General features: G+C 39.5%; 5 protein-coding genes across 6 annotated transcripts; all 5 read left to right on the top strand.

Annotated features, from left to right (window-relative positions):
* The first annotated feature begins 8,043 nt into the window (after positions 1-8,043).
* Positions 8,044-9,931, top strand: zgc:195282 (uncharacterized protein LOC100192223 homolog). Its single transcript, XM_040004460.1, has 4 exons — positions 8,044-8,244; positions 9,114-9,208; positions 9,316-9,370; positions 9,469-9,931. The coding sequence occupies exons 1-4, from the start codon at positions 8,202-8,204 to the stop codon at positions 9,477-9,479; spliced, it is 204 nt and encodes a 67-aa protein (XP_039860394.1). The 5' UTR covers positions 8,044-8,201; the 3' UTR covers positions 9,480-9,931.
* A 1,676-nt stretch (positions 9,932-11,607) lies between these two features.
* Positions 11,608-23,772, top strand: pi4k2b (phosphatidylinositol 4-kinase type 2 beta). Its single transcript, XM_040004456.1, has 11 exons — positions 11,608-12,365; positions 16,457-16,608; positions 17,120-17,200; positions 17,387-17,506; positions 17,689-17,820; positions 18,702-18,855; positions 19,111-19,178; positions 19,557-19,659; positions 20,597-20,730; positions 20,831-20,890; positions 22,427-23,772. The coding sequence occupies exons 1-11, from the start codon at positions 12,011-12,013 to the stop codon at positions 22,598-22,600; spliced, it is 1,533 nt and encodes a 510-aa protein (XP_039860390.1). The 5' UTR covers positions 11,608-12,010; the 3' UTR covers positions 22,601-23,772.
* Positions 23,773-23,880: 108 nt separating this feature from the next.
* htra3a (HtrA serine peptidase 3a) lies at positions 23,881-33,502 on the top strand. 2 transcript variants are annotated; one of them, XM_040004458.1, is made up of 10 exons: positions 23,881-26,927; positions 28,579-28,684; positions 29,113-29,335; positions 29,740-29,934; positions 30,073-30,105; positions 31,723-31,840; positions 31,966-32,013; positions 32,287-32,344; positions 32,770-32,865; positions 33,096-33,502. In XM_040004458.1, exons 1-10 carry the CDS (start codon positions 26,501-26,503, stop codon positions 33,262-33,264), a joined length of 1,473 nt encoding a protein of 490 aa, XP_039860392.1. In that variant the 5' UTR covers positions 23,881-26,500; the 3' UTR covers positions 33,265-33,502. The 2 variants fall into 2 exon arrangements, with proteins under 2 accessions (XP_039860392.1, XP_039860391.1); XM_040004457.1 differs by having other exon boundaries at positions 29,737-29,934.
* Positions 33,503-46,419: 12,917 nt separating this feature from the next.
* gpr78a (G protein-coupled receptor 78a) lies at positions 46,420-49,320 on the top strand. The gene is made up of 3 exons (XM_040004459.1): positions 46,420-47,911; positions 48,099-48,212; positions 48,620-49,320. Exons 1-3 carry the CDS (start codon positions 47,238-47,240, stop codon positions 48,861-48,863), a joined length of 1,032 nt encoding a protein of 343 aa, XP_039860393.1. The 5' UTR covers positions 46,420-47,237; the 3' UTR covers positions 48,864-49,320.
* A 595-nt stretch (positions 49,321-49,915) lies between these two features.
* On the top strand, positions 49,916-57,273 carry cpz (carboxypeptidase Z). The gene is given in 14 exon segments (XM_040004455.1): positions 49,916-50,213; positions 50,679-50,711; positions 51,370-51,421; positions 51,580-51,902; positions 52,004-52,219; positions 52,768-52,817; positions 52,819-52,965; positions 54,427-54,588; positions 54,950-55,108; positions 55,190-55,325; positions 55,447-55,586; positions 55,938-56,037; positions 56,194-56,339; positions 56,443-57,273. Coding segments are annotated over 14 exon segments (1,962 nt in total). The 5' UTR covers positions 49,916-50,119; the 3' UTR covers positions 56,647-57,273.
* The last annotated feature ends 9,127 nt before the right edge of the window (positions 57,274-66,400 follow it).

The raw sequence follows: 66,400 nt of genomic DNA, 5'->3' as shown, positions 1-66,400 counted from the left end.
ATCTGAGTCTATCTTGCCTCCTATACCCTATTCCCTTGGTCTTGTTCTCTCATTTCACACATACTGAAGCCCAACCCATCAACAACAGGCCTAATACACACATACGCCCAACAGACACACACATATTCTCTCCTCATTACACTCCCTTTTCCTACTTTGATGATATGCAAATATCCCTCCTACCCTCCTTCCTCTCACTCCTCCCTTCCTCCCTCTGTGTCTCCCACAAGCAGCAAGCTTACACACACACACACATCACACGCAGGCTAATGCGCTGTGGCAGCGTCCACAGACAGGCGGGGAGGATCAATTTTTCACCCAGTGTGCTACCGATATTCATAAGATAAGGCCACAGTAGATAGAGAAGAGAAAGAGAGGGAGGGAGAAAGGTGGGGGAAAGAAGGAAAACAGAAGAGATGGGGATAACGAAAATGGCGAGTGGGTGTAATGACGGGGAGGGAGTATAGAAGAAAGGAAGGGTGTCCAGGAATAAGGGTGAGTGAGAAGAAAAGTGAAAGGAATGGAGAAGACGAGGACCATAGAGGTACTACGGAGGGTGAGAACGGGTGAGAAAGTGGAGAGGGTGGGGAAGTCTCATGGGTGTGTGGGAGGGTGGAGGCAGGATGAGTAAGTGGGTTAGGGGTGGTATGAAAGGGGGATGGGGTGTAGAGAGGGCTCTGGGGGATGGGATTGGAAATGGATAGGGTGGTAAGGGAAACCGAGGGATGGTGTGTGTGTCTGTGTGTGTGTGTGTGGGGGGGGTATTTTGCTGACGTGCTCTCTTATTGGCTTGTTCAAAACCTGGGGGAGGGGCAGCCACAAACCATACTCTCACCAGCTGTAGGGAAGAGCAGAGAAACAAAGAGAGAGAGCGAGAGAAGGATGGAGGGGGGCAGATAGGTTTTAATGTTGATATTCTGGTCTAATTAGATTCCTGTCTGAGTGGCGGAATGAATGGTGCTGATCATATAGGAACAGAGCAGAGCAGAAGAGGAAGCAGGCTTTGTTTGAGTTGGCGAATTCTGTTTTTTGTACACACAAGGGGCTCTTGATCTATAATTGAGACGCAGAGAGGAGCAAATTGTCTACACTGCCTCTTTTGGATACATCCAAACTCTCTTGTAGTCATGTTGAAAAAAGACCAAATGTCTTCTGTAGAGCAACTAAATTTTAGATGACGCGTCATTGCATTTATTATATCAGTGTTACCTAAGCATTATGCAATCAGCTTTTGAAGGTTAGACGTGACAACGACGATATTTAAAACGACCTGTGTATGAGAAACTCCCTAACCTTAAACATAAATTTCACTACAAAAGTACGCATTTGCCCGTCTACAGTGTAACATAAAGATACTTGACTGTTTTTAAACATGTCCATAACATTAAAAGAAGATTAAACAGAAAGCTTTAAACAGCACGGAGAAAGAAATACCATTCCAGCACACACAAGAAGGCAGATTGAGTGCCATGTGTTTGTGGAGCCCAGCTGAACCCCGCCTGCTAAACCAGTCCGCTGGCTGTGACAGACTGTCAGGCAGGGAGAGAGGGTGGTGTGTGTGTGCGTGCGTCTGTGTGTGTCTGTGTGCGTGTGTTTGAAGAGAACAAGACAAGAAAGAGGGGAGAAAATGAGACAAAAAGACAGACTGACCAGTATAGACAAACATGAAGGAAAGAGACGTAAGAGAGGAGGTATATTGACATACAAATAGAAAGAGAGAGGGGTACATATTGTAGTACATATGATGAGAATGGGAGACAGAGAGAGCAGAGTAGAGGAGGCCAGGCTTTCTGTGGCTTAGCCAGACTGGAGCGGTGGGACTTGGCTGGCTGTGGACCCTTGGCTTCAGTATTAAAGCAAGAGGGAAAAAAATCACAGTCAAAAAATGAAAAGGGCAACAAGCTATGCCAAGAATGCACAGGCAAGAAGCAACACATTAGGTTCTTTCCTTCTGCCTGCCTTACTGTTTCCTAAAGCAGATCTAAACAATAGGTGGGACCAGCCTTGAGAACCAAGCACTGTGCAGTCAGAACCCTACTTAGTGACTGAGAGCTCATGGCAGCTTTTCCCTTTGGGGTATATAGGTACTCTATTCTATCTATTTCTAACAGTTTTCCTCTTTTTTGTGCTAATAGGTAGCCAGTCATCTTAGGCCACCTGCTCTGACTGTATCCACAGTCTTTATTTGTCAGCCAGGTGATATTTTTATGTGAAATGTTTAGAGCAAAGACGAACATGTTTGTCATGGTTCCAACATTAAATAGAAAAGAAATATCTAAAATATCTTCTGCATCATTGTAGAGGACATTTTCCTAAATGAAATCTGGCCTATTTTGTAACTTTGAAAAGCATCCAGTTTCCACTATAATTTAAACTGAATTCTGTAATCGTGAACAAAGCTTGGTTTCACAGTGCTGGCTCAGAAGCTGGACACAGTGGGTTTTTTTGTTTTGTTTTTTTACTACGGCTACTACAAAAGTTTCAAATGCTGGATGATTCATCAAACTGTCATGTTGTTGTAACAATACAAGACTAGAAGTTTAGGCATGCTAAAAGTTCTGTTAACCTGACACTACCCAGCAAACATGCCCACTCCAGGCCTGTGTGGGCCCCTGAGGGCAGACCTAAATGGCCCACAGTGGGTGCCTGTATGTGCCTCATTGGCATGGAGGGGCCAGTGAGGAATTTTTGTGCAAGCCTACAATAGGTTACCCACAGAAAACCTTTATGGGGACCTAAAAGGTAAAAACTTCTGTGGCCCCACACTGGTCTTCATTGTGGAAGTCCACAGTAGGCTTGCCCATAACCAATACTGGTGTCCCAAAGGCAAAACTGCCATGGGCCCCATGTGGGCACACTCAGTTTGGGCCTGTGTGGGATAAGTGTGGGTTTGCCCTGTCCACAAAGCCCTACAGTTCACCCACAGCTACTCACTGTGGGCCAACATGGGTATGTTTGCTGGGTAAATGTAATGTTTTATGGTAGTGGAAAACATTCTAAACACAGAGTACAGCACAGTCTGCTGGGAATGGGGATGGGGGTGGGTGGGTGGGGGGGGGTGTCAGGTGTTTAGTTATGAACCAAATTTAGGTGCACATTAGAAAATTTTCTGAATTATTATTATTATTATTATGGGACCAGAGGAAAAATCTGACCATTCACCCTGAGATGGATATAAATATCTGCACCAAAATTTGTTTAAATCCATCGACCAGTTGTATCATTTTAGCTAGGCTATGATGGGACTAGAGAAAAAGTCAGCAAAGATATGTAAAGAAAAATAATAAAATAGAATAGAATAGCCCTTTATTGTCATTGTACGTGTACAACAAAATTGTAGTTGTACATGTAATCACAAACAAAATCATAAACCATTCAACATTTATTGGGATATCTTAGGTTTATTTAAACAAAACGAGGAGGATCAATCAACTGACGGACCAACTTGTCGCTTACAAAGAAGAACATCATAAAAATCTGTTCACTCTAGTTTGTTAAACAGCTCTTGAAGTTTGCTATCACAACAGTTTTTGCTGTCTTGTGCATCATGTTCAGTTTTTGGTGAGTGTGTGTGTGTTAGTACTCAGTCTGTTGCATGTGCGGGGATGGCATTTTGGAAGCAACATTAGACATTTGGGGGACTGGTATTGTTTATAAGCCCTATGGAGAATTGAAAGCCTAAGCAATACTGGCATCTGTTTAATTTACTGTTCACGCACACACACACACACACACACACACACACACACACACACACACACACACACACACACACACACACACACACACACACACACACACACACACGGTGTGTGTCACGAACCCATGAATTCAGAGGACATTATAATGACTTTCTTTAACCTTAACCACAACTACTACTTTCCTATCCTCAACTCACTTTATACTCACCTTAAAACTACATTATGGAGATTTCAAACATGCACACATTATGGTACCATAATATAAATCAGTCGCTGATGTACACACAACAAAGACTCATATACAAAAAAGAAAAACAACAGAATGAAAACTGACTGACCCAGCCACTCACATCTACTAATCATGTAGTAATAGTTGCCATTCCATAATCATATCACTGCATAGAGGCATGAAGGGACTTATGGGCTTTGCCAGATTATGAGTGAAAAACAAGGACTTATTTTTCGGACTTTTCCATCCACTGATACCCTTAGTAGAGGATTATAGCCTTTAGATTGTTTGACTCCATGAAGACTGTCACAGAGGGGGATATTTGTGAAAAACACACCCCAGGAATGGCTTACCACACCACAGTGCAAGCAACCAAAATATCCATCTGACTGTTCCAAATGCACACCAGAAAGGCTTGTAACAGCAAAGGGTGAGAGACTTAGTTTTGGCTTGGTTACAAAGGCGTGAGCTGTTTCCCTTTCTTTAACAATCTAGTGATTATCAAAGAGGCAAAGAAAATTCATCTTGAAAACTGATATTTATACATCAACAATGAAAAGAGGCAAGTTCAAAAACAAAAAGGCATTCTCTGCACCTCAAAGACTTACCACCAACTAAATCACCATGTGGTCCTTTAGTTATCTTCATTTGTCAAATGTTTGAAATGCTGCTTGATTTTCTTTGCCATATGTCTTGTACTGTGAGGCTGACTATGTGTATGCAGTTGAGATGCAACCCTAAAGCCATGTCATATTCTGGGCTTGGAGGAGAAAGGAGGATGCCAAGAGCTGAAACGTGATGACTAGTGGGTGTGTGAGAGTGAGTGGGGAAAAAGGAATCCTTCCAAAGGCTCTTTTTGGCTGTGTGTATGTGTGACTGTACGTTCATGTGTACGCACATGTGATCAAGAGTGCATTTATGTGTGGGAAGAAGGAATCCTTCCAGCCGTTTTCTTTCCTGAGCCTCTTCCTGTGTCCCCTCCACCCCTCTGCATACAATTCTCAAAGCTGGCGTCGGAGGGTTTGGCCTATACAAGATCCAACCCACCAGAGGACACAGAGGAGAGAAGCCAGTGTTTCTCTACCTCTCTCTCTGTGTCTTCCCAAGCTCTGTCTCGTTCCACCACTCACTGAATGTTACTGTAAATCCTTCACTTCATACACACCATATTCCCACATCTCTCCATCCAGTGTGTTGGTGTATCTCATATGACTTGGCAGAAGTGAACCATGCATATGTGCTTGCCAGTACGGGAATGTGTCTGTTAAGAGTTTTGGCAGTTTTCTCAGCATAGCCTCACCAAGAGATCCACTGGGAAATGTGGTTTTAACGCCTCCTCTCTTCTTTCCACTTCTTTCCTTTCTTTTCCTTAGTTCACAATTACATTACTTCTGTTTCTCCATGCTCCACTTCTGTTTTCTTCCTAATTCTATCTCCTTTCCTTCAGTATTCAATTTTTTGCAATTTCAACCTGTGGAAATCTTTTGCTTCTTCTTGCTTTAATGACAACGGTCTCTCTTTCTTTCTGCATATTCAAAATCTGCTCTCTATTAAAAGCACATCATCATTTGCATCAAAAAACACTGCATGCATACAGGCCTCTAATTCAGGATGTAGCTCTCCAAGCGCTGTCCACACACAATGAATGCTGATGGAGAGACATGATAGGTTATCCTGTAGGGAAAGCTGGTCAGATGAAATACCTACTTGGTATTCCATCCCTCTGCAAAGCATGACACACAGGAGAGGGATGCCGGTAAATATGCAAATGATGAAATACATATATTCCATGGTTTTCAGAAGTTCATCAGCTGCAGTAATGATTTGCAGATGTTTTCGGCACGTCTGAAGGCTGAAAAAGAAACACTTACTGTAAAACATTGACTATGTATTGAAAATACATGATGAATGCATGTGCCTATATACTATTTACTCTTGCATTATATTCCAAATATAGGACTTTTTTAATCCACAACATTTTTCTATCATCTAAATTGTGAATGTAGGGTAGAAAAGATGTGTTTTTGTCAAAATTATTGCAGAAGAACAACCGCAAGCATATCTTACAATGCAACTTAACAGTGAACAGTTGTTGACTGTTAAGTTGAATGTGATATTTGGCCCTTTTAGCAGCTGCACATGTATGTATTATTGAATGGGGAGTAGGAGTGCGCTGCACAAAACACCCTTTTTTCTGACTTTGCACCTGCACTTTTTAATTTTCAATTTAAAGATATCAGAGAATTTGTCACATTTCAGTTACTCACTGTAGAGCTACAAAAAGCATCACTAAACTTTTTCATATGTGCACCCCGTAAGACCTTAAATAGATTTTCATGTGTATGCTGGTGGAATTCCCCTTAAGGATTAGAAACAACTAGTCACTTTTATGGTATAATGCTCCCCGTGTCTGAAACATTTAGCTTTTAATTACTCCTAATTAACTTTTACTTAAGTAAAAAGTACATGCTGGAGTTATTTTGCTCTGAAGTAGTCTTAATTAACTAAACCATCTGAATAAGTCTTCCATCACCATAGTTTCCTGGATACTCCTTGATTCAGTTCAAAATTGAAGATTCAAGAGCTTTATTGTCAATACAACAGTATACACAGTATACACAGTATACACAGTATACAGCGTAGCGAAATGCTGTTTCACCCCAAGCCCCTCATGGTGCATTTATAAGTATATAAAAGATATATCTCCAAGAGATATAAAACTAAGAATTACAAATAAATAACATGCTAAATTTTGGTAAAATTAAGGGATAAAAAGGTACTAATTACTAACTATACAATACTATACAATACTATAGTAGTAACTATACAATACTATAATGATAACTATACAATAAACAAAGACAGGCCAGAGACAACACAAAGTGTATTGTGCAGTAGGTATTGAATACCAGGTTCAAGTTATTGTCATGATATTGTAGACGAGACAGGGCGAAGACATGTGCAAGATGGAAAATGTGCAAATATAATATAATTTAGATATGTGTTCAGCAACTATGAGACTGAGTGTGAAAATAAGCATATTGTTCCCAGGTCCAGTTTGTAGTGGATTAGCGGAAGTTTTTGTTGTTTTTGAGTCTTTTGGTGAGTATTGTAAGGTGTTTGTAGAGGTGTATGTGTATATCAGTCCTTTGGTGGTAGTGAGAGGACTGCTTGGGGGAAGAAGCTCTTGCAGAGTCTGGTCTTTGGTCCTTGATGCTGCTAAACATCTATTTCAGCCATGTATAAGCCCAGACAGTGATAGCAATCGAACCACACAGACATTTGCCTGTCTTCCACAGTGACTTCAGTGGCCTTGTTCTGCACTCAACAAAGTTCATCACAGTTCATCGTCTTTGTCCCCGCTGAGCTGTAGTTGGCTACTGTCTCCAACCTTGTCTCGCTCATCTCTCCTCACCCCTGTCCCTCCCGAGGTCTGCTTCCATCACCTATCCCTAGGGGATAACTGCCTCCGCTGCCCAGCCCCATCTGTCCCTCCACTAGGCCAGCCTCACCCTGACTCTCCCTCCGCACTTTGGCTGCAGCCTCTTTATGTGATGTCACTGAGCAGAAGGATGGCCTTTTTGGTGAGTGCATGTGTGTGTGTAAATGGGTGTATGGTGTCTGTGTGAGTCAGTGAGCGGGAGGTGTGTGTGAGTATTTGACACACACACAGAGGGAGAGAGAGAGAGAGAGAGAAAGAAGACAGACAGAAAGAAGAAAAGAAAGGCACAAGTGTCAAGTTTCCCTTTTCAGTTCAGGAGCTCAAATCCTTGTTTTTAATCTAGAAAAGAGGGTGAAAAGAGCACGAAAAGGGAGAAGGTAGCTGGGAATTTGAGCTGGTGACAGATGTTTTTTGTTCCTTCTTTCTTTCTCTCTTTACAGTGTTATAGATGAGTGCGCAAAACATTATATGAAGATATGAAAAGTTCACTGTAAAATAATGTGATTTAAAATATGTAAAATGATCAAATTATATACACACGCACACACACACACACACATATATGAAAGAGACAGAGAGAAACTACCTGTCTCTAGTTTTTCCACTGATGACACCATTTACTGCTCAAATCTCAAAGTTTACTCTCTTCCTGTGACGTCTCACCACATCCTGGTTTTGACTGCACAAGATGCTGAGATGTCTACGGTTTAACGGTTTTCCTGTCACTTTTCAGTTCACACCCGTATTCACGCGATTTCGCTCATAGGACACTGTGGACTAAAAAGGTGCACACATAAACGCATATACTGATAAATAATTAGATACTATCATGGTAGGCTACTGTCCAATTTGCGGGAAGCCTGTCTACTTTGGTAAGTCTGACCTGTTTAATTTTTAAACTCGATGCAATTGTCTTCCTCTTTCTGTCTGGCACTTGCTTTACACGCTCTTTACCTGTCTGTCTATCATCTCTGTGGCAGATCAGTTTGGCATTGTCATAAAACTTGAAATCTGAAATAAAGCACAAATAATGAACAGGTGAAACCAGGTGTAATAAAATTAATAAAGGGCATTTTTTGGAGTTAACATAAGATTGAGGTTCACCTTGTGTTTTGTTTTCTTTCTGCAAAGTCTTATTATCTACATTAGACAAAGTGCAATGATATCAATATGTTCCTTAAATGCAAAATTGTTATCTATTTTCTTTTTAGAGGACAAAAAAAGGCATTTCACTCTTTCTTTTTAAGGCTTTTGGCTTTATTTGAACCACGCATGCACACAAATGCACACACTCGTATCCATGATAACAACAGGATGTGGGTCTAGCCAAACGAGCATGCACTGCTCTTTGGGTTTCCTCCCTACCTCCTCTCTCTTTTAAACAAGTCCTTTTCCACATTCAGGCCTAGCCATTAGATCCACAAAATGACTCAAACCACCAGTTAGATTCCTGTTTGGTTGTTATTTTTGCTGTTAGTTTTTCTCGCCTGTTCATGCACCGGCTAAGTTCAAATTCTCTGATGTGACCTGCCCTACTTTTAGTTCAACATCACAGTCTCTGGCCTACTTGCACTGATGAGGCTAATAGTCTGTAACTTCTGAACCAGACACATGAAATCCAGACATTGTGTTATCAGAAATTGTATGAGATGCAAAATCCTTTTGACTTTTTAATTAAATATTAATAAAAATATCCGATCCTGCCTCTCATTAAGCTAGTCCATCTCTTCTTTTGGTGCAGGTGAGAAGAAGAGGTCCTTAGGGAGAGACTACCATCCTCTGTGTCTGAAGTGTCAGAAGTGTAACAGACAGCTCACCCCTGGACAACATGCTGAGGTATATAAGGACAACAATCAATTAAGTATTCAAGGAAAGTAATATGAATGCAGTTTACTGAATGAGTAGGATGATGCTATAAATATGTGTTACTCGTTGTGTTTCAGTATGATGAGAAGCCATACTGTACACACTGCTATCTGAAGATGTTTGGACCGAGAGGTATACTGCCATCTCAATATGAAAACACAAACACGCACAACTGGCCAACCACACGTTATTTCTGAATGCCTTTTCTCTGTGTAAATCTTTCTTAACAGGTAACAGGTAACTGACGTCGGTGTGGCACAGTATATCCCCTCAACAAAAGCCAGGATGAGGCAAAAATGAACAAATGCTGACATTTAAAAGATCCGGTTTATATAAGGCAAAAGATAAAGGAGTGAATAAATAATAATGAAGGACCGGAATATACTGTAAACCTTATAGGACAGAGTGAGCTCTCTTTGTTCCCTTTTGACGAATTAAAATATTTATAAATGTGGTAGAACTAGGCAATGCTATGTATATGTGACTGTTCACTTTTGTAATGTAAATTAATTTGGATGTCGAAAAGTGTGAGTCAGTGCAAATAAATACATTTTTTGAATGTTGCAGCATCAAATTCTGGTAGATGTCTAAGTTTTTAAGACTTTGCAATCAGGGGCTTACACTTTTAGATTTCTGGGCATGCGGCATGATTGTGTTCCCTCACAAACTAATAAAAACTCTAATCACCAACAATACAGATGCATGTAAAAAATTAGTTGGGCTAGAGGGTTCTCCCTCTCTCCCCCATCAAGCCGCCAGGGGAAAGGAGCAGGAATGGATAAGAGTGGTTGCTGTTGGCAGGGTAAACTAGATCTTCTGCCAGCAGAATCTACTGGAATGGGTGCTACAGTGAGGCAAACATGGGGCTCTCTCTGTCAAACACACACACACACACACACACACACACACACACACACGTGCACGTGCAAGCAGTGCGTCTGCAGTGTGCCTTCACTGCTGCAGGAGCTTGTCACCCAGTGGTGGGTGAAGTGCACAGTTTCGATGCACACGCTCTCGCTCTCTTTTTTTCAAACACACACTGGCACGCATATGAAAAAAAAAAAAAAAACAGAGATGTGGTTGATGCGTTTTCCTGTTGAGTGTCATGTGTCACTCCAGTGACATTTCAGGTGTTTGCTCTTGAAGGTGAGATGGATATTGAAATAAAGGGTGAAGAGGCTGAAAAAGAAATAGTATCGAGAGAGGAGATGGACAAAGGGAGAGAGGGTTTATTTTGACATCTAGCAAAGAGTAAGCAGAGATATACCTGTCTAGCCTTCAGTGTGCCTTTAAAACTGTCCATCTCCTTCTCCTTTTTCCAGATCCATATTCTATCCCAAGCACACCAAGCCTCTCTCACCTTCCATGTCTCCTTCACCCTCTAACCCCCTACCTTGATAGATCACATGACTGCTGTGTTACCAGCTGGCTGACTGTTCATTTGCAAGTGTTTCAGCTACACTCCCTTATTAGAGAGACGGGTGGTGGTGGAAGGGCAGAATTATAGGTGGAAGGGGGGCAGAGGGATGAGTGGGTGCTATGCAGACCACTGGGTGATTGAGGGGCACTGACAGAACTGAAAGAAAAGAGAGGGAGCTTGAATTTATAGGCGAGACAGGAAGAGAGAGGGGAAAGTAAAAGAGAGGGATGAAAAATTACCATATTAAGCCTTGCTAAGTTAATGCAGAGGTTATTCAATTTGCATTAATTCACCTTGGGTCGAAACTGGAAAATTGAGCTAAATAAAAAATGTCATTATCTTACCATGAGGTGGCAGCGGGAAAGGCCCATGTGTGGATCCAATATTAACTTCAGAGGCATTCTAAACCAGTAACTATGCTTGCCACACTTCAAACAATGACGCTTGATGACGACTTGAAAATAGTATTTAAGTATTTTACAGCAAATTTTAAAAAATGTATAAAGACTAGACAATTTTTGCTTGTGAGGCGATGCGTTGCAACCATTTTCATTTATGTAATATTGTTGACATCTAGTGGCCGTGAATAAAACTGCTGGACTGCGTCGAGTCAGTTGAAAAGCCTGTACAGTAACCACTACAGTAACCACCAGAGTATTTTTGTGTTAATAGCTTAGAAAATGCATTTTAATAAAACAAAAGAAATACTAACGTAGCCCTATCATGTGCCAATAATTCTAACTCAGTTCATGAATTTGAAATTCTTCAAGCACCGGAGAAGAAGACAGAAATGACAAAACTATGAATATATTTGTTTTGCAAATAAATAAATAAATAAATGCCAGGTCAGAAACGGATATCTTGATAGCAGGTCTACTTAACATAGCTAATCTCTAATAAATAGCGTAGGAAGGTACGTGTTTATAGACCGACATGTTCTACAGCCTAATTTGTATTTTTTTTGTTTCTGTTTCTGACTTTGCAAACTGACAACTACGTTAGTCACACGGTAATAACAGAAGTAATGATGTAAAGCTCTCGAGTGTACTTGTCAACCGGGAATTTGAAACACGGGGGCTCGCTCACGTCTTTGAATTTCTTCGGCTTTTCCAAGCTGTACTTGAAGGCAACTCATAGCCAGCAGCGTCGTTTTGTGTGGCGCATGCGCATCTAGCTAACTAGGAAGCAGAGGAGACGGTCTCCACGGATTATGTGGACATATCGTTGAGTGAAAGCAGTAGCTGTTTGATTTGGATACATGCCGTGTTCTTACAATGAAAAGCTGACAGCTCGAAACGAAGTTGAGTTAATACGATATATATTTAACTGTATGTATTAGGGCCTGAGTCAGAATGATGTCAGAATGCGACCTGACAGAGACAGAGACCGGCGAGCCAGTGCTGGACACGGGGGAAACAGCGGTGCCAGTGCTGGAGTCTAACTTTCACTCCATAGACCCTCCAAAGGTGTTATTTGACAGGAACCGGATAGGTCTGACAACTGGGGCGAACCCCGGTGGTGCCATACGTATTTCGGACTCTTGTGAAAGCGTGTTGACCGAACTAGAGACAGAGGGCTCCGGTGAAGAGGCGCTGCTGTTACCGTGCTTAGCAGGAAGCTCGTCGTCTCCGAGAGGTGTAAAAGAAAAGCGAAGCAGGCGGTACAGGCACAGCTCGTCTTCGGATAAAGATGCATTAGCCTCCCCGGGTAAGTGTTTCAAATCACGGCCTTTGAAATGGTTGTATATGAAACTAATAAATAGACAGCCACACTCAGACACTCATAGGGGTTATGTCTTTTCTGACATTTTGTTATTTGATGCATATGGCTCTGGGAAAATTCTGCCTACTCAGGCTGATTACGGTTGTGATAACAGGTAATGCAACGTGGTCAAATAGATATGTTATGTAAGCTCTCTGAAGTGAGCATTTCACGCGGCTTTTTAATGTTTGGGTCTCTCTTAAGGTCTGTCGAGGCTGTTGGAGAACCAACACTTTGGTTATTATTAGAATTTTAAAAAAGCACAAACTTGGTGTCACATTACATAAAAAAGTACCCGGTTTCTCCACAGCACTTGGTGAACTGAAGGCTTGGTGTGCAGTCTGTATCTTGTCTGTATTTTCTGCTCAATTTGTCATCACCCATATTTTAGTCTATCTGACAATCAAGACAGAATCAAGGCTACAAATATGATGACAAAAAAGTTTTTAAAACAACAACAACAAACAAACAGTTTATAATACTTCCAGGATAATAAATAAGTCTGCCTCATCCATTGAACTCTTGCCCACCTGGTTGACATCATTGCCTCCTTCATCCAAATTATCTTTGTTCCTCAAGCTAGGAGGTTTTTGAACATTCTGGTCTGTTGTAAGATGTTTGTTGTGATAAAATGATTTGAGGCTATGCTGTGAAAGCATAGCCTCATAGTCCAGCAGGAACAACTAAAGTTTCTGTCAGATTTGTTTTGGATGATGAGAAGGGGGGTGGGGGATGCAGGGAAAGACCAAGAAAAAGGTGACCTAGTCGCTATGGAAGCGGCATAATCTGACTTAAATGCTCACTGGATTTAACAACACTCCCCCTCATACCGCCCACCTTTTGTTTTTTTCCTTTTTTCCCTCTGCAAAACAAATTCTGAGCATTTGTATTCATTTCTGTTATTCAGCCTCTCCCAACAGAGATCTATTGTTCAGATCCATGTCCTATTATGGCCAGAAATCTAGGCCACAGGTAGAGAGTCTGAGCCTTAAATGGCAAGTGTTGGCATCCCATTACTTGTGGCCTTTGTAGAACAATAATCTTCTCCTCTAAAATTACAAAAGTGTTTTACAGATTATTGTTAGAACACTGACTAAGAGCCGTTTCTCTTGCACTTTGTGCCATTTAAAAATATCATGTAAATTAATTGTGAATTGTGGCTCTTAAATTCTGCTTTACGTGTCATGGGAAATATTAACCAAATAGCATCAAATAGCAATAGTGCTTTTTTTTTTTTTTAACAAAGTAATTGGTAAAAATTTGCATGCGTCCATAGATGCATTCTATTTTTCATCACGTATGCCATCTTTTGCTGCCTTCTTTGTCACCAGTCCAAAGAGCCTAGAAACAGCACGCAGGGTTTATTTATAGTTATAGTCTTTATGTAAAGTTCATTTTGATAAGCTTGAGTAAGTTGAAGCATTTTATCATGTAACTGTCAAAACTCGAGGGAAACAGTTTTAGCGTTTAAGACAAATTGTATCAATTTTATGCGCTTGCTGTAACTTAAATATATAGTTATAGAACACTTTTCACAGTCCAGTGTTGTGGCATGTCACACACTTTGTGCTCTGCAGGTCTATTGGAGGTCTCTGAAGTTATAAGTGAGGTACACTCCTGCTGTGTGTGCCCCATTAGCTGACCAGGACATCTGAGAGGCTGATATTAAATATGCATAATGCCCCTGTGCTAGCAGACACACTTTGTAGTCCAGTACAGTGTTTGAAGATGATGAAGAGGGAAATTGAGAGAAAGGAAGTACTATATGCGCATATACTATTACTTTGGCTTTCTACAGGTTGAAGCTAATGGGAAGTGGAAGACATACAAGGCCCATTACTGCCATCTGCAGCAATACACCACAGTGATCTTATCACAGACTATAAGCACCAGGGTTGCGCACAGGAAGCGTAGATCTGTCATCATACAAGATGATAGATTGAGCACACTTTGACCTGTTGTTGGGAATTAAATGAAGATAAAATATTGCATCACACAGAACTGGATTACGAACTCCTTACAGTAAATCAGAGATTTACTGTTTTAGAGCACAATCTAAAACTATGTTAAGATTTTCATACTAAAGTCAAAATGGAGCTATTTTTAAGTCATTACTTTTGGACAGCTTTTCCAGAGATCAGAGTTACCTTTATGGCCAGACATCTTGTCCGAGTGTGGTCCACATCCACAAAAACCACTCAGAGCTTAGCCTTCAGAGATTGTGCACGTACAGCATGATCAGAAATTTATGGGAGTATTTACCCAATAAAATTGCTTAATATTTGCAGCACAGTTTAAATTCTTTTTAAAGTAGGATGTTTGCTTTGCAGGTACCAAATGGAGCATGAAACACAGGTGCAGCCTAGCTTAAACCTCTGTTTCAAATAATTCAGTTTTAGTTATATAGCACCAAATCACAACAACAGTTGTCTCAAGTCGTTTTATTTTGCAAGGTAAAGACTACAGTAATGCGGAGAAAACCCCAAGAATCCGATGACCCGCAGAGTGGTATATAAACGCAGAGTGAAACTTTGCAGCATTTATTGAGAAGATACAAGGAAAAGATCAGTCTGTCTAAATTCTTCTTCTTATTGAGTTATCTTACAGCCACAACATAATAAACACCTACCTAATCAGAATCAGAATACTTTATTAGTAATGCTTTTTGGTAATCTCAGTCTCTCACTGAACGTGCTCCTGTGACTGACCAGCATGTCATGGAGTGGGTGGGAGGAATTATCCAACATTGTCTTCATCTTAATGTTGGATAGCTCCCCACTGTATCACCAAAATACCTTTGACGCATCAAAATAATGCATAGTATGCTACCGGAACATTAACAGATAATTGGCTGCAGGGTGCGAGTACTGTGCTGTAATGAGGAGGTCTTGGTTAGTCACTTTACTTTCTGAACCTCCCCGTTAAGTTAAATTGAGTTTGACTTTTAACATATGATTCTGGGTACTTTTCATGTATTTGTTCAGGAGTAGTTGGGCCATACTAGGTCAGACTAGGTTTGACAAGTATCCACTGTTTTAAACAATCCAGATTAATTATGTAACGTTTGCTTATCACTCTTTCTTTTCTTCCTCGTGTTAATTAGGTTCTCTTGGGCCCTACAGTTAAACTAGCTTTGAAGCTATCTTTGTTACTCCTTATCGGTCACCCTTGGCATGTTGACTGTCCTGTCCCTGTTTTTATAGCACCTACCACATGTCTGTGACTTTATGTCTCTTTGCATCCCACTGTGACTTGAGTGTGACTGATACAGAGCATGGGTCTCTGTCAGCTGATCGTTCTGCCCTGTGCAAGGAGGAGAACTTATAATCTGCCATGTCATGTGTTTGGACCTTTATCAAAATAATAATTGGCACTATTCACCAGAGAGCAGTGATTTCAAGAGAATGACGTTTGATCTGCAAGGCAGTAGAAAATGCCAGATTTTAACAAGTGGCGGAATCACTGGTTTAGACCAATTTTTTTTAAGTTTACTTGGTAAATTCTCTGTGATAGTGTACACACAGTCAAAATATGGGCATGCGATTTGGAATTCCTCTTAAATGTGTGTTTGTGTATTCCTTTGTGGGCGATTCCTGTGATAGACTTTGGCCACCTGTTTTATCCCACCCTTTGCACAGTGTGTAATGGGAACACTTCCAGTTTCCCACTGCCTAGAACAGAATAATCAAGAGGTGAGATGGGTGAGGTAACGGACAGTTTACAGTAGTCTCTGTGAGGGAGATTGCTATTATTATTTTTTACCACTGATTTTTCAGCATGTATAATGTATCATCATGTATCATGATCATTTCAAAGGTATCTGATGGTCCTGATGGTCCTAAACACCAAAACATAACACCCATGCAGAGAAACCTCTTGATGTTTACTTAATGCCATATTTTGCAATGAACATGTAATTGTAAACGCAATCTTATTGTTCTAGTTCTTAAGAAAATACATTTGTTTAATTGTAGCAAGTTCTGGTTGTATACTATGTAAAAATAAATCAAAGTAATCTTGAGTTATTCCCCTTCTAGGTACCAACAGTGGAGATTTCAACCATTTCCCTGACGACCCCGAGTTTGCCGATATTATCCAAAGGGCAGAGCAAGCCATTGAGAGTGGCGTCTTTCCAGAGAGGATTTCCCAGGGCTCAAGTGGGAGTTACTTTGTCAAAGACCCAAAAGGGGTAAGTTTGGTACAAATGACACAGATTCATGACAAGCGAAGGAAGGTTCATGGGCTAAACTTGGAGGAAGAATACAAATCAGTAGCTTAGCAACATTTCCAAACATTTATCTTTTCTTTTTTCAAAACATTAATTGCTTTAATCATAATAGTTTGTAAATTAGGAAGAAGGAATATGGAAATGCACAGGATTATTATTCTTGTTTAATTATTCAAAAAGCAATGGTTTAGCTGATAACAGCAGATCACTGGCATCTACAGGTAATTACTGGGAAGATGGTGAGCCCAAGATGTCAGACGCATTCCTCACGCTTTACATTTGTTGCTTATAGTTACACTATTAGTCTTTGGCTTTTTAATTGTGTTTTTGTAAGGCGCTTGAAGCAACACTAATATGCGTGGTAAAATTAGTTCTCACTCTTTGTTTTCTGACCTGGGCTGTATGTCAGATTGCAAGTTTAGAAAAAAACAAATGTATCACTCTGTTTTGTTTTTTTGTTTTTTATTTACAGAAAATCATTGGTGTTTTTAAACCAAAGTCAGAGGAACCTTATGGTCATCTGAATCCAAAATGGACCAAATACTTTCACAAGGTACTTTCTGTCACATGTATCACCTGTTTTTAAACATCTGAAAAGTTATTAAGATATATATTGTCATTCATTTTACTTTAATGGCTGCGCACAGTGAGTAAGATAAGATAAAAAAAATTAAAAAAAAGTAGGGTAATATTAACACCTCATCTGTAAAACCTTCCCCGTGTCTGTCTCTGTTGTTAGCTTTGCTGTCCATGTTGTTTTGGCCGAGGGTGCTTGTTACCTAACCAGGGTTATCTGTCAGAGGCTGCTGCTTCACTGGTTGACACCAAACTCTGTCTTGGTGTGGTGCCAAAAACCAAGGTGTGTGTGCTTTTTTTTTTTTTTCTCTGTAGAGTTTTTGAATTAATAACATGTAATCTCCAAAACCCAGTATAAGTAAACACTTGAATTAATCTGGATTTGATTAGGGTCTCTGTGCTCTTCTTTCTGTTCAGCAGTGGTCACAGTTTCAAAGTAAACCAGTGTTATCTAAATTTTATCAGGTGGTGTATTTGGCCAGTGAGACATTCCACTACAACGCCATAGACAGAGCAAAGTCCAGGGGGAAGAAGTACGCCCTAGAGAAAGTCCCCAAAGTGGGGCGACGCTTCCACAGAGTGGGCCTCCCACCCAAGGTACCAAACACTTTTAAACCTTCACAGTCTAACGTCACCATTTGTTTACTGTAAGCAATTCATGAGGAGCTTGGAATCTTGACCTTTCTCTTGTTCATTCCTGTGCCGTGTCCTCCTCTTGCTTCCTTGCTTTCTCTTTGTATTTGTGCAAAAACACAGCCACATGCAGGAAAACCTATACTCATACTGGTTAAAACAAATTCTAATCATCTTGTTTCAACATTTGTTAAGAGGTTCTTTGTCAAAATTGTTCTATTTATATGTATGCTGACTGCTTCTCTATAAAATACAAGAGTTGTTGCATCAGTGAGTGGAGGGCTGAGAATAGCCACTGATGGTAGAGAACGGTAAAAGGAATCATGCCACACTATTTTTGTGTTGAAGAAGAACAATGTGTTTAGATAAAAGGCCATCAGAACCATAAATGTTGCTTCTGCTTTAAGCCATGTTCTTTTTCAGGAGCTGTAATACTTACTGGATATATTTATCTCTTGTATCATGAACTGTAATCGTATATCAGTTTTGTCTTTTAATCAAAAACATGTATAACAGGTATTTCATTCCTGGCTGTTTATTACATGAGACAGCCTTGTGGGTGATCTAAAGATATGTGGATGTTAAGATGATGTGAAAACATAGCTGAAGTGTCTTCGAGGAAGTAAATATGAGGAAACTGACTGCATATTTTCAACTGTCAGGCACAGCTGACATTTCAGCCTTTCGACATTACAGCTTCACTTGTAATATCACTGCACACCACATCATTTCCGTTTAAACTCTCTACATACTGTTCTCAGAGCAGTGAACATTGCTATACAGTGTTTTGTTTTAATGGGTATGTTAGTTGCATTCATGCCATATGCGCCTCTGTGTGTTTCCAGGTGGGCTCATTTCAGCTGTTTGTGGAGGGTTATCGTGAAGCCGACTACTGGCTGCGACGCTTTGAGGCAGAACCACTGCCAGAGAATATCAGGAAGCAGCTGCAGTCGCAGTTTGAGCGGCTGGTGGTGCTGGACTATGTTATCAGAAACACAGGTAGGCGTGCACGTGTTAACATTTCGATAAATGGTTTAAATTGAAGTGATCAGTCATTGTAGTCTCATTACAGTGTTGGCAGCTTTATTTCGATTTAGTTATACACTGGTTATGATAAAAATTCCTTTGATCGTCATATTTATTTTAAGTTAGTATATGCTTGCGCACAACAGCTGTTTGCCATCTTTGACATCGCTCTGTCTTCCCTCTCATTTCTGCGTATCAAAACTTGTTTCTGTTTGTTTTCCTTGTTAGATCGAGGGAATGACAACTGGTTGATCAAGTACGAGACACCAGGAGAAGGAGAGGGAGAGGAACAAAAGGTGAGGTCATTTAGCACATGACAGAGGTGTGTTCAGACTGTTCACCAAGCACGCATTCACCTCGCTTAACTCTGTTGAAACACATGAACACTTATATATTTTTAAACCAGAACACACCTTATGTTGTTTTTGCTTCTGTGTATGTGCAAACTAGACTCACAAATGCATAGATAAAAACACGTGTGGAGCAAACTTGATGTACGTCTTTGTTACCTATCATCAATCATTATTTTCGATTTGCCGATAAATGACAAAAGTTGTCATTTATGTGTGGCAGTAATCACCCCTCAATCAATAACTAACTTGGTCATCAGTCATTAATAATTTACTCACTTAATGAATTCGAGGTCTTTAATCTTCTTCTCCTTTATGCTGCAGGATGCAGAATGGACAGAGAACATTCAGGACTCCTGCATCAAGATTGCAGCAATTGACAACGGCCTGGCCTTCCCCTTTAAACACCCGGATGAATGGAGAGCCTGTATGTTTATCACTTATTTCACTTTTGCTCACCATCTCTGTCAGTGACAGTAATGAGAGGGCCCCATTACATCACACAAATCGCACATGTAAAGACTCATTAAAAAGACTCATTGCACTTGTAGGAAAGGGTATTGTCAACATCACCTTCTGAAAAACACAAAGTGAAAAGGCACTTTTATTTGAGTGTTTAAAGTCTCTTTCTGTGCCACAGTGATTGATGGTTGACCCGGCTCTTTGTTCACGTGGGCTGTAGGAGATCTCTCTTGCAAAATGTGTCACAGCTAAAAGTCTTACTCTCATTACAAATCAGAACCAGGCACTGTGACTGCATGCAGTTTAGACTTGTGCTGTGTACTGAGTGATGCACAAATGCATTTATATTGCACCACAAGTTTCATCGTACTTGAAGACAAAACATTGAGATACCATGAAATTACTGGAGGAGACTGCATGTCTGAAAGGGGATTTATTTGCATACTTTTTGAGATGTATACTACTTTTAGACCCGCTGTCCAGATTAGACAATACAATTAGCTTATCTTAGTACCAAGGTTGTAAATAGGAGGAATTTACTAGCTTGGCTTTTTCCAGATGTAAAACTAATGTAAGAGCTTGTAAAATTGTACTAATCTGTGAACTGGACACTGCCACAGACAGTTCCTTTAATTTTCTGATAATCTCATTGCTATTGGATGATTTCAGTCCTTTTCTTCTTATGGTAGAATCTTGTCATCTGTGTTCTGGCAAGAATTAAAGAATTTTTTACAATTTAAAAAAAAAAAAAAAAAAAAAAAAAAAAAAAAAAAACTGTAAAGAAAAATTAGGCCACTAAACAATCCTACATGTGGCCTTATTATCAAATACAATGATAGTTATAGGTTCAGTGACAGTGAAAGGCTATACAGACGGAAACATTTGTGTTGTCCTCCTAACAGATCCATTCCACTGGGCATGGCTTCCTCAGGCCAAGGTACCCTTCTCCCAGGAGACCAGAGACCTTGTGCTGTCCCGCCTCTCTGACATGAACTTTGTTCAGGATCTCTGTGAGGACCTCTATGAGATGTTCAAGGTATGAGATGTTCTCATAAGCTTTCCTTTTTAATCTGTTTCTAGATTTTGAATTCTTAATTGCAGGATATCAGCTAATATCAGTCGTTTTCTGTTTTCAGACAGATAAAGGCTTTGACAAAACCATGTTTGAGAGACAGATGTCCGTCATGAGAGGACAGGTGAGCTTTTGTAATTTATTTTTTATTTTTAATGAGTACTTTAATGTTCCTGTAGTCATTTTTTTTTACTTTGTACTGTTCTGTCCTCTATTTTATTTTTTCCTGCCTGTTCCTTTTATATCCTACCTTGTTCTCCTTTCTCCTCTCATGGCCTACTTTCTGTCACTTTGTATGCTGTGTAACGTCTTCACCACACATTTTACCCTAATTTTGCATCTGCAGCCACTGTCCTGTCTCACCTTTCAGTCTTTCTATTCTTCTCTCAGCAAGCAGTTTAATAATAAAAACATGTTATATTAGTGAACAATACTGTGCAGGATTTGAGTCATTCTTAATTCTTTGTATTTTTGTTCTCCTTCCCTATTGGAATTCTTTAATATGGTTTAAAGTGCTTAAAGTCATGTCCTTAAGAAAAAGGAATAAATCCAACAAAGGCATAACACAGGACCCAAGGACCTGAGAAAAACATCTGACCCGTCAATTGATCCATCTACTGTTGTAAAGATGCCCTTCTTAAAGAAGGGAAAGAGGGTGAAAAGGCAGAGTTATGCCAAGTTACACAAGAACTGGACTTTTGTACAACAACCTGTTGTGAACAACGGGTCTTGTGAATTTTGAATGTAAATTTAACATTTTAAGTTCTAGTCAGTGTCGTTGGAGTGTTATGGAGGACATCAGTAGAGAGGTACAACAGTGAATGTGTGCAGCATCTGTTAAATGTGGTAGAGGCTCTGTCATAGTTTGGTGCTGAATTTCAGTCAGTGGTGTGGGGGATCTTGTCAAAATTGATGGAATTATAAACGCAGAAAAGTACTGTGCAGTACCATCTGGAAAGCGCCTTGATTGGCAGTAGCTTATTTGCAGCATTACATTGATCTCAAACACACTGCCAGTGCAGTGAAAGCGCACCTGGGTAGAAAACGCATAATAGAATGCTATCAGTTATGGATTGGTATCCTCAGAGCCTGGACCTCAATATTATTGAAGTAGTGTGAGACAGAGGCAGGAAACAAATGGATCAAAATCAGGTAACATCCAGATTAGAGCTTCAATGTTAAGAAGCCTGGAGAATTATTCCTGAAAACTACTAAAATAGAGCCTGTTTTGAAGAATAAAGGTGCTTGTACTAAATTTGCAAGCTTGTCAGAATTTCACCATTTCTGTGTTTGCTTCATGTGCTATTTCCACACGTTTGCACATTTCACTGATCACTGCACTTATTTCCCATTTTCCAAGCAAAATATAACAAAATGAGGGATGGCTCAAGACTTTGTCCTGTAGTGTGGTTGTTTTGTAATTTATTTATTTATTTTAACTTTTAGTTAATTATTTAACTTTTGTCAGATATTAAAATGACCTGGCTGTGGAGAAAGTTGCTAATAATAACTGCAGTTTTTAAGTATTACTGTCCTTTATCAAAGCCATGTCACATGCATAATATGTAAGCACAGACGGTTTCATATTTCCAATAAGTTGTTTGCATATTCTCTAAACTTCGAGTTGCTTTTGCACAACTAATGCACCGTCTTTTCCCAGGTGTTGAACCTGACCCAGGCGTTGAAGGACGGGAAGAGCCCCCTCCAACTGGTTCAGATGCCTCGGGTGGTAGTGGAGCGCAGCCGCTCAGGTGGCCAAGGTCGTGTGGTCACTTTGGGGAATGCGTTTACACAAACCTTCCACTGCAAGCGGCCATTCTTTTCCTCCTGGTAGTCAGAGAAGGATGACGAGGGGAGCAGAGGAGAAGCATCTGCTTTTTGTCCACACATCACTCCTGACGTAAAGAAAGTGAGAGAGAAGCTTACACTGGAAACTGTTCATATTTGTCCTCGGCAGGAAGGAAGTGAAGAAGGATACGGTGATGATGGAAAATAAGATGAGAAATATTTTGTGAGGAAATTGACTTGAGGCCAATTCCTCATTTGAGGAGAGTGCAGGGAACCGTGGGAGCTGGAGAGATTAGCATACCACCGTCTCCTAGAGAGACCTTGGGGCTGTTTGTGGTTACTATGGCAACTTGATTAGATAATCAGCTTTTTCACAGAGGTGGGCTTTGTTTATTGTTAGGAAGCTGAAAGTTGTTTTTTTTTCTTTTTTCAAACCACCCAAGCTACCTACTGAAGGTCTCTCGATAATGTAGTGCGTTGATGGCCAAAGAGCAAGCACCTAAATACCACAAGCTAACAGCACAGTGGTCCTGGTAGTGTTTGGGAATCTTAAAGAAGTTTCTCTTGGTCGACATTGTTCCTCATCTGGGATGAAGTCCAAAATATTTGCTTTGCCTTATAGGATTACTTAGTGAAATATAGATGTGCACTTACACTGCTGGAAGTGTTTGACCAGTTCCACCCAGCTGGGCCAAAACACACTTTACCCAGCTTTAAAACCACGTGTTAAACAAAGACAGTGTCTTCAATTCTCAGTGCTGCCAAAGTCTTTGTTGAAGGAATATTGAAGAGCTTCAAGACAAGAAAATTGTTGAAACTTGAATTTGTAGGAAGTGGAGGACTGCGAATAAACACTTCGCTTGAATGTAATCTGTTTACCGTTTATACACAGAATTTTGCTCCTAAACATTTCAGTACAAGAGAATTCTGTAAGAAATAGACTTCTCATTACTATGAATGTATTTGTTGTTTGACTTGTATTTAATTGCTGGTAAGCAGCTTTCTCTTGAATCTTCTGGCATTGGGGGGGGGTCGCAACTCTCCTTGCTTTTTATATTGTACTCTGTGAAGAGGAAAAACTAAATTGAGGAGACTTGCTTGATGCCATTCTGTTTTCTTATGTATGCATCTTGAAGTTTTTATTCCAACTCAGCGACTATATGGGATAAGTTGTATGTTTAACAGATTAAAAAAAACAATAAAATTTGGCAAAATCAAGTATTTTGTAGTTGTCACTAGTACATGTTCTAGTTTATAGGAAAAGGCTAATTTGAAGGCATAAAGAATGAAGTGCACCAAGCTGGAGTTCAGCAGTGACAAAGGTATGTTCAGCAGAGCTCTATCTGCAGGATGACAGTTCTCATGCACCTGATTAATGCCTATTGACTTTAAGATTAAAGATGTCAACAGTAATTCCCACCCAACCTGCTAAAGCCCAAAGATATCCAGGTAATAAGGATGAAAACAAAAACAACAGATCTTCACACGCGAAATATTGAAATCAGTGAATTTTTAGCTTGAGAAATTATTAAAAAGGTTATCAGCAATTAAAGATTTTCTGAGAGAAACTTTGCCGATTGCAAAGGTACAAGATCTAAACCAGAGCCATGGAAAATGTTTAATAGTGTGAAAGTGACAAAGGGAGCGGTTTAAGATTACAAGCTAATGGGGCCTTTTGTAAAGCAAAAAAACAAAAAGGTGCCCGGGTTCATCTGACCAATCGAGAATGTCAGTGATGTCATTCAAAGGAGAAACAGAATATTTCCTACAGGTGGGCCTTGAAATTGTGGCGTGTGTTCTTTGTATAGCAGAGGTTTTCAAACCAATATACACCAAGGTGGTGGTAGATGTGAAGCACAGCTGAATAAGGTCACCACACATTCTCGCTAAGAAGCGACACACATCTGGAGAGGAAATAAAATGTGAAAAGAGCTGTTGCAATACTACCAGGATGTCTCGTCATCTTAGCAGTAGTGTGACACGGAGCCTTGCACAACAGTGCCCCCATGTGGAAAGTTTTCTTTATAACCTCAGGTTAATGGGTTCAAGTCACCACAAAAAAAAATAGGCAGTCTTCTAAAATAGAGTACCAGGTCTTTTAAAACACTATAATAACCAAACGTATGATTCTGTACTCTGCTTGTGTATATATAGCTGTGGTCAAAGGTTTACATACACTCTTCATGGGCATGAATGTCCTGGTAATTTGGGGCTTTTTTAAACTGCTCTTTATCCACGGTGGAATGATTGTACAGCATACACCTTTACTGACTTCAAAAGTCAAGTTTGAGTTTATTTTTTATTTTTATCTGATCCATACTGGGTCAAATATATACACACAACCTACTAATATTTGGTTAAATGTTCCTTAGCAAGTCGCTCTTGGTTGCAATCAACAAACTTCTGACATAATTTTGGCTGGATATTTGGTCGGTTTCCTGGAATAGACTTGGTGTTTAAGCATAATCCATACATTTTCAATTGGGTTTAAGTTGAAGCTTTGGTAGGGCCATTCCAGAAGCTTGATGTTCGCCTGTTTTATCCATTCTAAAACTAGTTTGATGTCTGTTCAGGGTTATTTTTCTGCTGGAACACTCAACTCTGTCCAAGTTCCATTTCTCTAAGTGTTGATTTGAGGTGAAGCTGAAGAATTTGAAGAATTCCCCCCGGAGCATGATGCTGCCACCATCATGTTTGAGGGTTGGTACAGTGTCTTAGGTTTGTTGCCCCACCTTTACCCCTACAAACGTGCCTCTTGTCATAGTGACCAAACAGCCCAATCTTTGTTTCATCTGAACATAAAACTTTCCTCTAGAAGGCATTAGGCTCATGCCTGTGGTGGGAAAGTGAAAATATCGGTGATGACGTGTCGAGTTTGAAGCAGGGGCTTTTTTTTCTGGGTTGGCAGTCTCTCAGTCCATGGGGATGTAAAACTTGCTTTACTGTGGACAGTGATGTTGGAGTTTCAACAGTTTCCAGTTCACGCTTTAGCCTTGACGGTTCCTGGGCTGTTCCAGAACATCCTAACTAGTTTATTCTCATCCCAGGATGACAGTTTGGATCTTCTTCCAGATCCTGGCAATGCGGTGACATGTCTCACTAACTCATACATAGATACAGTAACTTGAACTAATGGTTTTTTAATCTGCAGTTTTTTCGTAATGGCCCTGAAAGACCTTCCTAAGTTGTGTAAATCTACAATTCCGCTTCTTAAATTGTCACTGAATTTCTTGGGCTTTCCCGTTGTTCGAAGTATTGCTCAATCCAGTGAGTACTGGCAAAGGAAAAACTACCAAGTAATCAATCATGAACACTAATGAAAATTTAACAGGACTTGCATTTGTCAAGTAAAAGTATAATGTAGAACCTTCAGCACTGCTTATTAAAATATTTAAATGTACGTCTATATCTGAGCCTGTATCTACACTTTGTGACTTTGTAAGAACTGGAGAAAATGCAAAATAAAAAAAATAAAAAAGTTCACCCAGTTCTTGGTTTTTTAAAGATAAAGACCGTTTCAAAGGAATCAGAAGCCCAAACTACCAGGACATTCATGCCCATGATGAGTGTATGTAAATTTCTGACCTGTACAAGCTTCCCTGCAGTTATGTCTGTTATGTTATTGTTTCCACTAGATGGCGCGCAGTATCTGTTTTATTTTAGTTGCCTGCCGTCGGAAGTGCACTTCAAGGCGATGAGTTTAGTCGTTCTCAAAAGTGATGTAAAGTCACAAGGCTGTAAAAATATGCAGACACAGACGGCTTGGCTTGTAGTCCTTTTTAGCCAGAAGAGCCACGGGAGATTGTACTTAGATTACTTTTTAGTTCTTAAAGAAGCAACCCCAATGTTTTCAGTGTAGTAATTTAATATGATTTTGTGAGGGCATATATATATATATATATATATATCTATATCATATTTATTTAAGCTTTCTGGCACTATTGACATGATGCAGCTCTTTATATTTGTGGCTGCGTTTCTCTTTGCGCACGAAATCACCGAAGCCGTTCGCTCTGATAAGTGCGCCTCCCGGTGCGATGTGAGCTCGTGCCCGAGCCCCAGCTGTCCCGGTGGCTACGTTCCGGACAGATGTAACTGCTGCCTGGTGTGTTCCCCGCGTGAAGGAGACCCCTGCGGCCGCAAAGACGACCTGCCCTGCGGGGATGGATTGGAGTGCAAGTTATTCGCTGCGGGGAAGCGGCGAGGCTCCAAAGGGGTCTGTCGGTGTAAGATGGACCATGAAGTGTGTGGGAGCGACGGGAAAACGTATGGAAATGTGTGTAAGATGAGAGAAGCCAGTCGGAAAACTCTACTCAAGGGGAGACCCGCGGTCAGCCAAGCGCACAAAGGACCCTGTTCGCCTTTAGGAGCAGGTAGGGTTGCTTTAAGGTCGCCACAAACCTAGAATGTACAGGGTGGAATAATTTTTTTTTTCCGGATTTGGTATATATGTGTATATGTATGTATGTATATGTGTGTATATATACACATATATGTGTATATGTGTATATTTGTGTACACATATATGTGTACACATATTTGTGTGCATACATATGTGCATACGTGTGTATAAAATATCTAGATTAGGGGCACTGAGGCAAGGTTGGTTTTTTATTTTTTGTTTACTGAAACATATTCCAATTATAGTTATATAATGGACATAATGTGTAGACTCTCAGCTTTCGTTTGAGGATATCACATTCAGGTTGGATGAGGGTTTTAGGAGTTTCGGCTCCTTAACATGTGCCACCCTCTTTTTAACGGGACCAAAAGTAATTGGAAAATTGATTCAAAGGAAGGTGTGGGCAATTCCTTCATTATGTCATTATTAGTTAAGCAGATAAAAGTCCTGGAATTGATTTGAGGTGTGCTGCTTGCATTGGGAAGATTTTTCTTTGAACAGACAACATGCAATCAAAGGAGCGCTCCATGCAGGTGAGACAAGCCACCTGTAAGCTGTGAAAACAGAAAAAAAAACATCAGAGAAATTGCTACAATATTAGAAGTGGCAAAACCTACATTGCTGAACTCAGCAATGCAAAAAGACCTGGATGTCCAGAGAAGACGGCAGTGGTGGTGGATGATCGCAGAATCATTTTCATGGTGAATAGAAACCCCTTCACAACAGCCAGCCGAGTGAGCAAGACTCTCCAGGAGGTAGTCGTAATCATAAACCTCAAGAATAAAAAGGTTGGACAAGCTTAAAAAAAAAAAATCTAAAAAAGCCAGCAAAGGTCTGGAAGAACAGTCTTTCAACAGATGAAACCAAGATCAACCTCTACCAGAAAGATGGCAAGAAAAAAGTATGGCGAAGCAAACCACATCATCTGTAAAACATGGCGGAGGCAGTGTGATGGCTTGAGCATGCATGGCTGTCAGTGGCGGACAGGGACACTAATGTTTATTGAAGATGTATCTGCTCAAATCCAGCTAAACTGAGTCACATTGATTGGCCGGTGTTTCATAATAAAAATAAACAATGAACCAAAAATATACAGCCAAAGCAAACCAGGAGTTTATTAAAGCAAAGAAGTGCAATATCCTTGTGTTGCCAAATCAGTCACCTGATCTTAACCCAACTGAGCATGCATTTCACTTGTTCAAGATTAAACTTTGGACAGAAAGGTCCACAACAGTAACTGAAAGCTGCTGCAGTAAAGGCCTGGCAGAGCATTAAAAAGGAGGAAACCCAGCATCTGGTGATGTCCATGAGTTCAAGACTTCAGGCTGTCATTGCTAGCAAAGGGTTTTCAACTAAGTATGGGAAATTAACTTTTTATTTTCAGTAATTTAATTTGTCCAATTACTTTTGAGTCCCCTGGGATGAAGGGATTGTGTTACAAAAATGCTTTAGTTTCTCACATTTTTATGCATCTTTTTTGTTCAACCCACTAAATTAAAGCTGAAAGTGTGAGTTGTTTCAAAAGTTGACTCTGTCCAAATATTTATGGACCTAACTGTAGCTATAGATAGATTGATTGCTGTGTGTATTAATGTTTTGGTGGGGTTTTCTTGTCAGTATAGGTCGTACCCTGATTCGTCTCAGCAGCCCTCGATACAAGTTCAACTTCATTGCTGATGTCGTGGAGAAAATAGCCCCTGCTGTCGTCCACATTGAGCTGTTCTTAAGGTTTGGATTGTGTATGTGTATAAAAATAACAAAAATTGTTTATTTATATTGTTTTATAGTATAATGGCTTGATTTGTCTGCTTTGATCTCAAGTAAGAAAAAACGAGTGCAACCTGTTTACTCAACAGGCTGTTTTTAGGGATATTGGGCCCAATCAAGTGCTGTTTGCCTGCTATTATAAGTAGCATAAAATTACATTCAAATTTAAGCTTAAAATTAAAATAAAATTCAAATCATGCATAAAATTAAGCATACAATTTAGTCCAAAGCACATCACATTAAGGCATAAAACTCTCCAAGCTGCCAAAATTACTTCTATATAGGGCAACCAGAATGTGAAATATATGCAAGAAAAGCACATTTTAATTATTATTGTTATTATTAATCATGTTCGCTTTAATAATTTTTCATTTGCCCTCTGTTTCCAGGCATCCTCTGTTAGGTCGCCACATGCGGCTCTCCAGTGGCTCTGGGTTCATCGTGTCCCACTCAGGTGTGATTGTGACCAACGCTCATGTGGTAACCACAGCTGCCTTGGTGACAGGCAGGCCACAGCTGCGTGTTCAGCTCCACGACGGAGATGCATATGAAGCCGTGGTGAAAGACATAGACAGGAAGGCAGACATTGCTACAATCAAGGTCAATCCACAGGTAAGGGCACAAGCCCTGACATGCTATCATCATAAGCTTCTCTACCCTCTTCTCCTTTTCAAATATAAACACATGAATCTTTAGATTTTTTTTACATCCATAAATCTTAAATGAGCCCACATAAACCACACAGCCCACATCCTGACACATTTCTTTGTCAACATCTGACAGTTTTCTGCTAGACATTAATAAGACTTTCATAAACGCTAGCTCCGTGAGTCACAGACAGAGCGCTGATGTGTGTAATCTCACACCCCTGTCTGAAATACCTGGAGAGTTTTGTAAGCTTTCAACTATTCCTCTTCCTCTAAATGTCTTTTCTTCTTTTCATCTGTGTTGCTCGTGTTTTCGCCTGTGTGCTGGTATTTTTTGAGTGGGTTTTTTTGTTGTGCTTGTTGTAGCAGAAGAAACTTCGCGTGCTGTCTCTGGGCAGTTCGGCTGATCTGAGGCCAGGAGAGTTTGTGGTTGCCATTGGCAGCCCTTTCGCCCTGCAGAACACTGTCACCACCGGCATCGTCAGCACTGCACAAAGAGATGGCAAAGAGCTGGGCATAAAGGACTCAGACATGGACTACATCCAAACTGATGCTATTATTAACGTGAAACATTTTTAAATATCTGCATCTATACACATTGATTGCATTATTGAACTACATATTTGTCTTTTAATATTCCCATATGTGTAAGAATTACTGTTGTGCTTGTTTCTATTTTATATCTTCCATACTTGTGTCAAGTACGGCAATTCGGGAGGACCTCTTGTTAACTTGGTAAGTGGTGTTCTCTAAGGTACAGTAGATGATCCATTTGATTTTGGAGTGTTTTCAGTTTGGCCTCAAACAAAGAACGGAGTTTTCACTAATGCAGCATAAACAGTTATGAGTCACCAAATTGTCATATGAGCCTGAATATCACAAACTTATTATTCCCCAAAGCACAGAGGGAGCTTAAGTGTGATATACACTACAGACATTATACCTGATTTTGTTGTATGTATTGCAGCACATTTAAAGAAACTATTAACTGTCACAAATAGCTTTGTAGATGTGTGCATAACAAGGCACAGAATGCAAACAAAATGTGAGCTTTACCAGCTCAAGAAGCACAAAGTTAAGAGTCACGAAAACCCAAAGAATCTGGAAAGAAGAACAAAGAACCAGGTTAATTCCAAAGAAAATAAACCGGACAGCATGAAAGGGAAGTGGAGGAGCACACACAGGAAATTCCAAAGATCAACAGTAAAAAGGGACGACAGGATTATAATTACGGAAAAATTATTATTGATGAAAACAGTAGGGAGAGGAGCACAGGAAGCAAAACTGACGCAAGACACGAAAGAAAGCAAACCTTCAAAGTAAAACACTAACAATTAACAAACGAACACACATGGAAACTCTTGCTAATATCAAAACACAAGATATCATAAAAAAAATAAAACTCACGCTCTACGAGAACAAGAAATGAAAACAGGAAATCCAGATGTTCAACAAACACAAAATCAGAATCAAAACACTTTATTAATCCCTAAGAAAATTATGTGGTCACCGTTGCTCCAAAATAACAAAAAGAGTAACTATCTAAACTAAGTGAAATAATACAGTGTATTGCAAGGCTGAAAAATATAGCAAAAGAGCACTAATAAATAGAAACAGCTCTATTTCATAAATATAATTCAGTATATTACACATATTAAATATATATGGTTGAAAAAAAAATCTAAACTTCAAACATTAGAAAAATAAAACATGACTAAGACTCAAAAATACTAAGAAACCAGAATGCAGAACCAAAGCACAAAAACCTGCGATATGATACAGTCTTTGCTTGTTTTATAAACCCTCTTGTGTCCCATGAACTATGAACTCAAAATGGCTCAAAATTGATTTACAGATTTGTTCAAGCATATTTTCTTGTGGCCAGTGATTAAAATATTACAGCCACCAAATAATACCACTATTTCTGCTTTTTCTAGCTATAACGGCTATAGCTGTTACTCCAATTCTGGAGTTCTACTAATATTAATTATAAAAAAGCTCAAAGTAGAAACGTGCAGTTTATTTTCATTGACTGCAGTAACACTGGGACACAATCGTGACACATCATGCGTCACATGCTTTAAAGTGTTCTGTGTAATGACACATTTATAACGCCATAAACGAGTGCACGTTTAAAAGGGCACATGCATTGTGTTTTTATCAATATATCATAGCAACTGTAGTTGTGCCATATGCTCGGCTCTACATACCAACTGATGCAGTTTTTTTTTTCTGGAAATCTTGACATATTTTTCTCAGTTCTTACTGGCTGATATTTATGTCAGCATCAAGTCCTTTTTGGCAGCCATCATGTTGTGTTTGTCTTTCAACATGTGTTTGTGTTTCCTTCAGGATGGCGAGGTGATTGGAATCAACACTCTTAAAGTGACAGCAGGAATTTCCTTCGCTATACCGGCAGACCGCATCAGCCGCTTTCTCTCAGAGTCACAGATTAAACACAAGAAAGATGGTGACTTTTTTTTTGTGTGAAGTTTATCATCTTATTATCTAAAATATCTTTAAATGACTATTTTCCCCCAGTATATGTCTCTAATTTTCATTAGTTACTACTCTGACTGGCTTTTGTTGTGACAGAAAAGAGACAGCAGAAAAGAAAAATGGACAAACCACAGTCTGATGCAGGTGAGAGACAAGACGTTTTTGTGCAAATATTATAACTATTTTCATATATGGCAAAACATGCAGTTAAGAGTGTAGACTCAAAATGAATAGATCTTTAATAACAAATGAAATCCTCAGGATTTGGACTATAATTTTAATGGCTACATTTATATTTTAATATGTGTTTAATAAAATAGTTATTAACTGTCTCCTCAGCTCATCTTTCCCCGTCAGCCCAACTTAACCTTTGCATGAGGCTGTGTTTAAATTATGGTTATATTGTTGTGCTTTCAGACGCGTCCCTAGTTAAGAGACATTTTTTAGGCATCTGGATGGTCACCATCACCAAAGCGTAAGTTGTTACAAAGTCACACACATATTAGACTGTAAGGAGAAAATAAATTTTGCACTAATGTTCTTTAATACACTTCCTACTACAGATAAAGGTGGCATACCCAAATAATACTAAGAGCAACATTTGTTTTGTGAATAAATCATTTAACAAACAAACCGACAAATTCTGTGTTATTCTGTGGGAAACATAAGTTGGCTTCAGGAGCTGGTATTGCTGCTTGTCTACTTTTTCTGTAGCCAAACAACTTTACCTTTGATTTGTCAGCAGGAGCTGTTTCATAGAAAATCAAATGTTTGCATGTCTGAGTATGTCCAAAAAGGGAATTAGTTTTATGTGATGCACTTCCTTTTTTTACATAATTGAAATGATAATGTGTAAAAATGTGTTAATAGCATTAATATTGTGTCCTACGTGTGCCACAGTCTTGTAGAAGAGTTGCGACTTCATAACCCAGACTTCCCCGACATCAGTAGTGGAGTTTTGGTGCGGCAGGTCATACCTAACACTCCAGCAGAAAAGTATGCTCACACACACCTGCAAAAAGCGCGCGCACACACACACACACACACACACACACACACACACACACACACACACTTCAAATGATATCACCCTGTTTCATACTTCCAGAAAGTGATTGCAGACTTATGGACAATGATGTCATTATAAGTCTGAATCTTCTTTTTCTCTTTCTGGCACGCTTGTAGTAAACGGTTGACTCGAGCTTCTTTTCTTTTCCATGTCTTAGAGGAGGGATTAGGGAAGGTGACGTTATAGTGAAGTTGAATGCAAAGCCAGTCAGGACCACTGAAGACATCCATGAGGTGTTGCAGAGCGACCAGCCACTCCTACTTGAGATTCGCAGAGGGAACGATGACTTACTCTTCAATATCCACCCACAGCTTTTGGTACATTGAAAACTGGGAGAATTGATATCTTTTAGTTGTGAAGAGGCAGGACTCAATATGTCCAGTACTGATTTCTTATTAAAACAAGAGAACGGAAAAGAGCAGTTCCTTTCCCAACTAGCCTGATGATGTATGCTTTGGTAGAGTTTGAAATACTGTAGTTTAACACAGACTTCAAAATACAGCTCAGTAGAATCCATTGCACTGTATATTTAAGGCGCTTTACAATAAAAGCTTAGAAGAAGGATCTGTGCAGTTGTGTGTTTTTCTGTCTAGTCTGTTCAGCAGCTGCTTTCCAGAAGGCAGCTTCCATTCCTTTGTTTATGTCTTCTCATCCCTCCTCCATCCTCTCTCTTGGAAAGACTTTCTCCTAATTTAAACAAACCTAAGTCAACACCTCCACATACGGAACACAGGCACTATGAGTAAAATCCTGTTACAGGGAACAGCTGGTTGTATTCTTTCCTGTTTTGGAAATGAAAATCTTCAGTCATAACATAACCTGAATCTTAAAGTCGCACACCCTGAAGTAGCCTGAAAGTACTTATGCAAAAGCCAAATTAAATCAAGATGGCAGAAAAATATCTTTCAGTAGCTTGACATTTTGCACATACTACATATATGCTTATACTTTTGAATAGTGTTGTTTTGGTTTATTTATCATTCTAAAAGCCTTCCTCCATGCTGAAATGACCTCAGAAATGACCTTGTAACCCACTTGAACTCCCTGTAAGTCCACACATCATAAACTGAGCCCAGACAGAAAACCCTTCCTGTTTATTTAAACATAGACTCTGTCTGGTTACTGTTGGCTGGAACAAGCAAAGAGGCCAAGGAAGCAAAGACAAACTGGAAGAACAAAAAGGAAAGACAGGCTGCTGGGATCACAAACAGGAAAAACAGGGAGGAAATGTAGCTAATAAGTGACTCCTGCTGTGAACAAATAACTACCATTTCAGCCGGTCCTCGCAGACTGATTTTAATATGGTTCTCTGTGCTGCACTCAGCGTGTGACTTGATGGAGCAGTTGTTGGAGTGTGGGTGGTGTTTTCTAGTCTTGCCAAGACAGATGGTTATAGCTGAGCGCCAGACTACTTCAGTAAGGCAGACAGAGGACACAGCTGTGTCCACACTAAAACAATATATCTAAGCCCACAGTAAATATAAACTTTCACTCAACAACAAAGGCCATGTGTTTTTACAGTAAAGCCAGAGTTTTACAGATATCTCTGCATGCATATAAAGCACAACATATACTCTTCTGTACACTGTTTGTACTTTAGATTAGTGCATTCCCTATGCAACCCAGTCAATGTGTTGCCATCTAGAGGCCAAATATAGTTTAGTTTGAAATAAAGACAATTTATGATTCCCAAAGAGTCCACTAGATGGCAGGTGGAGAATAAAGAATTTCCTCCCAACGTGGCAATTGCTCAAACGCTCATCTTAAAGGACTGCTGCACTATAGAAGTCTATATATAGCTCTGGTTTCTGATTGCATCCTTTTGCACTTAAAGCAGAAGAGACAGTTAAACATTTCAACAGCATGTAAGACTGTCAGAGAGACAATCGTGCAGGTGGAACTACACAGATGGAACTATTTTATTTATTGATTTTTTATATATATAAGGTTTTCATAATATACAACCTGGATATCTCTAGGTTGTATGTTACCTCTCGCCCTGTGACACTTTAAGAAAATGGAAGGTGTTGGGATTAAATAATTTACAGTGCCTCAGTAATGCTATGCTTTTTTATTAATAAGTGTTATAAAGTTATATAGTGTAGTATTAAGTGGACACAGCCCTGAAAAATAAAGGCATGAGACCATGTGTCCTTGGGGAGTAGAAAGCTGTAGACTCTCGCTCATGCTTGCTTGGGAAAATGTAGATAAGAGGGGACCATCTCTAGTGGAAAGTTACTGAGACACTGTTGTTTAGACTAGAATGAGCTTCTGTAATAAAACTGTTAGGGCCACACCACCATTTTGAGATCCGCGGCAACGTGTCATGAAGGACGCATCTCCCTTCTAGAAGTAATAAAGTGTTAAATGGTCTGCTGAGCAGTGTTTTGTCTTCCATCGGATGCCTCTGAGGAATCAAAAGAACTCGGTGAAGTGTTGATATTTACAAAGGATAGATGGATTTCCATATTTGTGCTTTTGTCTGTGGTCTTCTGTTTTCTATGACTCAGCCGTCATCAGCATTTGAATCACAGTCTGATGACACGTGTGATGTAATGTTACCAAGGTGTTGTCAATCTAATCTGATATCTTGGTGTTGAAGTGAAATAAATAACAACCTGTCTTTTTTTTCCAGCCATCTCACTGCTGCACATTTAACACGGGATATTTCACATCTTGGAGAAATTCTTAAATTTTCAAGGACTTTTTCAGGGATCTTCATCCTTGCCTCTTTGACTCTCTTTCCGCTCATTCCACACCAGGGTTTCATTCAAAGCCACCCACACTTTAGCTCCCATCTGTCAGTGTTCAGTTTATGGTAAGAGTCCAGGGTAAAGGCCCAGAGACAGAGACCTTAGACGTCCAGGAGAGGCAGCCAGGGGGGAAAATGGACCGTCAGCTCAATTACATGTTCACAGAAAAATGGTGATGATGCTTATGATGCTTCGTGAGTTAAGGGCTAACAGATATTCATATTAGGCTTTAATCATAACGTCCCTTATAATGTCAAACTGTGAGTCATCAGTGACCTCAGAACCTGATGGCATTTTGAGTCCCATCAGCAGCACTTAATGGAAGCTGAGCAACATCATCTCCTCAATGCTTGAAAACACACACAGGACCTTTATGTGCCACTCGGAATATCCAGGGATGAATTTATCTGTTCGTAGGGAATGTAACTGTTTAATTAATGATCTAATAATAAAAAAGAAAAGAAAACCCTTCTGATTTTGGATTTAGAATAGAATAGAATAGAATAGAATAGCCTTTATTGTCATTGTACAGAGTACAACAAAATTGGAGCATATCTGTGGGTTTTCGTCCAATCGAGGAAGTGAACTGGAGACGTCCGTAACAGTAAACACTTGACAGTATTAGGTTTGACCTGTGTTACTGGCAACCTCTAGCAAGAGACTGTGTTTATAGTAAACTTTTATATTTAGAGGAAGTTTAAGGGTCAAGACCACAGATTGGAGCATTTGGCATAGACAGCTTGCACTGGCTTAAAAAAAAGAAACCCTGTTAAACTGTGGTGTTACAGAAGTACAAGCCCTAACTACACCCATCTGTCTCAAATCCTACTCTCTATGACTCATGGCTTACTGATCACTACTAACGTGGGCAATTTACTCTAAAAAGACAAAAAGACAAAGCTACCAGACTTTTACAGAGTGAATCTGTTAGTCTTTCAACCTACCTCCCACACAGGCACACAAACATCCTCAGCATGGATGATAACACAGCAATACACCACATTTTTTACACAGTGATGCTCCACAACTGGACAATTAGTGTTAGAAAAAAGTTAAATACACCCATGTGCTGTTGTGTTGAGCGTTTTGCTGAAAATAGACTTCTTGTTTCCTCTTCTGCAAACATATTAAGTTGATTTATCACACAGTGAAGTGCAAAGCTATTCTTGGAATGACGTGCACTTCAGGACACTTCAGATTATATTTCCCAGAGGTCGGTTTTCTAAAATTTAACGAGAGCTTAGATTCCAAGCATTCCTCTCAAAGTATGGCCTGTTTTTATTGAAATCTTTTTTGGAAATAGTCCACAGTCACTTCAGAGTTGGCTTTTTCAGAGTGACAGGAGATGAGTTCTCACTTGTTTTTCTCTTTGTCTTGCTACACATACGTCCTATCAGCCCATTTTAACAGTGGTTCCACGTGGGTTTAGTAAATGACAGATGTGCTGCTTTTGATTATACTAAAGGGGAAAGAGTGAATACACATTTACTTTCATTATTTCATGCATTTAACATATGCACATATGCCAGAGCTGCTGATGCCCTTCCCTATCTAACTCTTCTTTCTTTGACTTCTAGTTTGTTTTTCAGAAGGAAAATTAGTCACCAGTGTCTATTTTTCAGATGCCTAGCCCTTAGGCACTAACTGCAGAGCTTATAAAACACTTGGAAACTGTGTAGGAGACACGGTGCCCTTTTCTGGAAGACCTCTCATTTAATATTTCTGGTTGGGAATGTGCTTGGCATTCCTACTGTTTGATATTGCAGTATTTATAAATATTCACTAAGCTTAAAACTTATGCAAGAATTGTTTTAATATCAGACACTCATGATAGCGGATCTGATATCGTCTGTATTTTGAACTCCCACTATCAACATTTCAAGTTATCAACAGCTCCCAAAACTGGTATGTGAAAGGTTAGCTTGTAGTAAGGAGTTACATATGGACAGTAAACTAACCAAGTATGCAGTGTCTTATCAGCTCTATAAAATTTTATGGTCTTTCCTGCTCATTGTTCTGGTTTTTCAGACTGCAGCCACTATTTTTAGTTTGCTTTATCCTCTGTCATCAGTTACCCACACATGTTCAGTGCTGAGAAGGTCACTTTTAAAATGTATTCAACTACAGATTACAGAATACATGCCCCCAAACGTAGTTTGTGATGCATTCTGTTGAGTTACTCAATAAGAGTAATGTATTCTGAATACTTTGGATTACTTAATATATTATCAAGCTTTTTACAACTACATGAATGTACTATTGCTGTATGTGTGTGATTTATTACTATTACTGAAGGCTACTCGCCATACCAATACCAACTAGATTTTTAAATCTTAATATAAAATGAGTAACAGTAGGGTGAACATAAGGTAAGGCTGCACGTTTTGCAGTGATCTTGTATAGTAAACTATTTCTGTATCAGTAATATGTTTCTTTCTGTCTGCTTTCAGGACTGCACATGATTATTTGCAGCTAGCAGGTTGTTAATGCTATCCATCAAGTCTAACAGTTTGCACATATATGAACTAACCTCAGCTAACGCCAGCTAACAATGTTAGCTCGGTGCCGAGTGGCCTTCAGTAATAGTAATAAATCACAAATCGTACATCGAAGATACTGTGTGAAGTGGCAATAAACCAGGTAGCTACAACAACTAAAACAAGGCAGTTGCAGCAGACTAATATTAGTTTTTTGTTGGTTTTTTTTCTTTTTTTTTAAAAAAGAACTTACTTCCAGATGTTGGAGGTGGAGTCTTTTGACACTGAAAGCAGATTGGTTGCTGGCAAACAGAGTTTGCGTTGCACTGTCAGATTTCTTCCATCCCTTTCTTCTTTAAATATTTATTCATTTATTTAATTATTTATTTTGTTTCACACATGGTACAGCAGTAATTCATTTCCTATACACAACCTTCCTTTCAATTAAAGTATAAAGTGGTGTCGGAATTTCCAAGTAGGAAATGCATTCCTGCCCGTGCATTGCATGGTTTTGATGTCCTGGCTCCGGGTCCATTGTGTAACTGACGCTACCAACATTAACAGGACACTAACATTAGAGCCTCTCATTGCATGTTTTATTTGGGTTTCCACCAGTGTGGAATTACCAAAATTAGAGAGGGGATAGAGAGGGGATAGCCTAACATATGAAACAGGAAAACGCTACCGTGTAATCTATTTATTTCAACAAAGTAACTGTATTCTAATTATCACCTATTTAACCAGTAGCTGTAACAGAATACAGTTACTCACATTTTGTATTTTAAATACATAACACCGGTACATGTATTCCCAACAGTAAATGCAGACTGTGTTGGTAGTTGCTTGATTTTATAAACATGTAACAATGGGACTGAAAACACCTGACAAAGAGGTGTGACTCAGTGCCTTTTTCCATGTAGCGTTCAGGTTTAGGTGATAATTATTATCAAAACCAACACTTATAGCATTGTTACACTGTTTTCACTTTATAATTCGCTGTTATTTTTTTTTAAAGAAAGAAAAATAACATAGACACTTTAGTGTTGCCATTACTGTGAAGCTGCCTCTTTTATAATATCTATATGTCCACACATGAATGTGTTAAAAGCTACACGTTGTGCTTTTTCTGCTTCATTTTCATGCTATGCTAGGCTAACCCGTTTTCTGGGTGTGGCTGAATATTTGTGACTACGATGCGTTTTTTTCTACAATGTTGAATTGTCTCTTTAAGGCTACTACAAGTTACAATTTCACTTCATGCTTGTAAGAAAAAATATTTTAAAAGAAATATAGAAGGAAATGTTTGCCTATGTTTAATAGACTTTCCTCACAAACAGACTGCCGCACACACAAACACTGAGTTACGCTCATTTGTAACCCAACCATACTATTACTTGACTTTGTCTCATTGTACCCTAATTGAAACCAAAAATTCATCCTAAAATCAAAGGAATTTGTCCCAGTATGAAGGCTGGTCTCCAAAATGTGACCGTGTAGCACACTGAGGTCCCCACAACATAAGCAATACAAGTACGCATAAACAAAACAGCCACAGTAAAGTGAGCGTTTTGTCAGCACTCCAGTGAGAGCTAAACCCTCTGAGCTCTTTTTATGTCTCTCAACTCCTGTTTTCTGGCAGACTGCTGACTCATGCATCTCCCCCTCTCGTTCTCTTTTTGTGTGTTTATCTGTCTTTCTTTGTTTCTTTGTAAATCTAGTCGGTGGACTTTTCCCTTGTCTCCTCTTGCACAAGCATTTCTCTGGATTTTGAATAATTCAGCTACATTTCCACATCTTGCATCCTCTGTGTGGGTGTGAGTGTGCGCTTTCAAACTGGCAATGTATGTGGTGGTTAATGCCATGTGGTATCTTTATGTGTGTAATCAGTCGTTGTGTTCCTGCGTCATGCTGTAGCTGGATAGTTGGTTAAATCGCTTAATGAGAGTAATGCCTGCTGTGTTTGGGCACAGAGTTCAGTGGGTAAAGTCAGTGTACATACTTAAGGCAACATTTTACTGCTGTTTGAAAAAAAAATCCTCTAAACTGAATGTTTAGCTTTTAGCATGATCGTTCTGTTATAGGTGTTTATCATCTGTGAAGCATCATCCATGTTGTTGACAAGATGCACAGTAATGAAGTCAATTTTTGGATACAGCATCTAGAAATCCCCTTTAATATTTCCAAATAAGAAACATCTGGAGTGTATCTTTGTGAAAATAAACTACTAGTCAGCCAAGGAAAACGGGAACTATAATCTTGCATAACTGGAAAGAAGAGAAACATATGCTCTCTAATGGTCTGGGATTCAAATAGAGTTTTCATAGCTAACCCTTGGCAGAGTGTTAGCAGAGAGAAATCAGAAAATGTGCTCAGTGTACACTAAACAAGAGGACACAAATTGACTTTATCTCTGCCATGGGCCTGACACGTTTAGTTTTCTGGAAGCCAAAACAGCACTGTTTGACTTTATCACAACCTAAACCTACAGGGTGATGCCAAGTCGAAAGACCCATCAAGTTATCAGTTTTCCTGTCAGAGTTTTTTGGTGCCTGGCAAGAAATGCAAACACTGTGCAGATGGCAATGATTGAAAGCAATTAAAATCTTTCCTCAATGACACTTTCAAGGAACTAAGTCTGTAAATATAAGCATACAAACAGTTTTTGTACACACATTAAAATTATACAGAATTCTAACATGACTTGGGATGACTCAAGATACCCCAAAAATAATTTAATGACATAAAGGCAGTGAGTCAAAGTGCCAGTAGAGAGAAAATATATACAATTAGGGCTTTGAAAAATGGCACAACTTTTGTTTTGCCTCTCTAAACCACCACAGTAGATTCTTCTTTTAAATGTTTTCTAGCAATGACTAATCTGGTCTTTTCTTGAGTGTAACCAGACGTATCCACCGTGTTGTGAATCTGCAGCACACGTTCTTGACTGTGACAGCGATATGCTTTTTTGGTATTTTTATCTTGTCAAGATGTTGTGAAGCTGTTTTTCTTAATCCCAGAAAGAATTCACTATCAGCTACTGTAGTTGTCTTCTGTGGTCTTTCAGACCTTTTGGCATTACTGAATTTATCAGTGCATTCCTTCTTTTTAAGAAAGTAACATGTTGTTGATTTGACCACTCCTAAAGTTTTTGTTATTGTCTTGGTCCCCGTGTCTTCCTGGCTGACCTAGTTTTGGGCCATATGTTTGCATTGTTATTGTTTTCTCTCTCTCTCTCTCCTTCCTCTCCTCTGTCTGCCTGAGCAGAGCTCATGTTGGGCTCCGGCCCTTGGCCCACGCACCTGGCATAATCAACCTGCCGCTGACCTGTGTGATTGCCGAGCCACTATTTAAAACAGTGGCTCAGTGCGCTTCTTAGCTGGATCATTGAGTAACCTCAGTAATCGTTGTTTCTGCAACCCTACAGTGGTTTCTGATTGTGCTCTATTTGTGAATAGATTCCCAGACCTGTTCCTGTTTCCTGTCCTGTCCCCGAGTCTGGCAGTGTGGCGTGGAGTTTATTGGAGCGTAAGTGCCCGAAGAAGAGTTCGGAACGAAGTGTGGAGAGTGTGGGAGTGGAGTGTGTTTTGTGGACTCCTTTCCTTTCCTTCCCTGGACTTCCTGACCCGTCGCACCGTATATGTCTTCACCTGGTGTTTCTGTATAAATAAACTATTGACTTTTTTATTCTGAACGAGCTATGCTCCAGAGAAAAAAGGTTAAAAATACTTAATCAACTTAAAAACCTACAGGCAGACTGTTTTATTACAAGAGACTCACGGGCCTGTAACAGGTTTGAATGATGTTTCCTAATGTGTTTTCAGCCTGTTATAATTCTTGACAAAGGGGAGTAGCAATTTTAATACATAAAAATATTAATTTCACAATACTCGACACAGTTATAGATCCAGAGGGCAGATTCCTAATCGTTAAACTATCTATACTTAACAAAAAGCTATGTATTGTAAGTATAAATGGTCCAAATGTTGATGACCCCTCATTCTTCCACTGATTTTTTAGTACACTCTCTGAACACTTAGATTGCACAATCGTTCTTGGGGGTGACCTCAACCTGGGGCTAAATGGAAAAATTGATAGGCTCAATGCAGCAGGAACTCAGTGCAATTGGCAGTCCACAAATATAATCAAGCAGTATATGAGCGACTTTGGTCTTTGCGATGCTTGGCACTCCCTTCACCCCTGCAGTAAGGAATATACAACAGACTTAAACTTAATTATGATAGCGCAAAACATGAACAAAAATTGAGGAAGGCAAGGACTAAACTGGGAGAAAAACTAGAAACAAGTTTTTAATAATAATAATAAATAAATAAAATTTAAAAAAAAAGCAGAAGCCTAAGACGTGAGGAATGCCGCAAATGACACACAGATGATTCCACAACAAACAGAGGAAGACAAAGGGCTTAAATACACAGAGGGATAATGAGGGAATTAGACACAGGAGGAGAGCACAGCTGGGAGCAATCACACACAACGACACCGATAAGAAGCAAAACTGAAAACACTAACATGGGACATGAGACCGTCAAAGCAAAACAGGAAACAGTAGACAGGCACAGAGACACGGACTTGACGCCGAAACAAGGAGAAGCACAGACATGAAAACATAACTTGACTAGATGTGACACAAGGCACAGACGGGAGGCACAGAGACAGAAACCTAAAGACCAGTCGCAACCGGTCGCAGCAGATGTCCGCCCCTCCCAGAACCAACCAGGGAGTTTTTCCTTCTCGCTGTCGCCATAGTGCTTGCTCATAGGAGGTTATTTGATTGTTGGGTTTTTCTCTGTATGTGTTATTGTAGAGTCTACCTTACAATATAAAATGCCTTGAGGCGACTGTTGTTGTGATTTGGCGCTATATAAATCAAATCGAATTGAATTGAATTACAAATAAGCAGAAAACAATAGTGAGAATCAAAACCATGAGAAACAACAAATCCAAGAATATAAATTAATCAAAAAACACTGAGTCCCAGACCCAGTACTGTGACATGATGGCCCCTTTCACTTGCATTGACATCTTTTTGCACCTCATATCGATATTTCTAGTGAACTGCTCTAAAATGCTAATTCAACACTCAAAATCGACTCCAGATTGATCTTTAATCTCTTTAATTTTTTTTCACAATACAATACAATGATGAATGATCATGTTGGTCATTTGTCATTACTTTTGAGCCACTGAACATGGGGAACCATACATAGAAGGACTGCAATTCAATAGTTTTTTAAAACCTTCTGAATTAAAGTTGAAAACTTGCATTGCAATCACCTCACAACTTTATTTATTATTTACTGTAATGATACACAGAGTCATATGAAAATTTAGCCTGTTATTAGTTTTATTTCATTTATCTCTATTTGTAAACAGTGGCTTTCGGATTGAACGGGGATGCTTGGCTTGAATATGTGCTTGCTGCACCAGAAGCCTTTAAAATTGCCTTTGGCCCCCTGAGACTACATCACTATATTAGCTGATGTGTTGCCAGATTGCACATTTATTTAACTGTGCTACTTACTTGTTGTTTATTGTAGACTGTACTACTTTTTTGCTCTTAATTATGATGCTACAACACAACAGTTTTCCTTGTAGGATCAATAAAGTATCAATCTGTCTATCATCTATCTGTTGGGTGAAATCCAAAAACAACAAATAAATAAATATCTGCATCATTTTTACACTTATGTATGAATACATAGATCATAGATTTCACCTGAGTCTGTATGCTCTGACCTGGATACACATCATTAGAAGTAGTTTCACTCCTGTCCCCTCCTTTCATTAACAAGTGTAAAAAGAGTGACACCTTTAACAGTATCGCAGAGTCACTGTTAACATGTGACTCAGAGTGAAATAAATCGGAAGGTAGAAGAAGGAAGGAACAGGAAGACTGACAGAGAACCTTGGAGAAACTGATGGCCTGTGTGTATCTGGACATGTGAGTGTCTGAGTGAGTTAGTGTTTGTGATTGTTCTGTAGCTCAAAGGGTCACGACCTGTTCATTCACCCAGAATCTCACACTCCAGAAACACTCACCCTGACATTTGGTTACAGTCTTTGTCTTCTTGGCAGCCCATCTCTTTTTCTCCTCTCATGACCATCAGCATCATTGCTGAAAAGTTATCACAAAGCAGGGGCATGCTACCAACACCACCACAGAGCGCCTTCCTCTTAAGTCTTTCTAATGTAGAACTGATTTTAATAGAGCAGACAGATCAGGGTCATAGCTGTCAAAAAGGAGCAATCTTCTTCTCTCTGTCACTAGCAGCTTATAGTACTACACCAAACATAGTGGAATAAGCATGTATAAAAACCAATGGGTTTCATTTTAAAATAGGCCAAGTACACCTACAAGGATCCATATATCAGAATGATGGAACCTAACATAAGAGATAAGAGACTGTCCTTAAACCACTGTCACGGCATCACAATGAAATTTACTCGTACTCAAACAAAAAAGCGAAAACTCTTAAATAATATAAATACAAACTCTCAAACACTTGAATAAAAAATATTAAAAGGAATACATACCTCATATATACAAAAGACTTGTGTGCAGTAGTAATAATGAAGGCTACATTAACAGATGGATGCATCGACAGAAACTAAAAATATTGTCATATTTTATGGGGAATTAATAAAGATGAAGGTAAGGTGAAGAGAGAGCTCTGTATTATGTTGTTGACTGTGGGAACTGTGATGTTACGTAATGGCGCAGATACTCACAGCATCTCTCTCTCTGTCTCTGTCTCTCTCTCTCTCTCTCTCTCTCTCTCTCTCTCTCTATATATATATATATATATATATATATATATATATAGCAGCCAGAGGCAGTGGCTCAAGGTTGAGTGGGATGCCTGCCAGTGGGACTTCTTAAGTGCTTCCCCATCACTATTCTGATACTGGCATAACAGCTTCGCCATCCACAGAAGCCCAGTGAGAATATGAGATCACTTAGAGGGTTGTTTCCGAAGGTAATTTCTCCTTCTTTCTCTTCTGCTATTTCTCCCGATATTTCTTCCTTCTTCTTAGCAACTGAGAGGTGCTGGTTTTTCTTCACAGCAGTTTAGCCATTCGATTACACACTCAATAACAATAATACCACTGAAAGCAGCATGACAAAACACCAAAAGAAGAAAAAGTACATCACTGGGGCTATTGCAGCACATACTGTAAATATGATCTTCTAGAAACCTGTTAATAATTGAATATAAATGTAGCCTTTGGGGACACAGAGGATGAAACACGTGAAGAAAATAGGAAATAAAATACAGCCCACTTGCATGCCCTAAGATAACATAAACTGAATAATGTGTGCATAATGAGGAAAAAGATGTCCATCAGTCACACTCACAAGCCCGCGCATGTTTTTAGGCTTCAAACACATTGCGTTTGAACTGTGTTTGAACTAACTGTGCAGGCATTAGATTTTACATGTGACAGGAATTATCCATGTAACCTTAAATCAATGTTAGCAAAGAAAACAGAATACTGCAGTTCAGTGCAACAGACCTGTCAATACTGCACTTAAAGCACTGTTATTGGTTTTCACTGAAGTGAAAAAGGGGCTTTTTTCTATGTCAAGATGGAGACATGTCATTATTGCCAAAATGAGAACAAACTAAGCCCCAGTTACAGCCTCTGAGTAGGAATATGTAACACTGAAAAGTTAACATCAGGCACAGTAATGTAACCTCAAGCTTATTTCCACCAACTCGTTAAAGGGGTAATATTTTTCTGTTTTTACTGATGATTAAAATCTATCAAAGAGTTCAAATGGAAATACACTGCCCGTAAAGGCAATCTGAAACTGCACTGTGTATATAAAACAACAACCAGCATCTTTTTTTCTTCATTTCTCCCACACGTGTTCCTCCTCCCCCTCAATCCAGTTTCCCTTCAGCTTTTCAGGTTCCATTCGTCTTCTCTTAATTTGCCAGCTCTTCTGTCCTTTCAACCTGCCTTTGTAATCCATATGATCCGTAACACAGCGTATGATGCTTTCAAGAAGTGTATTTAAATGAACATGCGGTGGCAAATGACTTCTTGAAGGTATTTGAGGGCAAATCAAAACAAATCAGTGCTAAGTAAGATGAAGTTCAAAGAGTGATGAAGACACCAGAGATCTTCTGTTGCTATGGAGATGTGTGTGTGTGTGTGTGTGTGTGTGTGTGTGTGTGTGTGTGTGTGTGTGTGTGTGTGTGTGTGTGTGTGTGTGTGTGTGTGGTCCCGATATTACTCATGTTATGGGGACCCAAATCTGCTTTCACAGTTACATCATGGTGACAAAGGGCTGTTTGCTGAGGCAGGTCATTCGATTATAAGGTGAGTATGTGTTTCATATCTAGAATAAAAGGTTAGAGTAAGGCATGAAGCAGCTGTGGTTAGGATGAGTCAAGCTTTTCACACACACACACACACACACACACACACACACACACACACACACACACACACACACACACACACACACACACACACACACGAAAAGCTCTGCTCTCCTTCCATAGTTACAGACAGCACAGCTGAGCTTGTCTTTTGGGATAAAAACTTAAAGCTGGATGCAAACACAACATCCCCATCTCTCACATTAACTCTTGCTCGCATGGATATTGCTCAAGCGTCACATGAGCCAGTCACCGACCGCACGTGCAGGGCGCACGGCATTGCCAGTGAGAGAGGAGGCGCCGGATAGTGCGCATGATCGAGAGTAAGCGCTGAGACCACCCGGCAATCTCGTGTTATCCTTTGCTCAGCTCTTCAATTTGGACTAAACTACTGTCATTAGTGGAGAAATCGGCGCGATCAGTAGTATTTGAGTTCCTAGAAATCTTAAGCAACTTTTAAGTTATTTATCTCAACGCTGACGTGAAGGTTTGTTGAGGCATTTCAGCACCGGACAGCGCTTTCTCTCTGCTTGGCTCACAAGTGCGCGTCTGGCATGTGGCAATGACTATCCGTCATAGCTGGTGGGGGGCAAAAGGAGAGAGCATGGCGGACTCTCCATAACATCCTCCCCACAGCTGCTGCTAACACGAACCACGAGATATGAGCATACCGGAGTTCCTTCTGGAAGTGTCCATTGTGATAATAGCTGTTGTCTCTCTGCTGACCAACTTGTCGGTACTGCTATGTTTCGTTCAGAGCAGCGATTTAAGAGCCCATGTACCAGGAATCTTTATGATAAATCTCTCTTTATCTAACATCCTCCTCAGTATTATCAACATGCCTGCCACTTTTCTGGGGGTGGTCAGTGGCGCAAACCCCTTGGGGGACTTGTTCTGCCACGTCGTCAGCTTTGCCGAGACTTTTATCACCAGTAATGCCATGCTGAGCATGGCGGCGCTGAGCATGGACAGGTGGATAGCGGTAGTATTTCCTCTGAGATACTCCAGCAAGATGCGCTACAGGGACGCTTTTCTGATCGTGGCCTACTCCTGGCTTCACTCTCTCATCTTTTCTCTCACTCAGCTGATGATGAACTGGGGAGGCTACAGCTACACTTACGCCTCATGCACAGTTCACCTGGACTTGGACCAGGTGTCTCAGCTGGAAATCTACGCCACCTTCACAGCGCTGTTCCACGGTAGCACCTTTGCGCTCTGCCTCCTCGTCTTGTGCTTCGCTTACCTGAAAGTTTTGAGAGTGGCTAAGTCACACTGCAAGAGGATAGATGTAATTACAGTGCAGACTTTGCTTCTGTTGGTTGATATCCACCCCAGGTAGAGTGTTTTCTTAGAAAAAAAAAAGTTTGACATGCCTCTGATTTCAAAACAGCTTAATTGGATAAAAGAAATCTCTACTAGTTACGCCATACTGAAAAAAAAAAACGGTTGCGTAATATTAGGTAACATGTTAATGAGTTTATTAATTATTAATGTCAGAAATTAATGTGTTTTTTTTTATCAGTGTGAAGGAGAGGTGCCTAGCGCAACGGAAGAAGAGAAAGCAGCGCGCCACTAAAAAGATCTGCGTCTTCATTGGCTCCTTCATCCTCTGCTTTTCACCATATGTTATCACCAGGTAACCCTTCCAGTGTAGTTAAGTGGAATGGCAGCATGGCACCAAGTCCGTTGTGGCATTTGACTGAACTTTGTTTTAAAATGTGAATGTCTTCTATATTTTATAATATTAAGTCGCGAATATATCTAGAATGTATACATCTTCCTTAAAGTTGAGTCATTACTTCTGTAACACAGCATCATAATTAGCCCTAATAAGGTTTCATTCATTGTATGAATGTTGCAGTGGATTGCATTAGACCCTTTATTTGAACAGTAAAAAAATAAAACAACTTGCCTCTGAACCAATATAACAGGGGAAGAACCCCCATGAAGGCAACAGATGCCTTTTGTTGTTTCCATAACTTTCCATGCTATAAATACACATCCGGGGAAGTGGAATTTACTTTTTCTGTCTTACTCCCACAGGTTGGTGGAATTGTTGCCCTCTGTGCGCATCCCTCGTTACTGGGGCATTGCCACCAAATGCTTATTCTACGCCAAGGCTTCCAGTGACCCATTCGTCTACTGTCTTCTGCGGCAGCAGTACAGGAAGGTCCTGGTTAGTATTATCAGCCGAGTTGTAGGAAAAGATCACTACTTACTGTCTGTGACCAGTGCAAGCAGCACATTTGACACTACAGATGACAGCTGTCTTGCCAGGATTACTTGAGCTTGATGTGGTCATTTTTAAATGATTTAATGCTTTGATCTTTTTTGTAAACGGTCACAGTCTTTAAAGTCAAAAAGGTCAGCAGATTGAAAGAAGTCAATGCCTTGCTCAAGGACTTTTTAACAAAGAACTGTGTCATGTGACTGTTAAAGGAACATTATTTTCCACTGGGAGAGCTGTGAAGGACACATAACAATTCATACTGAACGGCACCTCTCACGTCCGATGTGTGCCGAAGCCTTTTCAGCCTCTACAGATTGCTGTTTCCATAGGGCTCATTAGTTTGCCTGGAGATGCACAACCACATGAAAACTGCAACATGTTTAGTACTGTGGAAATGTATCTATAAAGTGTGATAACACTGGATTTGTCCATTTGCTCATTTATTATTGTTTTATGCTTACATTTTGTTTGTGTTAATGACTGAAATAGAGTGCAAAAATAGATACAAAGAAGATGTGTGAAATTGTTATATCAGAGCACTTTCAAAAATAAACTCCACTGCCACAGATGAAAATCGAGTCTTCTATTTGAGTACTTAAAGTGAGTGTATACTGCAATACTGCATCAGTCTAGACTAGTGAGTCAAATATTATGATCGTGATCTTTTATTAACTGATATGAACTGAACATATTTTAAACTTATATTTCCACGTGTCTCTGTTCATGCATAGAAATGAAGAAGTATCCAATATTGAACGGTTAAACGAAAAAATTAGAAACCTGTGATCTAGAATCTTGTGAAGCTATCATACTTATTTTTGAATCTTTTGCTGCTACCTCTTAAGCCCATGGAAACTGCTGCTAAGCACTTTAACTCCCTGTTACAGCTTGGTAATGGCTTATTATTCTTACAAAAGCTGGGAATACGAAGGTCGATGAAGATTTTCAGACACCCTAATGGTGCAAATCTATCCATACACTGGTGTGTGAACAGCCTCTGCAGCGCTATTATGTCAAATAATAGGCAGAGACACAAACTTTTCTTACTCCCACCCCCACAAGCCACGTTTCTTCCTCGTGCCCACACCCCACATACACACACATACGCGCACAGCACTCTGTGCAGTGAAATATGATCGGCACAGCCGCGCTCCTGGTTCGCCTCAGTTTTTACAGGTCAGGGATGCACCGATAAAACAAAGGAAGGAGGTTTCCGTCCTGTGGGTGGTCATTATCATCCAGCATAGAAAAAGCTTCAAACACACACTGCCACATCACACACCGATTTTTCTGGCAGCGCAAAGCACTCCAACATGCAGCTAGGACTTTTGGTAATGTTTCTTTTCTGGGCGAAAACTTCGTTGTGCGTCCCGCAGCAGAATTGCCATCCAGGAGACGAGTATTTAGGTAAGGTCATCTGGTCCAAACAAATACGCGTACCGTGCAAACCCAAACCTGTGATGCATGCTTAGAGTCCGTGGGAGTTAAAACAGAACTTAACGTCCACACGGTTTAGCTGATAGACTGATTTCGACTTCCGATGTTAAGTTACCCGGATACTAATTCAAATAATTTTAAGGCCTACCTATTCATTTTAATTCTCTGCTTCGAGACAGCTAATAGGCGCTTTTTTAGTCTGCATATTTCTCAGTTTTATTACATAATAGCCAAATTAGACTCTGCAGAGACGTGTAAGGGAGATTTAAGAATAAATGTGTGTGACAGACTCATGGCCAGCTGCTGTTTGTTTCTGAATAAACTGTGATTTTAAATGGAGTTTCTTCTTTGGATTGTTGTTACGATGTCTCCATCTAGCGTTCAATGAGCGATGTTTATATATTTTTGAGTTTGTATTATTTATTTTTTTCACAGGAAGATGCAGCAACAGTGCATATGAAGAAAAACGTATGTGCATTTTTTTTTTACTGGACAAATTTTTAACTGCATGGATTGAATAACGATTGGGTAAACCTAGCCGTGGAGCATGGCCTGACCTTTGAGTCAGGTAAAACAGAAGAGATGTACCTAGAAGATGCAGCATGCATCTGCTCCAGATAGATGAGACAGATCTGTAATCTCTGACATAAAGAAGAAAAAAAAATGCAGTACCAAGGCTCAGCCTGTATGGGAGGATTTGTGCTTGTCTATTCTGTGATGAGGTGCTATATCAGACAAATTAGCAGTTTTCCCACAAAATCTTATAAAAGCTGATAGCAAATGGTGCTTTCCCCCCCCAAAAAATGTGAGTCTCATTGACTCTCATCCAAGAGACAGTGAACAAGTCATAACAAGTCAGGGCTAATGGCACATAATCATACAACATCAGAGCTCTGAAGGCTGGTGAAAAACTCAAACCATGTAATCCATATGAACTGTATCCAAAGAGATAAGGCATTATCTTCAAACTACTTGTAAATATGTGATTTACAGTATAGTCTTTATATTTGAGCACCGGCGGGGAAAAAAACCCTGTAAAGAATACTTAAAAATAATGATTTAGTCAAACCATGTGTGTCCTCTTTTTGACTCCTTATCTTTCTTTACATCTACTCTGCTCCAACAGCTAAATGCACAGAGCTGAACCTGGGCTATTGTAATGATATGGAATACTCTAGGTAAGTAACAGGGCTTGGCCAAGAAATCTGTGCCAACAAAAACTGTAACTACACAACGGTCTCATAAGGTGCTGTTTTTTTTTTTTTTTTTTTTTTTTTATTGTTTTACATGTTGATGTAAATCATGCTGTTAAAAATCATGTATACATTATATCCAGAACCATATTCCCTAACATCCTTGGTCATCGGACTCGTTTGGAGGCAGAGTCAGGGGCAGAGTACCTCCTCCTAAGTGTCATCCATGGCCTTTTGAATGGGGAGTGCTCCCCTGAGATTCGTCTTGTAGGTTGCTCAGTACTGGCCTCACCCTGCAGAGATGACAAGATGGTCAAACCCTGCCGGAGCACATGTGAGGCACTGAGGAAGGACTGCATACATGCCTTTGAGGCCATTGAGATGGCCTGGCCTTATTTCCTGGATTGTGACCGCTTCTTTGCCAGTGACCAAGAAGGCTGCTTTGATCCTCTGGCAGGGCTGAAAGGTAAAGGTCATGTTAATGCACTGTATACTGCCTGAGTAAGTCTGACGCTCTTTTGAAGCACTCTTCTTGGCTTCCCCTAAATCTTGGTGTCCCTCCTCCAGCCAGACAGGAGCAAGCACTGTCCAGTCTCTCTCCTCAGGAGCCCAGTACTATCATTCAGTTCACCTACACCTCCAATGCACAGATGTACAGCATCCTGAAGAGAACAGCAGCCAAGTGCTCTCATATCTCCCACGTCTACAGCATTGGACGGAGCACTGAGGGCAGGGATCTACTGGTGATTGAGTTCACCAACAACCCAGGACAACATGAGCTATGTGAGTAAGGAAGGTTAATGCAAATGTATGATGTTATTTAAAAAAATGTTTTACCTCTCTAAGACTTGGGGAAAACAAATGGTCAGATATTTTACATACAGCATTGCTATTTGTGATCTTATCAGCGAATAGCACCTCCTATCAGTTCTGCAGGGTTTTACCATTATTTAGCTTGATGTCTTAAATGCAAGATCCCTTACTCATCTTTATTCGTTTGGCTTTATATTAGCCCTCTTAAAATTGTTTCTAGCTTTAGATTTTCTACACTAAATATATATATATTCTCAATATAGTGTCAGCTAACAAGCCAGGTGCTTTCTTTAAAAGTAGATAATTGACACAAACATACCTGAAAGGTTATTTTGACCCCCTCCCCTCCTAGGTTGTTTAAACATACACACACATTTATTAAATTCATCAGAACAACTACCTAAATACATAATTTGATTTGTGTTTATTGCTTGTTCTGCTCAAAATGGCAAAAGTTTAAAAAAAATAAATAAGAGAATGCAGATTTAATGATTTGCACTTCTGTCCATGAACTGTAGTAGAGCCAGAGATCAAGTTGGTGGGCAACATGCACGGCAACGAAGTGCTAGGGCCGCCAGCTGCTCATCTATTTGGCCCAGTACCTGTGTTCGGAATATATCCTGGGAAACCAAAGAATTCAGACCATCATCAACACCACTCGCATCCATATTCTAGCCTCCATGAACCCCGATGGCTATGAGCTAGCCGCCTCAGAGGTAGAGGATAACAATGACCCGGAGCTCATCAACCATGAAGTAAATATTGTTAACAGAAAAAAGACAAACTGTCATTATCCGATCTCAATTTATTAATTGATCTTGGTCTATTTAGTCTGCTCAGCTTCAGGTGTGAAGGTGGAAGAGTGGGTCAATCTGCTAAGAACAGTTAATGCACAGAGCTTTTCATTGTGGATTGTGGACTGTGAAATTTGAAACCTAAGAGGAAACTTTTAACTATTTAATACATAACTGTGTAAGCACAGAAGCTCTGCGAAATGACTCCAGGCTTCCACCTCCTACCTCTTTCTCTGTCAGCCTGTCTGCTTGTCTGTCTACATAGTCTTGTTGCCCAGGGCAAGTCCACCTACTCCCAGACAAATGCATAAACTTTGATTTGAATTTGCCAGGGTTTCAACATTTCTGAAATTAAGTGTGCATACATATCATAGCTGGCAGTGGGAAATCTGCATGTACCTTGCTTCACTTATCTAGCCCGTTGAGCAGTTGTAGAAGTCTCTGAGATCTGTTTATTCTGGCATGCATTATGCTGGATTCTCAAACACGGCGAGACTTCTGTGCTGGCATCTCTTAATGAATACTCGGAATAACAACCCTGGTGGTGGAACATTTATTTGAAATGTTGCATAGGCATGCAGCCTTGATGTTGTGCCTCTGCATAAAAAGAATACACTGACTGTCTCCATGCTTTAATGTGTGTATCAGCTGTTTGATACAGGATTGATAAAAAGATTATGAAGTCCACTGTTAGAACTGCCATTGTCATTGCATGTACTGTGCAGTAATTTAAATACAGCAGCACCCACAAACACATTTACTGCTCTGAGTGATTTATCCAGAGAGCATGATTTAAATACAAATGAAAGTTTAGAGTGTATCACACATTTTATATGAATATGACCATGTTTTAAATGTTATGTACTGCATGTAGTGTGGTAACTTTCCATTTGTATTTATTTAAAAAAGAGAGAGAGAGTTAAAAGAGAATGTTGAAATATTTGTTCTGTATATGGACACATATACATAAATGTTTACAGCATGTAACAATTTAAATAATCCCCAAAAATATCTTTGTTGATTATTTGGATGAGATAAAGAAATTGTTGTGCTCATTCCAATTTTATTGCATGGTTGTGCTTACAATGACAATAATGCTTATCTCATCTCATCTTATGTTTAAGACTTAATGGTTTCTGCTTCTATTCGCTACTCTTTCTCTTGACGGATATATGATTTTGTCTTCATGTTAACAATAGAATTAACAGTCATAGTCTAACATGTTCCTTCTTAGATTCCTGACTAATAATCATAATATCTTGCTCTTAATATAGTCACGGCACCTACTAATGTCTGGACATGACATCGTTACAGTTAATGTTGTCATCAGTCTCAGCAGCCTTACACAGTTTAATGCTTTTAGTGTGAATCTAAACGTTTCAGGGTCACTTGTTGAATGGTTGGACCAATGGTCGAACCAATGCCCAGAATATTGACCTGAACCGGAACTTTCCGGACCTTACGTCTGTCTTGTACCGGAATCGACGCAGCAGGCACTACCGTACTGACCACATCCCGATTCCCGACGCATACTGGTTTGGGAAGGTAAGAAGGCAGTACCAGAAAGTTGACTCTGTTCCTCTGGACGTAGAGATTTTTCAGTGGCAGAAACGTTTCGTCAGTCATCCAAGTGACTTCTTCAGTCCCAGTGGACTGCAGGTTTCCCCAAACTTATTACCAGAACATTTTCATAATGACTGAAACTAGCAGTTTTAGTTTCTCCCACTGAAAATGCTACATCCAGATGACCAGAAGCAACTTTTTGGGATTTCTGTACATGGATGATTGAGCATGCATCAAGACTTAAGAAGATAGTACTAATTTACTAACAATTACCAGAAATAATCTCCAGCAGTTATTTCATATTGGCTTCCAAAAATGATTCAATCTTTTCTTTTTACTGTAGGTGGCACCAGAGACTTACGCAGTGATGAAGTGGGTCAGGTCTCTGCCTTTCGTTCAGTCTGCCAGCCTCCACGGAGGGGATCTGGTGATCTCCTATCCATTTGACTACTCTAGACATCCTCTTGAGGAGCGGATGTTCTCCCCCACTCCAGATGAACAGGTAGGGGAGCGGAATTTTATAGATAGCAGATTTCTGATAACAATCAATGTCTACCTTGGCCAATAATCTGCCAATGCTCAGGTCTTCAAGCAGCTGGCTCGCACATATGCGGATGCTCATGCCACTATGTCAAACAATGACACAGAGAGGTGTGGTGCCTCCTTTTATCGAACTCGGGGGATTATCAATGGGGCACTGTGGTACAGTTTTGCTGGTGGTGAGATACTTTTAACTCCACTCCTTAATTCTCACAGCAAAAGACATAAATCAAACTTCTTTACGTAAATATTTTTTTCCCAAGTTTCCCACAATGTGTGCACCTCTCCTACTTTTTGCAGGTATGTCAGACTTTAATTATTTACACACTAACTGTCTTGAGATAACCGTGGAGCTTGGATGCGACAAATTCCCCTCAGAGGCTGAGCTTTACCCAGAATGGAAGAGGAATAAAGAAGCTCTCCTCAGTTTTCTTGAATCTGTAAGTGCCACTTTTTTTTTCTTAACTGTGAATAAAGAGAAATATCTGTTCAAATAATAATATTTCAAAGTTAAACAAGATATAGTAGCATGTTCATAATCTATATGTCACACACACACACACACACACACATATATATATATATATATATATATATATATATATATATATATATATATATATATATATATATATATATATATATACTATACTATACTATATATCTGTACTATAAATCATTGATGGTAAGTGAATTGCTAAATTATAATGTTGAACGCATGGATAATTACTCTGTTCAGGAAAAAACTACGCTTGACAAATCATGCCATTGTATTCCTTTTCTCTAAACAGGTCCACAGAGGAATAAAGGGAATAGTTAAGGATGGTAATGGTAATGGAATAAAAGATGCAACAATTTCCATCAGGGGTGTTAGAAAAGATGTCACCACAGGTATACATAACTATGTCAGTATTTGATGTGTTGGAGTCTTACTTTTGTAAATGTGTAAATTAACCTTAGACAATACACATTTTACTGATTTTCTTCTTTTAACTTTCTTCACTTTCCCTCCCACCGTTCTGCGTCTACTTATTGCCTTTCTTCCAGCTGAAGATGGAGACTATTGGAGGCTGCTTAACCCTGGAACTCACATCGTGACAGCCACAGCCAAAGGATACTCCAAGGTCAGCAAGAGAGTTTATTTGCCTCACACCATGAGCAAGGCTGGACGTGTTGACTTTGTCCTGCAGAAGGTTTGTCTTCAAAGTCCCGCTGTACCTTCTGTACCACCTTCTTTTAAATATTACCTCCTTCCTCACCTCTGCTCTAACATTTTCACTCATGTCCTGCATCCAGGTTCCCGTGGAGCCCGACATTGATGACCACCTCTTCCCCACATCAGACACATGGGATCGATTTGACCCCTACAACCAGTTTGAGCAATACAGGGATCCAGATGTGGGTGATAGTGGGAGAGAGAGGGAGGAAAAACCATGGTGGTGGAACTACTTCTCCCAGTCTGGTATCTCACCTCCAACCTGGCTGCTGAAAAATGTGTAGACACATTTGGGACAATAAAGATCCTGATTACCACCTCCACCACAAAAGGAGACTGGTGAAGGACCATTTTACATCCAGTCCCACTGGTGTTCTCAGAGGCGTTTATGTAGCAGGAGCTGTGACACTAACCAGCAGTAACCCAACACATTGCAGTACTTCCTGTAAGGAAGTGAATTAGCATTTTTTCCAAGGGGCAACACATTTAATTTTGGGCTGTGAGTGAGATTTGGGGGCAGCATTGCTTTGAAGCAGCATTTACTGAATAATGAATGAAATATGGATGCCACAATCATCCCCTAAAACCTCATCACAATAGAGAACACAATAGAAGAAATGGGACTTGATATTTTTCTTACAGTTTTACAACACTGCATCTGCACACATTTGTGTACATTAAAAAATGAGTTGGGATTTGTTATGTTTATTTTTTTATGGGCATGTACAAGTAAATTTCTTGTAACATTTATCCATATTTTATACAATACACAAAAAATGTAAGCCCACTGGATCAGTAACAGCATGTGACATAGAGCTTGGATTAGCAGCAACACTGTGGCATCTCAAAACTGTAGAAAGCCTTGCTTTTCCTCCACAAGCATAACAAATAAACAGTGAATATTTCTGGCACTCATTTGTTTCAATTATATTTCAACTTCGGGGAGTGGTTTTCGTGTTATGTCACTAGAGGGCGCAAGAGAACATATAATGGTATTTTCGTCGACTTCAACAATGAATTCTCTAATTAGCGTAAAGTCCATTTGTATTCTTCATTAAAGAGTTTATACATTTATTTATCCTAGTGTTTAGTAATTTGTTAAATGTTAGAAAAACATTTCGCAGTTCAATTAAATTTCCACACTTTGATTTTTCTGCGTTGAGTTAAAGGTCCATGCGAATCTCAGGAATACCCAGAAGAGAGGATAAGCTGTCACAGTGAAGTTGTTTTTATTCTTATGTTTTTAAGCTATCCAGCGGAAGAACATGTAGCGCTGGTGTGCAAGTGCGTCCTGTATCCTTGCGCCTTATCCAGGTGCTCTGTTGTGATTTTTTTAGCATTGAACGACAGTTGTTTTGCTAACAAACTCCGTAGTCATATATGTAGTACCACAGTTAATGCTGCCAGCTGCTCCGTACATTATTACTCTTTGCGTTTCTGAAAGGAGAATGTGAACTGACAGTTGGCAAGTTATTGACTTGTATCTGCGAGAAAAGCCCAGCGCAACGATGCTATTTTTCAGTTTGACACATGACTTTCCTTCAGGTGCAAACTTTAAGGTGATATAGGCTATGTTCACACAGAGGTAAGTTGCGCAATTCCTAACAATTTGTAGGCATATTTAATTCAAAACAGATTTAATTCTCCCCTTTCCAGGTTAATGGCTTTTCACCTCTGGGTAGTTTGGTTGAAGTATTGTGGGTTTTGTGGGAAGAGTTGTTTAAGCGTGCACTTCCCCTCCATTGCTCTTCTGTTCGGGCCTATAGCCTATAAAGTAGAAATAGTAAGTACTAGTGATACTAATACAGTGAAGCAACCTGAGTTGGGCTGTGTAGATTTTAGAAACACTCTTCTTCTGAGTCCTTCTCACTGAACCGTGCTGCTGATATTAAAGCAAGAACACGGTTATACTAGATGTAGGTTTTCTTTTTGAAAAGGCCATATTTGCATGCTATAATTATCTTTTTTTTTTCTTTTTCCAAGGCGGTGTGTTCCCAGATGCCTCCTCCTTATGTTCCTGGAGTGAGTTTCCATCTGGCAGTCTTCCACTAAGGTCTCTGGCCCTCTCTCTTTCTCTGGCTTTCCCAGTGCACCATGTAGTCACTTTCAATCTGACTGCATCAGTTTCTCCAACATAACACTTTTTAACACTCTGCATATATAATGCAAATGCCAAACCACTTTGCTCTGAGCTTCCTCTATCCTGCTCTCGTCCTCGCCTTCCTTTCCCTCTGCGTTAGTCAGTCTTTCATTCCTATAGCTATCTAGCTGCTATGCCCCAGGAGTAGAGGCCTGCTCAATGTGGCAGAGATGATTTGTTTGCTTTGCAATTATTTTCCGTCAGTGGAGACAAATGGATTCATACTGCATAGAAAAATGCACGCAGACGAGGCTGGAGTGACGAATACCATGGAACATACTAATATGTATAGCCCAAAGATAAAGAGGTGAGATGAGGAGTATAGGGATCCTTGGGTAAACTTTATAGACATATTGAGGGACCAAAAATATCTCACTTCCATAAGACTGTGCTGTGTGTTGAAATGCATAACTGTGAGCCGCAACAAGTAAATGCACTATAATGTTTTAAAGTGACAGGTTGCTGTGCTATTCTAAATCATAGTTTGTAACCCCAAAATGCAATGTGTATATAAGTTTACCAGCAGTACTAATTTGGATTGAAGCTCTTTTTATTTAAATGTAGGCTTTTGTACCTACACGTAACTTTGTTAAAAATATATTATTGCACTGCTCATATGCAATTAAAAATAAGTTTTAATGAAAAGTAATGCCTCCTGGATGATCTTTTTACACATTTTGAAAAAAAAACCCCATAGAATTAAGTGATATTTCAAATGAATTTGATTCTAATTATTGTTTTTGATACAGATGAAGTTTGAACTTTATGAAGATTAATGTCTGTAGTAACCCAAGCTGAAACACAAGTAACCATGCTACACACACAAGACTCAGTCTGCAAGTCACTGGACACAAAAAGGCCCTGTAGCACATTTCTTCACTTACTTGATTGAAAGAACTGGTTAGTGGTAAGCTTGGTGCGATACAATTGGTAACAGACAAAATTTTTCAGGCGATTTTTAATGTGTTAAACAAACAGTTGTAGAAACAAGGGAACATTACCAAATTTACCAAAAAACCCCAATCTAGGCTATAGGCAGATGGTAGTCCTGTCACATTTGACACTGAGACTGTTAAGGATCTTTTGTCTTTTCTCACAGTCTCTGCTCTATGTTGATGGTTTTTTAAAAAAAAACAAAAAACCCAAAACATTTCTATCACAAGCGATTACATGATTTAAGTTTTAAAAAGATAAATATAATATTTCCAAACCAAAGTTTAAAACAAAGACTGTTCAAATACTTTTAATCTTTTATCAATTTTGTTATCTATGTTTTTTCTTTATTTTTGAGTTTTGTGAACATGTAAATATGAAAAAACGAGCACTTTAAAAAAATACGTTTTGAGGTACACCAGCATTCACATAGATAAGCAGTTATGGGGATGGGGGGGTGGGAGAGAGAGAGAGATGTTTAAGTTCTTTTTAATAATTTTCCCAGTAGGCATCACTGGGAAAATTTTCTTATTTAACCATGGTCACCCATGGTTAAATAAGAAATTTTGTCAGCAAAGCTTTGTTGTAGCATCTCTACAATTCTCCCAAAGTAAAATATCAACAGTTAAGTAAACAGTAAAGTTTGAACGTTCAGTGAAGAATCAAGCAGTCTGTGCTTGAAGTAGCTTTGTAAAGTCAGGTAGCCAGCAATTGTTTCCAGTTTGGTTAGTCTGAAAACACATGCCTGTTGTTCTGTATTGCTTAACGAGACTAAATAGCCAAAAAGGTTTAGCTCATACAGAACAATGATAACATAGTGATATCTATAAACAACAGAAAGAAGAGTTTTATTTTGCTGGCTTGGTGAAATACGCCAAAAATACGAATAAATGCCAATAAAATTGGTGGCAGTCTTTCTTTAGCACTGTTAAAGCTCTAATAAACAAATGAGAAAACATGATTTCTGTAACTCTTTATTAGACAGTATGTAGTTATAGAATACACTGGAAATGTTTGGTCTCCTCTTATGCCCCCAATATAGGACACACAAAACTGGGCTGCAGACTTTTGTGTGTCTGATGAACTTTCAAACTATCCACAGTAAAAGAGATTAACCTTTTCCTCCCAACTCATGTCTTCTTGGGTTTTCTTTTCTTTTGCCTTCTGTCTTCCTTTCTTTCATATGACCTTGTCTCCCCTTTTCTAGTGTCTCCGTTGACTATCGCTTGTCCTGTCCCCCCCCCCCCCCCCCCTCCTCCTCTTGTCTCTCCTTTACCCTCCTTTTCCTCCTTTTATATGAAGGGCAAGTTCAGGGGTCACCAATTACTCTGAGAGGGCTGAGAAAGTTGTATGGGCTTTGCCCTCGGGGCTGCCATGTTGCATTATCATCAGGGAGATTGCAGGTACGCAGCAGCCACTGGCTGCTGGCACAACCGCCACAACGTCAGCCCTAGAACCAGGCCATATAGACTTAGCCAAGTTCAAGCTGTCCTTATGCCTGAATGGCTGGCTGGCTTCTAGTCGTTCCCCCTCACTTACTGATCTGCTGGGCAGAACTAATATGTATGTCTAGGACCCCTCTACCAAATTGTTTTGGCTAGCTGTGCTGATAGGCTTACTTTTGTGCTGCATTGTGGCTTGTGCAGATTTGTGCCTTGAAGAAAATCTTCTAGTATAGTTAGTTTTATATCAAGTATCTCCAGGGTTTCTAGTTTAACACTTTCACTTGTGCTACTAAGTCTGCAGAGTTATAACATCTGTCTGTCAGCAGTCAAGTACCACATTTGCTTAAAGGTTTTGAGAACAAAAATGCATGTCCCAGTTTTACTGTCCTTTCAGATTGACAGGAAACGGTTATTTGCTGCAATGCGGGACACATTACCTGTTACGAACTTGTCGCAGATGCATCAGAACACATCGTTCTGGTTCACCATCCATCATCGTGATTGTTTACGCTTGTATTTTGTGCTTTCTGCTCATGAGTGGATCAAGAGGACAGGTGTTTTGTAGCTTAATGTCTCTACCAAATCAGTAATGATGAAGTATACTGTATCGTAGGGAGCAGAGGTGGCAAAAGTACAGACATTCTGTACTTGAGTAGAAGCACAGATATTAGTGTTAAAGTCCGGATTTGACTTCTTTACTTAAGTAAAAGTCAAAAAGTACCGGCTCTGAAATGTACTCAAAGTAAGAAAGCAAAAGAAGCTCCTTGAAGAACATTCCTACCACTTATATATATATGCAAAGGCAACTGAACCTAGTGCTATATTAATATAATACTAAAATATTATTTGTAGATAGAAATACAAACTTCATTTTAGCCTACATTTTTATTTTAATAAAGGTATTTGGCTTATATCAGTAGAACATGAGCAGAGAAAAATAAGGAAAATAAAATAACAGCTCTCTTTTCTGTTGCCTACATTGTAGAGTGTGACTTTGCCTCTAAACAGGAAAATGTGTACGGAAGAGGTCAAAGTGAGAGTCAGCAGGTGGGGAACCCTAAAATTAGTTGTAATGTCTCAGTGTGGGTAAAAGAATCGTAATGCACAACAATTTCTATTGAAAGCTTCAGGTTTTCTTAATGTACAGGCTGTGAACACCTGATCGAAATCCATCACAGTGCAGCAAACTAACCTGTTTGTCCTGCACTCACCTGCAGAGTATTCTTCATGCAACCTTTAACACAGTTAGTCTACCTCAGATTGTTTTGCAGCACATTTCACAATATGAAAAATAATGAAATGTATGAAACATAGATGTCACATGTTATAGAGACCTGGAAAAGTATTTGTACTTTGTTACTTCCCACTTCTGGTAGGGAGTGACTGATTAAAGTGACCTTCAGAGGTGCTGGGCATCTATTTACTACATTGTCCAAGTCATTTTCCAAAAGCCAAAAGTATTTTTAATTGACAAATAAAAGGCAAAGCAAAAAAATAAATAAATAAAGAAGATTTATTTATTATTGTGTAGTTTTTCTTCTGTTACATCAGTTATTGCCCAACATATAAAACAACACTTTAGTGCAAATAAGAGGTTGGTAGATGAGTAGAATAGAGGTTCAGTGCTCCTATTCTGATGCTATCTTATAGATAAAAATGTAAGAAAACTCAGATCAAGTCACACTAAAGCAAATAAACAAAACAACTACAGGAGTTCACCCATAAGTGCTTTCCAGTCAAAGGGTAGATCCAATAGGATAACCAAATAAACACAATGTAAAACAAATTCAAGTTCATATTCTTCAAAATGTGTTTCCCCAGAACAGATTTTCAGGCCCGCACAGAGGCCCAGCCCAGTGCTGTTTAGGCCGGGGCCAACAGAAGCTGTGCAGCCAGTTGGAGTTGAAATGGCTTCTGAATAGAGAATCCCAGAGTCTGATTCAGTGTGTTCAGCCAAATCCTCAGTAATTGCAAAAACAGCACTTGGTCCACTAATAATGGGTGCATGTCATCTCCAATCCCCAGTTCGCCTGTCTGTCCACGCCACAGAGGCAGCAATTACAGACTCGGGCCTGCCACTGGACGTGCACACTGCAAGGGAAGAGGAACAGTTGACTGTGTGTGTGTGTGTGTGTGTGTGTGTGTGTGTGTGTGTGTGTGTGTGTGTGTGTGTGTGTGTGTGGGCGCGGTAGGTTACAGGGTGCACGAGTAACTGAAAGAGGTGTATGCATGCTTCAGTGTGACTGAGAGAGGACACTGGAAAGAGAAGCTCGAATTAAAAGCTGCATAAATTATTACAAACTTTGAAAAAACAGTTCAGACTTGAACTGGCAGCTCCTCAGTTTACAAAAACAGCGATGATGTAATAGGAAGTGTTAGTAAGTGATTCATTCTTTGTTGAATCCAAGTGTAATGCATAAATATGCTCACAGCATTTGCTGTTGCTGTGACTGTCATTTTCCATTCTATTCAAGATTACTGTATCACCTCGTGCCATAAAAATTACATGGCAGGACTTATCCATGTCTTGCAGTGAAAGGAAACTGCTGTAGTGGTATTAACTGAGACATCCTATTAACGTGTCTGTTTTCTCCCTCAAGTCAAAACCTGTTTTGTGTGACAACCAAGACCTTGTTTGAGCAGCACTCGTTTAGAGATTTCTCTGAGTCACTTCCTTTACAAAACACTCTCATGGCTACCCATCTGTGACCTCAACAATGCCCGTCACACGGATTTACTAAAACATCAACTGATCTTTCCTGTTGGACTGCTATTATTTGATTTGATTTTTTCCACAGAAGCATGACGAGTTGGTGTTGTGGCAGACAATAGAACAGACTCGGGGTCTGACCCCAAAACTAATTTGCCAGCTTACGCTCGCTGAACAAGTGGCAGTTTCAGTACTAGTCAGTTTGTTTACCCCTCATTCTTCTCTTTATATGTTGTGATTTTGTTCACTGTTATGAACACAGCTATAAAAGGGAAAAGCTAAAAGGATGGAATTTAAAAAAAAAAAAAAAAAAAGTTTCTGGGCTTCCCCCATCATCTGCTTTCTCAAACCACTCTCATTAAATCTGTCCTGTATTTGGAAGTCGAGATTATATCTTAAACCTTCCTGTGATTTCAAACCATTTAATATGACAAGATAAAAATTACAGTGCATGATTGTGACAATTCCAGTATTGTACATTCATTTAGTAAATTGAGAAGCTGATTTTCCTTGTAAAAATCTTGCGTGTTCCTCGGAAACTTGGCTTTCATTGCTCAAGATTTGTTAAGAGACAGTATCTGCTTTTCATTTTCCTATAATACTTTTGTTGTAGAATTATACCATAACAACCAGTGTCTTGTTTCTGAGGGGTCAGAGGTTGGGGCGGTGTAGCCGTAAGCAGCAACAATATGTGTGAAACGTGACACAGCTATGCACCATTTGTTTGTGATTATGTCAATTTCCTAGGGCAACTTCTGTCGGCAACTTCTCACAGACAGATAGCATGCACAATTACGAATTTATGATGTGAGAAAAAGCCGTGTGCTCACGTCTGACTTTATACTATGAAATAGATAAATATTTGTTGTGACGACTAAGTTTTTCATGCTGTAAAATTAAAGATACTCAAACTTTTAGTTAGAAGTAATTCCAGAAATTCAGCTTATAGCTATTATATCTTGGTGATAAGAGCCGGGTCTCTAGCTGTGGCCAAGTCTCCTTCGACTTCATCTTCCAGCCCAAAATGAAATGGTGTGGGGGTTGGGAGTTACATTACATTAATCTGCTTTTTGATGCTGGACAGGCAGTGCAAGTTTGTTAATCAGAGCTGTGAGTGGCTTACAGTAAAAAGTGAAACTTTACAGCAGGGTGGTAATTCTCTGAATTCTCTGCAGTTTAATTCCTGAGTGATAACTTTCACACTACAAGAGGTCATCTGATCCATTGCTGATGTAAAAGAATGTTAATTTGCAGAACTTTAACAAATTAGAAGGTTTACTAAACTGGACCATGAACTAAATACAATGCCCTGCTCTGAAGTGTTGAGGAACAACACATACCATTACACTTACCATTACCAAAGGATGCTGGGCAGAAGATAAGACAGATGTGAAGACAGAATTTCCCCAAATTATTCCTACTCTAACTGTTTCTCTGTCAGGAAAATGCCCTAAAGCTACACAAACACAGAGACAAATATAAAAGCGGAAGATGCAACCCTATGGAAAGCTGCATTTTTAGAATTACTCATCATGATTCAGGGTAGAAGTGAGCAAAGCTAATGAGGAGAAAAAAAGGTCAATGCAATTATTTTTCACCTCAATGCATTCAAAATCAAGGTGATTTTTTTTGTGTATTTGAGAGTTTATGGAGGTAAAATTGTCTGACCATTCATCCGGCTAATGGGATTATTTATTGTGGAGTTCTTACAGTGTCTAAAATGTCCTCATGGATGATCAGTCAAAAGATTCACTCGAGATATTTTAAAATATGTCTGATTCACTGTCTGATGTTGAATCGGGGCGATGAAGTCAAATGCTAAAGTTGAAATGTCATTCAAAATTAATGTCAGTACTTGAACTAAACATTTGAGACTGTTCAGTGTGCAGAGACATCTTTTGTATCTCTCCTTTCAGGGAGTGCTGAGAACTGGCCTTTGCACCATTCAGGTAAAACAGCTTTTTTTCCTCTTTCATCTTTTCTGTAACCTTTAGTTTTTGGTTTTGTGGGAAGTAGTGAAGTAAAATGCAGTTGAATTAAGTGGTTGTTAACCCGAGGCCTCTGGTGTTCCTTTTCTTCCTCTGCTCAAGTGGTTGTCCCATTTATTCCTTATGCAATGTTGAGATGTAGACCATGCGGTATTTTTTGCTATTATTATACATTGCTGTAAAATAGTAAACCCAAGCGTGTTTACTGAAAAAACATTTGATTTAATACAATCAACAGTGTAACAAAATCGTTAGAACCTGGTAAAGACCCTAATCTGGTCTTTGCCAAGTTTCTAAAATTATTTAAATGCAACCACATATGTATTTAAACAATACATCTTTGATATTATTTAAATACATCAGTTTAAAAACATATTACACTGAATTGTTATTTATTTAATAAAATCTATGCCAGCGCAAAAGCACTGTTTGAAAAACTAAGTGCCCCCATCATTCAAGAACCACCTTTAGCTGCAATGACTTGAAATATAACTTTTCTAGCTTGATTTGTCTCCAATATCGTTGTAGAAGAATCCTGTTCCACTTTCGTTTATAATGTTACTTTAGTTTGTTGAGGTTTGCAGGCATTTACTCAGTCAGATTAAAGTCCAAACTTTGACTGAACCATCACAACACCTTGTTTCTGCTCGGCATTATAGCTAAACATCTCCACTTTGATCTTCTCCATCCAAAGAAAAGAAGTACCAGAAGTGTTGTGGTGTGTACATATCCAACTTCATAAATTTATGCTATTCTGCAATGCTCTTTTTAGAGAGAATAGGCGTTCTCCTGGCAAAGCTTTCAACAAACCATACCTTCTTG

The sequence above is a fragment of the Simochromis diagramma genome, unplaced genomic scaffold, assembly GCF_900408965.1.
Source record: "Simochromis diagramma unplaced genomic scaffold, fSimDia1.1 OVJJ01000487.1, whole genome shotgun sequence".
NCBI lineage: Eukaryota > Metazoa > Chordata > Actinopteri > Cichliformes > Cichlidae > Simochromis > Simochromis diagramma.
This window is presented reverse-complemented; position numbering and strand designations above follow the sequence as displayed.

Bases quoted from the DNA above. Each gene is read 5' to 3' on its own strand.
- htra3a (XM_040004457.1), top strand. From the start codon at position 26,501: ATGATGCAGCTCTTTATATTTGTGGCTGCGTTTCTCTTTGCGCACGAA. The intron at 29,336-29,736 runs GTAAGGGCACAA...TGCTTGTTGTAG, and splicing joins CAATCAAGGTCAATCCACAG to CAGAAGAAACTTCGCGTGCT. The intron at 32,345-32,769 runs GTAAGTTGTTAC...CGTGTGCCACAG, and splicing joins ATGGTCACCATCACCAAAGC to TCTTGTAGAAGAGTTGCGAC.
- pi4k2b (XM_040004456.1), top strand. From the start codon at position 12,011: ATGATGTCAGAATGCGACCTGACAGAGACAGAGACCGGCGAGCCAGTG. The intron at 17,507-17,688 runs GTGTGTGTGCTT...AAATTTTATCAG, and splicing joins GTGTGGTGCCAAAAACCAAG to GTGGTGTATTTGGCCAGTGA. The intron at 17,821-18,701 runs GTACCAAACACT...GTGTGTTTCCAG, and splicing joins GAGTGGGCCTCCCACCCAAG to GTGGGCTCATTTCAGCTGTT.
- gpr78a (XM_040004459.1), top strand. From the start codon at position 47,238: ATGAGCATACCGGAGTTCCTTCTGGAAGTGTCCATTGTGATAATAGCT. The intron at 47,912-48,098 runs GTAGAGTGTTTT...TTTTTTTATCAG, and splicing joins TTGGTTGATATCCACCCCAG to TGTGAAGGAGAGGTGCCTAG. The intron at 48,213-48,619 runs GTAACCCTTCCA...TTACTCCCACAG, and splicing joins TCACCATATGTTATCACCAG to GTTGGTGGAATTGTTGCCCT.
- zgc:195282 (XM_040004460.1), top strand. From the start codon at position 8,202: ATGGTAGGCTACTGTCCAATTTGCGGGAAGCCTGTCTACTTTG. The intron at 8,245-9,113 runs GTAAGTCTGACC...CTTTTGGTGCAG, and splicing joins CGGGAAGCCTGTCTACTTTG to GTGAGAAGAAGAGGTCCTTA. The intron at 9,209-9,315 runs GTATATAAGGAC...GTTGTGTTTCAG, and splicing joins CCCCTGGACAACATGCTGAG to TATGATGAGAAGCCATACTG.